The following is a 72,089-nucleotide window of genomic DNA, read 5'->3' on the forward strand; positions in this document are numbered from 1 at the left end:
CGCGATATGCGCATAATTAATGAGCCTTTTATGGTTTATTGAACCGCAAAAGGCGGCAGGAACACGCACTCGCACTCGCACACACGGGAGATGTCATGGCTAGGAAGTCGAAAGTTACCTTAGTTTGATAAGACTTAGCCACCATCAGCGGCTGGTTTCGCTTGGCTAACTTCGAATGCGACTGTGGCACTTGACTGGGTAATTTATGTGGCCGCCTTTATTGTTATTGCATTTGTGGCTTACTGGCTTTCTGGGGCGAACTTTGTGCCGAGTTCTGGATAGTTAGGAACCATCACTCGCCATTAGTCAGGCCCAAGCGACGATAGACAAAGCTCCGCTAATTGCTGTAATGACGCTCCCAGCGAATTCCAGTCGATATCTTATTTTCTCGAGAGCCATTAAAATTAATAATTTGCCACACTCTTATCGGGTGTGTTTTTATCAACAACAACATCATCTGAATTGGGCTTAATGACTGGGTTGGGCGGGGTGGAGAGTTTTGAATTTTAATTTCAAGTGTTGCCAGAAATTAATTTGTGCATGGCAACCTTTAACCCTTGACTGCCGGCATTCGCCAGATAGCAGCGTCGATTGCTGTTGTTGTTGCTCATCATCGTCATTTTATTTCATTTTATTTTTCCATAAATAAACTGCGTTGATTGTCGTCTTGGCTCGGTCTCTTTACTCTTTTCATGTTGCCACCCTTAACCCTTTTTTTAGGGCCAAGAAGGGGGGCTGGCGAAGAGCCCCCTGAGTGCTTTTAAGTTGATGTCGTTGCGTTGATAAAACTGCAGACGCAACTCAAACATGAGCAGGTTTCTGGTTTTGGTTCTGGTTCCTGGTTACCGACTGCTGGCTTTCCAGGATCCCCAGCTTTTCAGGACCCCTCGCTTCGTTCCGCTTCGTATCTTTCAAATTGTTGCCAGTTGCTGGGCGGCTGATTGTTGACTGGGGGCGGTTTTCTGGGTGGTGGACGGGGGCGTGGCATTCACATGTGTGCTTAACAGACCGTTTGCCATTTTTGCATATACGAGTGTATATATGGTTCGTACATCCATCCATACACCACACACAACGCACTGATTATATGGCAGCCACACGGACACACACTTATATAAATTTAATTGACTGTGGACATGTGTGTGTGTTTCTGTGTGTGTGTGTGTGTGTGTGTGGGTTACTCTTTATTTTGTGGGGGTTTCAGGGCTGTGATTCTTGAGGTTTTCAGTGCGGTTAAGTTTAAATACTCGACAGCCATCAACAGGGCATAAAACATTTAACAGAGTGTGTGTGTGAGGGAGTGTGAATGTGGTGGACAATCGACTGCGAAAAATTAATGTTGCCTACCCGCAGGCGCTGGAAAAGGAACTTGAAATAGAATGAGATCAAAAATTGAAAATATAGGAATCATTTTTTACTAAAAATGTCCAAAGAGATGGAATTACAAAACAGTTGAAGGTAATTCTATATTTTATTGTGTTAATATGATAATATATCCTATCCATTCTTATAGATAATCTTTTATAGGTAGTGGCCAAATATTATCTTTGCTTAAGAATGGTGCCTTTTAAGGCTTTCAGTGTACAAATGTTATATTAAGACAAAGTGCACAATAGACTGCAAAAAATACTGATTGCATTCATCCAGACGCCAGCCCAGGAAATTAGCATGTAGACAGTAATTCCTGCAGAAATCTGCAGAATTTATCATAGCCAATTCAATTTACAAATGTAATGGAGCATTAGGCTTTTTCTTAAGCCACATCAAAGCCCCGACCGACCGTTGGATCAGAATTCTTTATCTGAGCCCCAGCCGTCCCAGCTATAACTCTGACTTACGCACGTACGCAGCTCACTCATCTTTACAAGTTTTCTACTATCTTTTTTTTCAGTCCCCTCGTTTTTTCCCATTATTTTTTTTAGCAAACGGAAAGAAATCTTCTCGGGCAACACGTAAAATTAAAACACCAACGCGTCTTTCGTATTTTTCTGTATGAATCCCAACCATCCATCCAACAATTCAGCAGTCAGCATTGTGTATTGCATTTTGCTTATAATCTTCTGCTGCTGCCCATTTTTTTCTTTCTTTTAATTTTTTTGTGGGGGGAACAGACAGCGGTTGAAGACGAGACGAATTGTATTGAGTGGCACTAAATATGTTGAGAAATGAGCGGGGAATAATGCCATGACCATAACTCCCTTTTTCCCCCGCATTTGGAACTCTCGTACCTTCAACGCCAACGTTCCAAAGTCAGAGTTCCTTCTGTGGCAGCACGCACGTTTTTCATTCAAACGTATGACATGGATGGACTCAGTCGCAGTCTCTGGATTTTTTCTGGATTTCTCCGTCTTTCATTTTACGTATCAGCGCTCATCGTTGACAACGCCAGAAAACAGAAAAAGCGGCACCAGCGGCAGAAGCGGCGACGCACGAATGAATGGCCGCAGTGGCGTAGGGGAGGGGGGGGTTCCACTGGCCCAGGAAGGGGGAGGGTAGGGGGTTCAGGCAGCCAGTGGCGGGGGTGGAGCAACTCACTCGCTGTACAGCCGCAAAGCGAACCGTTGATCACGTTTGGCGCAGGCTTCCGGTTAATGCCAGAGACGAGCTAGCCATAGGAGCTGGAGGAGCTACAGGTACACTGGAAAAAACCTTGGACTAAAATAAGAGAATAGTATAAATTATACCCTTAGAAAATTAGATTCAAGTTGCTTTGATCAAGCCCGGAAAATATGTAAAAATTATGTAATCCCATAGATATAAATACTATATTTGGATGTAGTTTATTAATTTGGTTTATTATCTTATGATTAGGAATCTATGATTTTAAAATTTTCAATATATACCCATTGGGTATTACCATACAAAACAAAATCATCTAAACCCTTCCCTCAGTTACAACAATATTAGACTCTTATATGACTCTCAAAAAATGGTCCTAAGACCTTGACTCATTTGAACTTCATATATGTTAGATCATTTTTCTACAAATATTATTATGTATATATAATATTATATTTATTTTTCCGTATACTTATAAAAATGTTATGTGATTTATGAGTGTAGTGGTTAGTAAATTAAACGATATTTAAATATTGATGAAATATATCGCTTTACAAATTATTCTTTAAAAATAAAGAGTTGAAATGTCGAATCTAGCAAGTCCTTGTAATCCTTTCTCACAAAAATTTCCATTACAATATTTGGGATACCATCTTGTCACTGCTAATATAAAAGTAAGGGTTTATTTCTTTCTCTGCACTCATATGTACCCATATAGCTGTTCTGTCTCTGTTACGGAGCGCGGACCTTATCACTATGGTCATACGACGGCGACGCCCGCGCACGTTGATGGATCGCAACGCACGCGCGTCTCTCCTGCTGACGTTATGTGTATTTGTTGCCATTGCCATTGCTGTTGCTGTTGCCACTGCTGCCAAGTGTAAGAAATTAAAAAGTTCCCAACTTGGACTTTGTTTGGCCGGGATGGGATCGTATGGGATGGTGGGACGGGTACCGGGCCAAGTCGGATCGGAGCTACGTGTTTGGCAAGCCGGCGAACGTTGTCACAACGATCCTCAATTTATTTATTGTATTCTTCTACCTATATCTTTGTGTTGCCAGGGGGAAGCGAGCACGCAGGGGGGAAGTCATAAATTATGTAAGTCTTCAATTGCTTAAGACCGTTGAGTTTTCGGTCTTTTATGGGCCTGCAACTGCACGCCTTCCTACCAAAACAGGGTTTCGGTTTCGGTTTTGTCCACCAAACCGCACTTAACTCCACTCTTATCAGGCAGATGCCCACAAACCAAAAAAGAAAATGCAAAAAACAAACCCACAAACTCAAATTCAAACTTTAAGAACCGATAAGACAAGTCAGAAGCCCCCACAAACCAAGAAAAACGAACAGAGTAAACAACATTTAACAACTTAGACAAAAGAAATCAGAGCAAATGCCTGGGCGGCGTGTCAAACAACTTAAAGTCTCATTTATCATGTTGTGCGAAAACTTTAAGGGAAAATTTATGCACAAGTGGGCGGGGGGTAAATAAATAAAAAACACTTTGGTGAAAATAATTTTTGCATAATTTTTCTCGTTTCGGAAAAAGGCAGAGGCAGAGGCAGACATGACCTACAGCAAGTTTTGGCTACCGAAAAAGCCTGAGCTCAACAAGTGGCAGCACCATAAAAATGAAGAGCAGACAACGTTGAGAAATCCATAAGTCAATTTCCAGAAATTATGCAAAATTATTTAAATTGCTGAAGGAGCCGAGAGGCGGCCAAAAAATCAACAGGAGACCGAGAGACTGCTCTCGTTTTTCTACTTTTTTTTTTTTGGCAAGCAAAGCGCATGCAAATGCCAAACGGAAATGGCAAACAAACCATAATGTGACGACAGCGGCGGCAACTTCCGCTCTCGGCCGAAAATGAAGTTCTCTCTCAGACAAAATCGTATGCAAATCAGCTGGCAGGCAAAAGTTCAGCGTACGCTTAACTTTTCACCGGCCACGCCCCCTTTTGGCCAAGACCCGCCGCCGCCCTCGCAAACGCGCATGAGCACCGACATTGTCTGGCTCATTTGCGCCAATTTTTTTACATAAAAATACAATAACAGTAGCGGCGAAAAAAAAGAGTACCCCCCTTTTCTACCCCCATTTGCGCCACCCATCGCCTCGTGCCACATTTACATTTTACATTTCTTTTTTTTTTCTCTGCCGCTGCTGCTGAACTTATTTTCGCATTTTGTTTGTTTGTGCGAGTGTATGTGTGTTGGCTTATTTTTTTTTTCATTTTCACTTTACTTTACATCGATTTTGCATAATTTTTCAAGGTCGTCGTCAGTCGTCGGCGGGTGTTGCATACATTAGCATTTGGCCAACTGGCGACGCTGCAAGGAGCGAGGGAGGGGGGCGGAGAGTTGGCCATTTGTGCAACCAACTCGGGGAGTTTGTCTTTCGCGGAGGCCGGAGCCAAAGTTTCTGCCACAGTTTTGCATAGTTCGTCGGCCCATTAAGCCACATTCGATGTGCCACTATTTCAGCCAGAAATGGCCAGTGACTGGCAGGTTGGATATCAGGGTAGGCGGTTTCAATAATATTTTTGGAGGTCCCAACCACTATATGCTATAAAAATGGATGAATGTAAGTTAAGAAAGATATAAAGTTTTTTTTAAACAAAATATATCTTAGAACTGTTTCTATAAAATATACTTAAATATTATAATAAATTTTTTAAGTCAAGAACAAGTTAAAAATAAATAAAATATTTATGTTTGTAAAATGTATTTTAAATTCATACTAGATTTTTATTGTTAATATTTTGTACAAAAATTAATTAAAGTTACAATATAGCATAATTTATATGTATATTCCTTCTTATATGTTAAGATGGAACTACTTCTGTATTTGAATTACAGTGTAGGTACACAAATAACATTACTTCAACATTTTAATATTATATATATATATATATATTAATCCTGGCTAAAAAAAAGGAAAAAAAACGAATACCTCATATTAGATGATTAAAAATCTAAAAAAAAATATTATTTTGTACGATTGGTTACTTTTAATTTGAATATGGAATATATCTTGGATTAATTTTTTTCAAACTGTTCTGGATTTATTATCTTCTAATTCTAGGCTGAAATATTTTTATAATAATTCGAATTGAAGATTTTTTATCAATTTTATTATCATCACTAAAAGTATTAATACTATGTTAGGGTTATACAAAATTATCAAAAATATCTTTCCCTCACTTTTGTACTCCCACTATGAATATGGAAATTTAAAAATATTTCCTTAAGCTAATGAGTTAAGTGCAAAGGTTTAAAGACTAAGGCGGCATTTAGGCCCAGTGAGATAAGTGGTCTAGTTGAGCCTTGAACCTGCGGTCAGAGCGGCGACACTTGCCCCGACCACCTTGTTCACCTTTTCCAGAATGCACCACCAACTGCACCACCAACTGCACCACTCAGCAGCTGCTCGCCCCTTCAATGCCACTCTGCGATAAGGGAAAGGTGGCCAGAATGGAGGACGGGATGGGGGAAAAGTCGCATACTTTCTCGCTGCCGTTTGCCAGACCATCCAGCGAAGCGTTAATGAATTATAGCCGCGAATGCGAGCCGCTGACTACCATGACATGGCAAAAGGCAAAAGACAATGGTCCACCGAGGACCCGGGCCCGAGGGCTACAGTGAAACACCTTGCCGGAGCGACGGGGTCCTTGTCGATCGTTTCGGCCAGGACAACAACTAATTACCGTGCCTGGAACAATTTTTATGGCATTTATGCGCTCAGTTGAACGCGATCGTTGCTCCTTCGTTTTTCTGTAAGCCTCTTTTTATATATTTTTTTATCGGACTGAGACACAGACACCTTTTGTGCGCTGCACAGGTACACAAATTATTTTGTTACCAAAACGAAGCGAAGTCAAGGTGCGTTGCTTCTGGGCTCTTTCAGCTATCAGTTTCAGTTTCAGTTTCAGTGGCTTCCTTTGGTTTTGGCCTGGAGTTTTCTTTCGACCCTCTTTGCCGCTGATAGGCATCTTTTGGCCAACCCATTGTCTCCGGTTTCTGTTGCCAATTATTAGCACTCGAGGTACGAGAAATCTCGCCAAATTGACTGAGCATTGTCTGCGGCCGTTCAATTAATAACATTTTGTCAAATCAGAGAAATTGCACATAGACCTGTGGTGGGATTGGATTTAGTGCACCGGTTTCGAAGGCACTAATCTGATTTCTTATTTAAATAAAAAAGCCAACCAGTTCGATTCGCTCCAGTTTGTCATTGCCCAAGGACGGCAAATTGGAAACCGAAAAGATATCGCACCGAAATTAGCCAACACGCACTTGGGCGATTTATCAATTTCAGGTCGCATACCGAAATGGTGACATTTAACAAGGTTCTAAACATATTTCGCTTTTGGCCTAATCGCAAGCAGTGGTGGCAGAAAAAAACAAATAAAATAATAAACACCAGCCGCCAGAGTTTAACAACAAGGAGAACCAGAACAACTTCGGCGCGCACCTGGTGATCAAAGTGGTTTTTCAAAATGCAGCCACACAACAAACAACACACACGGCAGCGGTACCAACAAATCATAACAGCACAGAAATCAGAAATTATTGAAAGATATTGGGAATATATATTGGAAATGCACAAGTGTTTAGAATGTCTGGTGGGGATTATAAATGAGCTGGCGACTTTGTAAAGAAATTCTTGAGTCGAATACAATGTTAATTTAGCAATATCATGACAAAATAAATACTTAAAGAAATAAAAGCTGGAAGCTACTATTTTTATGATGAATAATATGTGTAATATTACTCCACTCCTGCCAATCGACTGGAATTCCTAAACATATTATTGATAATTTATTTTTACCACTCAGTGACTAATTTTAGGTCTCCATAAACAGGCTGGAACCACTTTCGTTTGCCACTTGCAAACACGCTGACCAATTTCCAACTATGTTCAGCAGATGGATCTTCCTCGGGGATCCATTTAACATTTTGACAAATCAAACAAAGCCAAGAGCTGTGAAATCTCCAGTGGGGCCTCTCACTCCCAATACCAATCCCCATCCCCATCCCCATCCCAGTACCAATTCCACTCCCTCGCCGTCTTAAAATTCCAATGAAAATCGAAAACGCGTCGAACAGATGGGGGCAATATATCTATGGGTTTTTGGTTACGGGAGACTGGAAATTGTCGTGTTAGACTTTCAGGCATCTCGACGTGCAGCGCCAAAGATTTCATGCTATTTATGAAGAGCAAATAGGAGGCACCGGCCAACATGGACTGGCAGACTGGCAGACCATCAGACCAGCAGTCCAGAGGCCTCCGGCCAGGGCGGGCAAACAGTAATAAAAACATGACGACAACAGCCAACAACCGGCAATCCAGGGAGAGCAGGCCGAAAGCCAAACTCAAACGTGGCCAACAGTACGGCTGCGACGACGTAAAAGGTCAACAATTACTTGGTCCGTCCGTCTTTGGGTTTGACGAATTGTTTGGTCTGTCTAAACTTTGGCTACCAAAGAGTCTAGCCCGGCCAGACTCGAAGATGTTTTGTCCGGGACAGCACAACAGCAGCATCAGGAGTACACTGAAAAAACGTATATTTAAGTTTAAAAATAATACTGCATTATTTCTGAAAATTTTAATACCATTTAGATTGCCTTACCATAATGTTAATAATTTAAGGTCGATTTCTCAATATCATGGTATCATTTATCATTAAGTTTAATTAATGTTTCAGAGAAACTCTGTTTCTCAATACCCTGTTAGGATTTGTTCCACAAAAAACTCTTAACTAGAGGCAATGTTCTAGTTAAAATTTGTCGTTCAGGTTAGACAGACCGGACTTCCAATTTAACCAATTTAACCATTTGCCTTCATGTTAAATTTCTCTGACAAAAACTTAACTAAAGCCTTAACACGACATTGAGAAATCAGACTTTAATCCTCCTTTTAAACATAATTCAATGTAGTAGCAATGTTACTTAAAAGTTTTGGTTTCTAAAAAATAAATAGTAATCAAGTAAAACTCCAAGCTTTAAAGAACTCAAAAGTTTTTCAATTTTTCTTGAAATTGCAAAATCGTATAGCCCGGTATTTCTCCCAGTGTAAAGCCTACCACTTCGATGATGATGACAAACATGGCCCAAACAATTGTCAATGCTCTCGACGAGCGTTTAGAGCAAATTGTGGGCAATGTTGTAAGTTCGACCAGGTCCGAGCTCGAAGAGTTGCAGCAGCCTGGCCGGGCACGCACATGTAAACATCAATAAATCAATTAGGCAAGCATTGGCCAAGTGAATGGATTGGACCTAGAGGAGCCCAACTGGTCAACTGGCCAACTGACAGCTGAGGAATCCAACGCCAACAAAAGTGTGACAATATTTCCATGAAATTGTTCATTAACCGCTTGGCACACATTGCACTTGCCAGGGCCCGAAATTCTGGCCAACTCTTTGACTGCACCACTAATTGTTTGGGCCAATAGCATTATTGGCCAGCGCCATTGGCCAACTGGGGCCGGTGCATTTCTTCGGAAGCTGTTCGGCTCGCATTTGTCCGACAATTCGAGGAAGTCCCCCCCAATCCACTGGACATCGTTCCTGGGTTCCCTTTTGTATCGAAAGGTGTGAAGATTAGTGCGCTCGAAAAAAACCCTCGTTGGCCTGCTAATGGACCTGGCCCACTCGCAAGAAAGGCCGGAGCTTGTGTGCTCAAGAATTCACGGAATTCTCTGGGCAATCGCAGAATGTCATGGAGCTGAGAAAAGCTTCGGCAAAGAAATGCTGCGACATGTGTAGACAAGCTGGCGGGATGTTTTCGGGGCTAACTGGAGGAGTGCTAACAGCTCCTTTCTCCTTTCACTTGTGTCAACTTAAACGATGCTCATTTGGTCGGATATACGTTTTGTTTTTTGCCATAAGAAATGGGCCTCAAGTAAACTAAAAGATTTTTCTGTATTGCTATCCTTTGAGAAATTGAGAAGTAGTGGTATGTTAAAAGGAAAGCATTTTACGAGTATAAAATGAATATATATTTAAGTAAGCTGGAGCTTATATTTTCACGGAAATTAATTATGAAATTGGTAATAGACTCTTATCAAAAACCTATTACCTATTTCCAACAATTAAGAGATAGTAAGCCTTGAACCCAAAACTAGTGAATATTTCTTGAATATTTTCTATAAAAAGGACCTTAAATTCTTTCATATGTTTGAGGTATAACAAAATTGCTTTTATATATTATACAAGTAAGGTTGACATGTCCTGTCCCTTAATCATAGAAAATCCCCCACTTTTCCACCATTATAACACCACAAATCAAAGCTCTCCAATGACAGGAGCAAAAATTATGGCAAAACAAAAGTTCTGACAGGCCGGGCCACCGACACCCAACATTTTCAACCAATCAAGCGGGCCAAAATCAGACAGCAACACCGCCAGCAACAGCAACATCAACAGCGGCAACAGCAACACCAACAGCAACAACATGTGTTGCACATTCAGCGAGTTGTTGGTAATTCCCATATGCCCCGAGCCGGGGCCGCTGACATGTGGTAACGCGGTTTTGGTTTTGCTTTTCGGTCCGCGGTCTTGTAATGCGTATTCAATGTTTCCAGACAGGAAAACAGAAGGACGAACGGACAGGCTGACGGGCCGGAGTCCTCGCTTCTGACCCCCAGACGATGTGGCAGGACACACGCGTTGATGTTGCTGCTGCTGATGTTGCTGCTGCTGCCACTGTCGTTGTAGAATTTTCCGCATTATGCGACGCCGGCCCATGTTGCCTTTGATTGAGTTTTCCTCTGGCAGCTTTTCCACGCCGCGCCGTACTTTTTTGACATTTTCCCCTGTTCGCATACTTTTTTCTCAACTTTGAAGCGTGTTAAAATGTTTGATTTTGTCCGAATGTCATTTACAGCTGTTTCGGTGCTGCTGTTCTGCGGTGGGGAAAGTGAGTTAACCACGCTCTGACACGAGTTTCGCTAGTTGATGGATGCCAGTTGGAATGGGATTTTCTAAACAATCTAAAGAGTAACTGAACTGTGCCAATCTTGCTATTCCATTATTCTAAATGTTTTAGGGTTAAGCATTAAGCATTTGGTTAGGGAACACATTCTTACTTTCATTATAAAAGATTTTATCTACATTCTTCTATGTCATAATAAAAGATAATTATATTATTCTCTTACTACAATGTGATTAGATTATTTAAGATCATATATGACATGTCTAAAAATATGGAATATTTTACAGCAACATAAACAAATTTATTATTATTTAAAAAGCAGATGGAAAATGCCTTTAAATAATGTTTTAGTACGTTATGAACACAACATCATATAAGCAATTTTAAGATATATAACAATCTTATTTTACAGGCTCTTAAGAATATGTACTACTGAACTAGGTAACTTTCCCGAAAAAATATTTTGTAATCGCTTTTGGAAGATTCCTTAGTTCCTTAGAAATTAGATTCCCTCTCTTATGTATAGCCCCGAGTATTACCAATATTCCTTTAATTTCTTTCCGTGTGCTGGCACTTTCATAAAAGAGTTTCCCGCTAGACCATGGCTAATTATGGGGACTTAAACCTCTTCATGCAGCGCTGTAATCTAATCCAGAGCCATAAACTGCAGAACCTTTGTTTTGGTCTGTTTTGCATGTTTGCTTCGAGTGGCACAGGCTGACGCTAATGTTGCAACTTGCAGGCGACAAACCAACAAACGCCGAACCCGAACAGCCCGCCTTTGTTTTTGCTGGTTTGCCGGAGCAGCGTTAATTTACGACAATCCCCTGTCCCACGGATTATGGCCAGGAAAATGCAGCAGCAGTTCCAGTGGCAGTGGAAGTGGAAGTGGAGGTTTCCATGCCGGGGGTTTTTCCCCGCCCGTGTGAAATGAGTGCGCCCGAGTGCCACCTGATGTTCGTGGTCGATAACGATTTATGACACCAACAACGGCAGACAACGCACATCTGACAGACGGCTGCTGTTCTATGTTGACCGTTGTTGTCAGGAGCTCGACATTGCCATTCCATTCGGGATATTTTAGTCTCCCAATACACTTAAAAAAACATATCTATAATATTGGAATTTTGGATAGAAAATATAATTTTTCGGCTATAAAACATATTCCACGAAAAATTTTAAAGAAACAAGTCTTTAATAACAATAATTTCTAAGGAATACTAGAATTTTGGATTCGAAACTCGATATTTGTGACTTAAAAAAAAATTCACGATTACCGTTGAAACCGCTTGTTATAAATTGTATATTTTTTTTATCACTGAATTTTGAAGAAGAATATTAATAAACAAAAAAAGGTTTAAATGGGACTCCCAACTTTAACAAAATCCTTTAAAATTTAGGGGGTTAAACTTAGGTGATCAGAATACCAAAAAATCAGTTTTTAAATATCTGAAGCTAGGAAACCTTTTAGTTATTATGTTATCTTTCTTACTACTACAATTTATTCCCAGTGTAATCCGTATCGAAATCGACACTGTCACAAAACAAAAGACGGCGTGAGGATATACGAATGGGCCACGGCTTAGATGTTTATCACGATTCCCCCGACCGACCGCCAGTCCAAGGGTTATGGTTATGCCAGAACGGAAGTCAGATATCCTTTCGTGGGCCTTTCCTGGGGACAGGTGCCGGTGCCTCTGTCTGTCAGCGTGGCAAGTCGACTTATAAATTAATCTAATTTACACCCGGTACAACTTTTTCCCACTGCCTGGGCATTCCTCAACTAAATCTTGGACCCGCACATGGCAAATGGAAAATTCTGTTTCTGTTTTCGAAACGAGTTTGACCCGTTCCGCCAGCACTCGGCATTCGATACAAATTGTGCGCAAAATACTAAAAACACAGAAACAGAAAAGGGAAAAAAAACCAACCTGAACATGGAAAACTCCGCTTGGGCAATTTCTTAAAAGGAAAAGATCAGTAAGATCCATTTGGAAACTTAATTAAAAGCATAAATTAAGAGACGAACATGTTAAGCTGACATTTTCTGCCATAATATTTGAACATTTTTTCCCAAATTCCTGAATTTCGGTCGACAATTTTCTTTTTTATGTCTCAATTCCCGAACAGCAGGTGCAAAAAATTGTGGCAAAGCTAACCCTTGCTGTGAGGAGACGAAAACCCTTTGAACAATTTGCCCCTTGCCACTTGACCTCACCGCCCCCAACCACTGCCCCACTATAATTAACAGCTGTTGGGCAGGGCAGCCAAAAGGGGCGTGGGCGGGGGCTGCAACAGCGTAAAATTATGCAAATTTCTTTGTTGTTTTCGGCTGCCTTGCGTGTCAATAAACAATTTTTGACCTACATAATTATGCCAAATGCCGTGCTGCGAAGTAAAAAATATATATATATACAAAATACCGGGCGTCGAACAAAAAAATCTCTAAGCAGAAGGGAAGCCGGCAAGTGGCACAATTATTTAAATTATGAAGGTCCTTGTCCCGGCCGAATCGACGACGCGTGTTCCTCGAGTGCCGGCGAAATATGCAAATCGGGTTAGTTCCGGCACAGCTTCTATGCGATCGACGGCTGGATAATCCTGGGCTGCGTTAAACTGAAAAATTTGCATAATTATTGGGCCTCAATTTCTGTGGTCTAAGCCTGTCTGGCACCCAAGGCAAAATATCGGTTCCAAAGTATCGGTGGCGACGGCGGCGTCTAACGATCCGTTTGATCGGCAGTCCTGAACTGGAGATGGGTTTTGGTTTTTGGTTTTTTTTCAGAGACCCCAAGAGATCTTTGGAAATTTATAGTCTGCCCTTTTTCGTTAGTCTTGTTGGCCTAACGAATCTCTGAGTCGCACTTGCTGTCCGACTTTCTTCCACCTTTCTTGGGACCTTTCTCCCCAGCTGGACACTTTTTTGTATCGCTCGGAACCAATATATGTTCTCCAGCCGAATTGTCAATAAATTTTAGTTTCGGTTTTGTATGTATTTTCCTAGCCGTGTTTTTTTATCCTATTCTTTGGGGTCACAGCTTCCCAGCGCGGCTTGTTTTATTGTAATCACCAGATCCCAGATTTGTTGTAATGAGTCGCTGTCGCTGTCGCAGTTAGAGGTTCTCTATCCCATTTGGTTGTCCCTTCGATAAAGTCTTCATTGATTTGTGACCCTTAATAATAGCGTTTAGACCAGCCCCAGATAGCAATGACCTTTTTTCCGATCTCAGCGTGCAACATCTAAGGGATGCTGCCGACTCGGGTTAATTATGTATTTGGTTCATTTGGGAAGTTGGGTTTTCGATTTCGATTAGGATTTCGATTTCCCAAACTCCTCTGTATTTTGGGTCCTTGGGGACAGGTGATGCTGACATTTTGTTGTAACTACGAGTGAGTCGGCGCACTTGCAATTAGTTGACTCACCTGTGAATCATCGCTGGGCCATTCACCACAGTGAGTGCAAAAAATTTAAGCGCTTAGCTTAGGCTATCAATAGACGATTTGATAAATGAGCTTTTGCTGGCGATGCGTTGTCTTAGAAGAAAAAAATAAACAGAGACCAACAACATACTGAAAATTCCCCGAGTGTCGAGTTAAATACGCCGCCAGCTATGGGCCAAGCAAATACAAGATTTAAGCTAAAACAAAAAACTAACTTGGCTAATGCGATGCCGAAATGCTCTTTTCATTTTAGCAAAAACAACGGCCAAGTTTAAAATTTTATTTAATATTTGTAATATGTTTTGATCAATAAATGTAAGCATTTTTAAAATATTTTCTCTACTACTTCGATATATGCAAATTTTGGAAATAAATGTTATATTATATCAAAAACCGGAATATAATAATCACATGAATATATATTTTTTACATATTTTAATTAGAGTAAATGGTGATAAATTACGAGTAATTTTATTCTTCAATCACTGACTGATATATAAAAATCTTTGAAAACAATAATTATTTATTTACATGTTTTAATTGCGGAAAGCAATAAATTAATTAAATTTAAGTAATGCATGCAATATATTTTAGTAAAAGTTAAATGCTTTAAACCCTTTCAACATCTCTGAATTTAATAAGGAAGAAAGTATTAAAATATTTCGTAATGTAAAAAAAAAAAAACAAAAAGAATTTTATATTTAAATAAAAAACAGGAAGAGTTATTCTAACTTTGCGATGTAAGAAAAAATTCATTCACATTTTGTTAAGATATTTTTGATTGTCCTATGAACATTTACCTATTTTGTGTTGTTTAGGTTGATACCCTAACCCTCAACGAAGTGTTTTGTTTAGTTGGCTAGCTCAAAAGCGCGCAGTGTCTGTTTCGGATCTTGTAGTTAATGATAGGGCACACCACCGAAAGATTCTCCCGGCAGCTTGTTTGCTAATCAGAGATCACATAGCTGGGTCCCAAACAGTTAGCAGTTGGGTTCGTTTCGGCGGTCCGAGTACCGTAAAGTATTTGTCCAAGTTTCTCGGCTACAAGACTGGCTTGTTTCTCTCTTGACGTCATCTGCAGCTAAGCTATCTGTGCGAAATCAAATGCCGGACCCGTCGTTGTCAAGCACAAAACTTTCGATCGAATTTTATGTATTTATTTCGAAAAGCCAAAGAAAAAAGGCAAACGACGCAAAATAAAAAGAGAAAAACACAAAAAAACAAAGCGGCCCAGACAGCGGCCAGCGGCAACGCATCAACAACGAGCTGGCTAGCTGGCCGACTGGAAACCTGAAATGCCTCAACACTCGGACCCCCACCGAACATCTCAGGCAATCGAAACGGCCACCGATCCACCTATACACCTAACCGACCAACCACCTATCCACCGATCCACCGATCGCCCCGATCGAAGCGTGCAATCGACTCGCACACAGATACTAAATACAAACGCAGTGCGGGGCGCGTTTCTAGCCGCAGCAAAGTAAAGGTCTACCGGTGGACATAAATTTAGCTGTAATGCGACAGGTGTATTTTTTATCTATGGAGCGGCATAAAACGAGCCAGCGACGATGGCAACTGAAACCACACGGGAAAAATATATTAACTTTTATAAATCCTTATAAGAATTATATTTTACACCTCAAAAATACTTCCATTTTGATAAAGTTTGAATGAAATTAGCAACTATACAATATCCCACAAATACATTTTTAATATATCAATAAATCTTATAAACATTTTTAATTTTTTGTGGTTTTATAAAATTAAATCATTTAAATTTGTAGACTGATTTTTAAAATTTTTCTAGTCTTATTAAAGTGGATTAACATATGTTTTGAAATATATGTACTATATGTGAACTTTTTCCCAACATTGTTTACGTAGTCTTTAAAATTTTTGTTATCGTTTAAGAATTCACAACTTTGTTATATGAATCCAAAATGATTTATAAATTAATAACATTTTTTTCTGTGTACCCAGCGATTGAGATCGACTTTGTTGTTGCTGCTGTGCCCGCTGCGCATGTGCAACGCATTTGAAACTTTTGAAATGAAATAAAAGTTTTTGTTATTTTTTTTCCATTTCGTATTTGTGCTTGCCGTGTTGTCTAAACAATTTCAATGCTATGTCTGAAATAAATTCTTGATAGGAAAAACGGCGAATGACAACTTTTTGACAGGCGCCGCTGCCGGGCCAAGTGGTTGAGTGGTTCAGGTGGCTGCGGCGGTGCCGATTGCTCATCGTCAACAGCTTTTAGCCCGCTCGCCTGCAGTTTTTTCCACATTTACAATAGCCGCTGATTAAAGTCAATTTGAATTGGCTTCCGTGATGGCCCGGCGATTGTGGCCAAGTTACTGGTTTGGCTTAAAGTGATGCGGTCAATCAATGATCAAGGATGAGCGATAAGTGCAGCAGGGAACTTGAGACGTATGATGAATGATTAAAGATATATCGCTTTGGGGCAGGATGAATTATGCGGATTGGTTGTAAATATTAATTTATGACCCATCGTTGACGTTGTTTGTTGGTTTAGGCGGCTTAAAGCTCAAAGTAAACACATAAACATTGCTTTTGTGTAGGAATATTTCAATTTAAAAGTTGTTTGTTTTCATATATTAGTTTACATATCAAAATTGGACACTATTAAAGAAGCATTAAATAAAAAAAATAAATTAAAGTTTATTAGTTTATCTTTTCTTAAAAATTTAACAAAAGCTTAACTATTTTCTTATTTGTATTTCCTAATATAAACGATGGGATAAGTTTGGTAATGGTGGTACCATTTATTTCTGTTTTCATTTTCATTTTTTCATTTAATGGTAAGTTACCAAAACAAGGCATTAACTTTAGAAAGAAAATTTTGACAATATCCCTCACAATATCTAACCCTTCTACCTCCCTTTCCATCTCAGATATACGTATCGTCCGCTCAGCATCCCCAGATATTTCTGAACATATGCGCTGCTCGCGTTGACAATAATTAGTCTTGCCAAAAAGAAGCAAAAAGATTGAAAGAATGGCGAGGAAAATAGGAAAGTAACGCCCTGGCTACTTAGCCCAAATCGTTCTCGCTTACAGTAGCAGTCACGTCAACGACATATGTCCAATCTGGGCATGAAACCACCACCGAACCCACACTCAAATCCAACCACATGGGTCCTATATCCCATACGGGGGAAAAAACCGAAAAGTAAACATACCATCCTCATATGTGAGTGTGAGTGTCTCATATTTGCGATTTTTATTTGCAATCAATCATAAAATAAACTGCCTGTCTGTGTCCTGTATTTTGGGTCTGGACAAAAGGGGCGCGCATGAAAATGAAAATGGAAATGAAAATGAAAATGCGACTAAGGCGTGGAAGTGCGGATTACCGCAGCTCGCAGCATGTGATCGATCGTTGCTAGTTTTTGGGCCAGCAAAACGAGTGGGAAAAGGTGGGGGTAATGGCAGAGCTCTAGACGCCGCCTGCGACACGTATTTTTTTCCTTCGATTTTCTTTTTTTTTTGTGCCTCCGCAGGAAGTGTGGGTTGTCAGGGGATCGCCTATACCATCGTCTCCACCTCCTCCATTGACAATATCATGCAAATGCGGCTTAATTAACTTGTTGCACGTCTCCCCGGCGAGAAGCTGGAACAACGACAACACGCATGCGCACTCAGCTTCCTCCAAAAAAAAAAATAAAAACACAGAAAAAAGGCTAACACGACCGCCAAATCAGCGCCAAATTGAAGCGGGCCTCACAAGGTGCTGGCCAACATCCTCGCCCAGGTCTAATTTCCGAAACTGTTGCCTCATTTACATTTGGCGCCAGAGTCTTTTCTCGAATCGAATTCCCTTTTGGCCCAGGCTCAACTCAGCTCCTTTTTAATTAATTCGATATCACAACAATTTTTTTGTCGGCTACCGGTCTTGATTTTTTTGCGGCATGCCATTTGCATTTGGACAGGGCAGCACAGGGACACGATGGACTCCGGCCAGACATCGATACGAATTTCGGGACATACGAATTTCATTCAGAAATAATTTTTATGTCCAAATGTTGGGAGAGTCGGATGCTGCTGATGCTGATGCCGATGCCGCTGCTGTTTTGGCCTTATCCTTTTGAACTTCATTTGCATAAACGGCATGAAATAAAATCAACAGTTGCAGCAGCAGCCACAGACAGCGTTGGAAATGGACGGGCAGTCGGACAGGTAGCCAAAATAAATAAAATAAAATTTGGTATCGCATGGCGAAAGATAAAACGATTCGAAGGCAAATAACAGGCTCAGATTGCTACTGTTTTCGGGGGTTTTAGAAGATGGTGAGGTATGGGCGGTATTTTTTATAAAGTAACTAAGTTGGAATCAGGAGCAAGTTCATTTAAGGATTACTAATAATTTCTTCATTCAATAAAAAACGTTATCTATAATCAACAATACTAAATAACTTGATGTATTTTGTGAATTTATAGACTGAATAAGTATTACAAAAAAATCTTGAATTTTTCAAATAAATCAATGACTGATGTTTTTTAGAAATAGTCTCCACCACTTCCAGTTAATAAAATTTAAGATCTCCAAACAAAGGTCGACTAATTATATGGCTAAACCAAAAATTTCCCATAAAACCCCGGCCTAACCCTTTCTTAACCAACTCAAGACCCAGATTAGCAATTAACCGATCTTTTTTTGGCCGCAACTCATCTTCCTCTGTCGGCAGCCTCCTTCCCAGCATGAGATTGGCTAATTTTCTGGCTCAACACTTTTGTTGTCGCAAGCCATAATCCCAACAGTTTTGCTACCAAAACACCGGGAATTAACATTAGCACTTGGACACCTCAAAACGACTGCTAGGTAGGACCACTCACAATGATCAATCAGCCGGGACGGGATGGTATGGTATGGTATGGTATGGTAGGGAATGGAATGGGACAGGACAGGACGGAAGGACACAGGACGACGAGGAGTCACCGCAGGAGGGCGTGCAAAAGACAAGATCACGCCTCTTAAACGCATTACCCGGCCGTGAAGAAAATGCCCAAGAAGAGGCTCTGAGTCAGACTCTCGGTGCCAATTAAGCGGGCATGACCGAAGACCGAAGCCACAAACGAGCTAATGTGTCAATTATGCGGTTTACTTGGGCCCGGGTTCACTTTCGCAGTAGCTGAGACATCGGCCGCTCATTCAGCCAATCAGTCAGTCAGTCATTCGGCTGGCGAGTGTGACAAATGGGTTGATAATATGGGAAAAGTTACGGTTACGGATAGAGAATTTTTTAACCTTGAATTAATTTCAGATCACATATCGCAAGCTGTAGGAATTGAAACTAGAAAATCGAGACATAAAAAGAAGATCGATCTTTTATGCTTTTAAAAAAAAATAGGGGTTTTAAGATATTCAGGCGTTACAATTATATATGGATAAAAAACATTGCTATTATTCATATTACTTCATATGTAGTAATAAAAATACTGCAAAATTATATTGCCATGCTAACTAATTATGTATTTTTCAATCTTTCCCCAACTTCTCCAATTTCCCTTTTTTCTGTGTAGCCCATATCAAGCTCTCAAGATCTTTAATTTACCTAACATTTTCATAGCCATCAAGTGGGGGTATTCTAGAAGTGGAACAGGTTTCTTGAACTTCCCAAAATTCATCTATGATTTCCAAGAACCAAATTTTCTCATGATTCACTTTCAGGTCGAGACATCTTCGACGTTTGACCATCTATTTCGGGGCTTTTGTTTTGTTTGCTCCTAATTGAAATTGATTGTCCAGAGTTGAGGGCAGAAAGAGTTGGATCTCAGTGCTTCTGCTCAACGTTTGACCCGTGCCAAGGGGAAGTGCCATTTAATCAGAGGGAAGACAAAAAAAAAAAGAATAGAAAATAGAAAAATGAAAATGAAAGAAAAGCGAATCAGTGCAAGTGTATCCGCAAGATATGTGCATAAAGTATCTAGCAGAAAGGCGGCACGCTAATTTGGCTCGCGTGTTTCCTCAAGTGGCGGTCACTATGCCACTTGGCGAGCGGCAATCGCATAAATCCAAGCCCCCGCCACCCAGGGTTCTCTAAAAGTTTCCCTAGGCTTTTCAGGCAATTTCCCGCTGAGCTTTGTTTGCTCATTGGGCGCATCCGTTGCCGGTTTTGAATCCGAGTCTCATTGTTGTGTCAATTGCGGCCCATGTTGTTGCAGCAGTTGTTGCATCTCCAGCTATTTGTCATTTGGCGTGCAAAGCGCACAAATCTGAGACACACTGCACTTTATCAAGTCGCTGGTCGTAGTCATCGTCATAGTCAGAGATCAAGGGAGCGCTGGAAAAATCGCAAACTGGGTCAGGCTGCACTTAAGCGAGTCGTGCGTCCGCCAGATCTTTTGGCATTGCCAGCCACTTGGTGCTTGTTTAGTCCCCAATCCCAGATCCCACCACCCTTCGATCCCATTCTATGCCAACCCATCCCATACCATCCCATCCGATCTGATCTGATCCGATCCAGGGCTAATAATAATAGAGCCGGTCAAAACCAGCGCACAGTAGCCAACAACAAATCACAAAATCGTTTAACAATCATTTTCATGAGCCTGCTGCAAACAGGGCTCCATCTACATTGCGATCCAGGGCCAAAGGGAAAATTATAGCGCGATCACTTAACTCACGATCGCGATCAGTTGGGGGCATTGAGATTATCCAGCTACTGGCAACGGAAGTTGCCTCGGACCATGGAAACGCACGAAGTCACACAGTGAAAAATATGAAACGGGTTGGAGGACATAGAACCGTGTTTGGTAATAAAAATAGAGCACTTCTAATTCAAATAATAGTTTGTAATTTAGCTTATCACCTTTACATTTTTAGAAATTCCTAACGCAACAAGTAGCCACTTAATTTAAATATCTTGGCCACATAATAAAATTTTGTTATGTAACGTTTAATTACTGGTAGTAAAATCTTATTAACTTAAGTAAGCCAAGCCTAGACAAAGTGGTAATCAATTTTTTAAATGACCAACAATATATTTTCATAGAAACATAATATATGTTTATATTATATAGATGTAGGCAAGATGTACTTCGTAAGATCTCAAGATCTCAACATTGAATATTTAAGTTCCCTTATATCTTAAATATTTTTAGGCTTTTTGCCTCAGTGCACCTGCACTCTTTCTTCCTCGCTGTCCTGTTCTTTCCCTCGAAATAATTTTTATTGAATAATTTTTCATTATTTTTCGTTTGAATTGAGAGGCAGCAGTAGCAGCAGCCGAATCCGCAGACAGAGCCTGGTCCGGAGACCTGGAAGACTGGAGAACGGAGAGCAGAAGCCTGGCCTTCTTCTCCTGGGCCGTCAAAAACAATAAAGTCCAAAACGAGCGAACAATGTAAATGGCAAGTCATGATTTCGCTGTTATGCGCTGTTAAAAGGGGCGCTCGCCGTTCGACACGATCAAGAACAAAAACCAAAAACCCAAAAACAAAAAAGTGTGGGGGCACAGGATGAGGCCGAGGATGGGGTTTTGGGTTTTTGGATTGGTACTGGGGATTGGGATTGGGCCAAGAGACGAGGAGGATGCTACCGTTGCCAACAACGACGCCAACGCCAATGCAAACGATGGCCCGAAGACCAGCGACATGACCCAAAACAATGCACACAGCGCAGCCCAAAGAGATCCCATCCGATCCCATCCCATCCGATCCCATCCCATCCCAGAAGCAAAGTCAGCAGCCTCTGGAGAACCAACAAAATACTTTACTCATACTTTATGCCCAAAATGCTCGAGAGCCCGCGGGTTGACCAGATCAATGCAATTGTTTGCCCCTTTTTAGTCAAGTTGTGCGCACTTCATAAGCAAATACAAATACAACAAATCCAAACAACAACACATCCAAAGAAAAGGGCCAAAAGAGCAAACAATGGAAATAACCAGGCTTTGAGTGCGGTGCTGCGTTTATTTTTTACGTATTTGTAGGATGAGAGAAACGAAAAGGAGTCAAGTCAAGAAGGTAGTTTGGCACTTTGATTGGAACTACCGAAAAATTAAGGAGAGAACCACTTTCTTTGGGGAAATCGAAGAACAAAATACTCTTAAACTTAACAAAAAGGTTAACGTTTTTAACATAAATGTAAAATTATAAGAGAATTTAAATCATTGCATGGGGTTTTAAAGTCCAAAAGTTTATTGTCAACAAGATATTAATACCACCAAAAATGAAATTAATAAGTGCTCAGCAATCCAAATATTTTCTTAAAAGTTTTAAAACCATAAAACTATTTACCTTTTCCTAAAATAATAATATGTGGATTTCAAATAAAGAGCACTCATGGCACACAGCGACCTTTAATATCCCTCTCTCTTTGTCTTAGTGAAACTTTTTAAGCCAGTTAAACGTAACTCAGTCGCAATTTGACATACTGACGTGTTTATAAAGCTGGCCAAATAAAATAAGGCTGAGGGCAAGCCAAACGAAACTAAATCGCAGACAGTAACAAAACTCTTTCTGACCTTGAAGTCGAAGCTTGGATGTGTCTTGAAGCATTTTATCATCATTTCCGACGAAGATTCATTCTTAAACGTGCGCACAGCGACAAGCCACCAGAACCAAACAAAAAAAAAAAAAGAAATACAGAGAGGAAACAAGCCAAAATGCAACAATGAAATGCGGCGACAAAAAGCCAGAAGAGACCTGCCCCCAACTCGCCCGAACCCTGAACATATATCCCTATATCATACCCGCTAGCGGTACCGTTTTGTGCGCATGCGTTGCGAATGGCGGACGCGGCTCAAAGCGAATGCCGCCGAAGAACCTTCCACCGAAGATGGTAAAAAGGGGGCCCAGAAGGGGGTTTTCAGGGGGCTACTAAAATTTACGCGTGTGCTAAACACGAGACTTCCACGAACCCGAAAAAAACAGCCCTTTATGTGGCGTGGCCAAAGGCTAAACTTGTCGTCTGCCTCCTTATTGTTTCTAAAATAAAAAACGAAATTCCTTAAAAAATTAAAAAAAGAAGAAGTTACATTTCATGGCTTGAAGGATTTCTATTGTTCGCTCGTCAAAAAAGTAAGATGAAATTCTTTTCACTCCTCTGAAAGACCGAACTCAATTCGATTTGATGCAGAGAAACAAATTTTGGTACTTAAGAAGGAAAGCCTGATGAAATAATAAAAACTAGTATTCCAATAATTTGTTTCTATATTTTTAAACAGAACTTCAATAAAGAATTTACCACTTTTATTCGTTCTATGAAAAAATAATAGCAAAGTACCTGTTGATAGATCGTAAGACAATCAATAAATGTATATGTAACCCCCCGAGTTGGTTTTCCATCTCATGGCTATCTTATTTAACATAGATCTTCATAATAACTGGCCTAAAATTTCTTTCCGTGCATCTATTTGGAAAAACAAACACAGATTTCAGCTGCAACCGCTCGAAGATCAATTCATGATCATTAAAATCCGGCCAAAGACATTCCACTTCGTGGTGGGTTTATGGCCAGCGATCGATTACAACCCGAAGGTCGCGCCATCGTTCGATCCGTTGCTCATTAGATGCCAAATAAAATGCGGTATAAAAACATCAACAAAATTGACTGCGAGACATTTGCGTGTGAAGCGCACAGAAAACAGTTTTGTACGCCACAAGCTTTTCTCTGCCGAGTGTTAGCACGTTCTATGGCCCATAGCCACTTGACCCAACTGGCGCCACTAACTGAAAACCAAGAGCTTTTACAGCTGAAAAGTGAAGAAAAACCGATGATTCGGAACACTATAAATCATGGGCCAAACCAAAAAAAAAGGGGGAAAAAAACCCCCATCCGAAGACTGCTGAAGCAGAGAAGATTTCATGGAGACAAAGACCGTCAGTCGAAGACGATGGGTTGAATGAGGAAGAAGCTGCAGAAGACGAAGCTCTGATCGCTTTTAACGCCCCGAGCAAAGGGTACTAAAAGCTAACCAAAATGTATACAAAAAGCACAGTAATACATCGATATAAGTGATTATTTTCAATCTGATAATGTAAAATTCTTAAGTTAAATCTTCGTTTTTAGGAAGCTTCTTTGTATAGCTTAGAAAACCATTTTTGAAATCTCTTAATGTTTAATAAAAACTTTAAAAACGTTTAAAAAAATATATATATATTTTAAAAAATGGATTGTCAAAAAAAGAAGAATTTATTGAAGCCATTATAATTTTCACACTTACCAATTACTTCAAAGTATAATTATCTCTTGGAATAATTCTCTAAGTTTTTTCTATGGTCAGTTTTGTTTCAAATTTCCACCTTAGCTGGTGACCACTGTCCCCTGTAGCAGTATCGCCTAATGTCCACTGCCTGTGTGTGTTTATAAATCTTCTTTTAATTTGTGACAAGATCAACAAGTTCAAAGTTGTTTCAATCAATTGACCTCGCGGCTCCCAGGGGCTACAAATATTGTAACAGATCAGCCAAGAAACGAAAACAAAGCTGGGGCAAAAAAAAAAGATGTAGAGGATGGAGCGAACTGAGTCGAATGTAGTAGTATCAAATTCCAGCGAAATTTACGCAACAATCAGCGAATTGTGCACGTGCAGCAGTCGGTCATTTAATTCACTCACATGCCGCAGATCGTTGCAGGTTGACCTGCATTTTCTGGCTGAGATTTGCAGCGGGCTTATTATTCAATTAAACGGAGGCAGCGACACAGAATGTGTGCGTTCGAGTGCCGATTGCAGTGAAAGGCCGTTGCGTATACGCGGCGTGTGTCGGCCACCAGTGCGTCATGTCATGTAACCTGTCCTCAGCCAAAACAGACCCATTAACCCAGTTACCCAGCCCCCGTTTCTCTGCCAATGATACTATACTACTGTATCTGCTAGCTACTCTTGCCTTTGTTTGCCTCAATTTAAAGTTCAATTTCATTGGCCCTGGTCGCGGCTTTCAATTCGATGTGACAACTTTGAAGACGAAACGTGTGGGTCAATGAGCTCAATGCTCTGGCTCAATTCTCACTGCGTTGAGATGACGCCTGAGTAATCTGGGAATTGATAGAAAATGAGCCGAAATTTGCATGATCATAGGCTTTTCTAAGGTCACAGAGAGAAAAATACCAGCTAAACTAGATTATGTATCTGCAATTACTAAAGAAAGATATTTTGTGGAATTAATTTTTAATAATATTTTTTATAGATACCTAGTACCCAACAAAAAATATTTTTTAACTAGTTAAACATTCAAAATTTGCTTAATTTTCTTTCCTAAGGCCACCTAAAGAAAAATTAAAATCAAACCAGTTTCAACATTTTTAATTATTAGAAAGAAACTTCTAGTAACACGTTTTATAAATATATCTACCTATATGAATATGAAGTAACTTAAAACTACATCTTTTAAAGATCCTTAAACACTAACATTTTGTTTGTACTAATTTAAAAGGGATGTAGATTCTTAGATAGCCCATGTAAATTAAACTATTCAGTTGACCCTGAAAAACTCTTTTTTATAAGAATTACTGCAATTGGTGTACATGATTTATGGACCCCCTGGGCAGCCTTGGCTTGGCCTCATTAATCAGCCAACTTCACCGAAAGTGCATCACGCAATGGCCAACTCGCCATGCTATGCACCACCCACCCATTTTCCGCCCAACCTCATTTTCCCGCCAGCTTCAAAATGGCGCCCAAAAGCACACAACAAGAAATATTTTATGCATTCAGGCAGCCTCCCAACCCCAAATAAAATAAAAAAGTCAGAGAGAGTGAGCGGCGACCATAAAGTTTAATGCATAAAATATTGAATTTTTGCAGACGGATTAACCTTGACTTTCACTTTCGCCGGAGAAAAGAAGAAAAACTGCTGTAGCTGTGGCTGTGGCTGGTGCACTGCGTCCTGTCAAAGGATATAACTTTGAGTGGCGCGACAGCTCGCAATACAAATGTAACCGCAAATGTAACCAGACCAGAACCAGACCCAGACTCAGACTGAAACTCAGACTCAGGACATTTGTATGCGACACATTCAGAGGGGGGGTGGTGTTGGGGGTTGGGGTTGCAACAGGGGCGTAGAAGGGGGTGCCATACACTTACAACCACATGTGGCTTTGGCTCTCGCTCTAACTGGCTAAATCGGAAAGCTCCGCTGGCCTCTTTTGTATGCCGCGCAGCGTTTCAAAATATTCGTCCTTGGCGGCAACGAAAAATTGTTTACCCCCCTTACCCCTTTGGCCAACCCCTTTGTCACGAAATGCCACCCCTTGCCACATTTTTTGTTGCTGCTTTTTTGAATAATTCATATCGCCACTCGCTGGCAGGACATTCAAAACGCGATGCGATGCAATCTGAATGCCAAACAAGCCAAGGCGAAGGTGTGTGTTTGTGTGTGTGGGTTTTTGGCATGGAAAATCCCAGATTTTGTATCCTGGGGATGTCCTTCCACATGTTGCTCAGTTGTCAAATTGAGACGCATTTGTGGGCAATTAAAACAAACAAAAAAAAGTGCACTGCATTTTGTCTCGACTTTGAAATAGTTGCGCAACTCTATTGATAAAAATAGAGAGAAAGGATATGGCAGTGTGATATCGAGTTGGTTAAAACAGGGGGTGGGGGGAGTTTCCCCGGCAGGAATTTCCGGTAGCTATTTGGTATGCAGGATGCGTTTCCCACACACAGACACACGGAGACAGAGCAGCCAACGACCTCGTTACAAAACTGGAGCGAGCAAGGCAGAAAAAAAAGGATAAAAGAGAGCGAAATTCAGGACGAAAGAGAGGTTTTTATGGGGTAAAAGAGAGAGCGAGTCCTGTTCTATTTGTCCCCCCTTTCCTTTTTTTTTGCTTGCTGCTGCACTGTCTCGTCCTTGTTTGTTATCCTGTGTAGGTGTTGCGTGTTTGTGCATTTGAGCATATGATTAAACTACATTTCAGTCGGGCTTCCCCTTCTCCCTGTAGCCAAAAAGACAACATCTGAAAAAAGGGGTTAACGACACTTGCCACAGATCCTAATGGTGCAGGCCGTGAGAGAGACACCTGCATCGTGTTGCACCCATAAAGATACGAATCTCGAGGGTTTCGAACGACAGGTCAAAGGGCACAACAGGCAACAAAGAGTTGAAGAGGCTGAAGTGTCGTCTCGACTTGAAATTGAAATTCTCACGCAGTCAAGTGGGAATGTTTTGCAATACCGTTGCATAATTGTAAGAAAAGTAGGTAACAATAACCCGAATCCTTTACCGTTAACGGATTGTATGGGCGATAAGTGGGAATACAGTTAGATGTGTCATTTAATGTTTGCAAAACCTGTGAGTGATACCCATGTGAAGCTGAAAAATCACCATTTCCCTATAACTGTTACTGATTAAGCAGGAAAGAGTTGAGGGATCTGTGGGAAATTATTAGATCTCTAAGAAAAAAAAATATACCTATTATCAGGTTTAATGTTCGCAGGCTACTTGTTTCGTATCCGTTCCCTACAATTATATTTTTTAAGATAATTCGAAGTAGAATTTCTATTCTCTTCGGTTCACGTATGAGTTAAAATTCCTAACTAATAAAAATATTTTAAATATGCCGATCAAAGGACCGGATTTTGGTTGAAATCTGGCTGAGTTCCAGGGCAATACTGGATTACCTCATTCCATAAATGGCTTTGCTTTTTGCCCAAACTTGTGACGCACATTCCACTAATCAAAGCTCTATTCCCCCACCCCGAACCGCGGACTTGTATCAAATGTTACCCGGTTAAATATATACGCTTAAATCGAACCATAGAGAGCTCTTTTTTTTGACCGCCCTGCCCATCCCTGATATCATGGTCGCTTTGTAATTTATGACATTTTTGTGCGTCTTTTGTGTCGCGCTTGTATTAAGTTTACAGCAACAACGGCAAAGAAAAAACCCCGGACAAGTCCAAACTCAAAGTCGAATTCGAAGAGTCTGAGCCACTTTTGCCTGATTTTCACTGCAGAGGGCGAGACGAAATCGAAGACGAACCAAAATTTAAAACGCACGCACAAAAGTCTAAGACCCAGTTGAAAAATTTTGGTAAGAGAAGGGGGTAGCGAAGATCATTTTCGATTTTTTTTTTTGTATTTTTGGCTCGGGTATCGATTTGGGTTTGGGGCCCTTTGCGAGTGGAAATAATAATAATAATAATAAAAATAATGATAAGGTTGACCTGTTGTTAAAAGGCATTGAATGCCCTTTGGGTAATAATTTATTTGTGGGACACCATCGTGCTTAGATTCGTTTTTAGTTTTCGGGTCTTTTCTTTGCCTTCAAAATCCAAATCAGAAAAAAACAAGAGAGAAAAACTTGTTTTAAGTTATTGGATTGGGACTAGCTTACTGATATCGCAGAGTGTTTGTGCTTGGGTTACCTTCTTAAGGCTGGAGTGAAAGCTGGGACATCTTAAGACGATATCTGGCTGATATATAGCCTGCTTACAGGTTGCCCAATCAGCTGTGGAAAAAGTGGGGGAGACACGAATGTGGATCGTGTGACAAAGTCGCTGAATCGATTACCCCATCGATCGGGGCATCGTTTAATTGACTGTGGGCCAGCCAGAGCTGGTTGTACAATGTCTCAATGATTAGATGCAATTAGACAAAAGCGTTTAAATCGCAATCAGTTGTGCCACCAGCCAAACAAAACACACACACACGACTGAAATATAAAAATAAAACATCAACAATACCAAGCTCATAAAAAATGAGTTGTTATGAGGCTGGACTGGCTAATTGCAGGTGCAAAACACCGGCAGGTAAAAAGCAACAACGGCAGCGGCGAAACGTCAAGCGTTTGGACACCGTCTAAGTGGAATTAAGTACGTGACATAAACTGTAATTGGATCTATTAGAGAGACTGTTTACTGGGCTTTCAGTACATGGAATTTTAAGTGTTTAGAGTCGCCAAGGGGTTGGCCAGCTATCTTCTAAATTGCGCCCAAAGATAGTGAGGCTTGTATAAAACATTTTCTTACCTAAGTTTTCAATAGCCACTAATATCTTCTCGTTTGTTTTGCGTTCCTGAACCTTTCAATTACCCCAAAGGCATTTGGTACAAGTCAAAAACCCAAACACCCATTAATCCTTTAATCACTTACAAAAGCTAAACAAATTGCTACTTTATCCGTACACTAAGTCAATCATTAATTAACCACCAAACAAGAGAATAACAATTAAACATTAAATACAATAAGTGACTACAAAAAAAATGTATAAAATACAAATGCAAATATTGAAAAAAAAACATCGCAAAATCGTGACAGTTAATTTGTCAATCAAAAAGTGAGATAAAACAGTAAAACAACACCCCAAAAATCCATGATAATTATTCACTTGCTCTCGCAGCTCTTGAACCGAGAAATCATTCATTAAACAACACAAAATACAATTTTTAAAACAAACAAACAAGCAGCAAACATGTGTAGACGCCGCATGGAACGGAACTCGAAAAAAAATAACAAATAAAAAATAAAATATACAAGAGTCGCGCGCCAAAAATGCTGCGTGTATCGCTTAAATAATTAATATTTTAACACTTGGCAAAAATTTTAATTTTTCACAAAATGCCGAAAAACAAAAAAGTAAACACGGGCAAACAAACGACTGCATTGTATTTTACATTTATTATAATAAATTAACGCGAATAAGGCATAATTGCTTTGAATTGGATTAGGCAGGGAGATGTTGTCGCGCTTGTCGATGGAACGCGGTCTCAAATTGATTGAAATGCTAAACTGTCGGACGAGTTGTTGTCGGAATGGAAATTAGCGGCCAGAAAGATAATCCACACAACAAAATATTTTAGAAGAGACGTTCTTCAAACGAGTATTTGGTCATACTGGTAAGAAAGTTTAATAACTTGGATTGGAGGTCTATCCATAATTTGAAATCTCTCACCGTCTACTAACTATATTTTCAACTATCCAAGGCATATATGCATATTTTCGTATGCCCAACGGAAATGAGCTTCATTACCAAAACAAACAGAGAGCCCCGAGAAGCTGCCGTCTGTCCAAGACCCCAAGAGATGACGGACTTTGACTGACTGACTAATGTGTGTAGAATGGGCTGGTTGAAATGGAAATTGAATACCTGTTTGCCGTTTAATTATTTCGTTTGCGTATTTTTTCCCCACTTTTTTTGACTGATTGTCATTAATTAATTTTCTGTATAAGCCGCTGCCATCCGAGTGAGTGAGTGAGCGTTTGTGTGAGTGCGTGTTTTGGCCAAGCCTAAACTGATTTGCGGTTCATTCATAAATCGCCCGGCCCCCGACCCGGCAATGGCAAATTGAATTGTTTTTTAAGTGCAATTGGGGGAAGCATTCCTCCATTAAGCCGAGCACGCGCCGAGCCCAAAGCGAGGATCGCAGACATCCGATGATTGCGCAAATTGCACCTACACAAGCGGCAAAAAGTGCGTGGTACTTGCCAACATTCATCACAGATCAGCGAGGCAAGAAGTGCACTCGGAGAAAATGTAAGTCATTTTTAAAACAAAAGAAAATGTATCAAATTTTTAAAATGAATTTTATTACAATGCCTATAACATGAACTAACAAAATAAAATGAATCCGTGGTAACATGAATTTTAAGTATGAAAATTTAAGTAAAACAAAAATAATTTTGATATCTAGGAAATGAAATTGATACCTTAAATATTTAGGTGTCTAGAATTAGGCAATTAAATATTAATGATGCCTAATTAAACCACAAAATCTTATTCGTACATTTTTTGTTCCTTTAATATTTGAAGCAATTCTATTAAAGCTTTGTTTTAAGATGTTTCATTTTAAGATGTTGTTCTCCAGTAGAATCTAGTAAAACTAATAAAAAAGTATTTAAATTATTTCTGGGGCACAAATAATAATTGCGTTCACTTTAACGAAGGATATAAAACATTTATTTTTTTAATATTGTTGTACTACTGTTTCTTAAATCATATTAAAATATCAAATAGATTAAGTAAGTAAGACTACGATCTTAAATGACTTTCAGTGTACAAAAGAGACAAGACCAAGACGAATGCGAAAAAGAATCCGGCACAGACAAAAGACAGTCAATTTTTCTGCACCAAACACACACAGGAAAATTAGTTGCTAGGTCCGCTGAGTATGAGTCTGAGTCTGAGCCTGAATCAGAGTCCCAGAGTCTCAGTCTGGAGCCCTGTTTCGGGTTGGATCTCAGTTGGGTTTTGAGTTTGAGCCTTGCCTTGCCTGTGGCATAAATCACTTGACAGGAAGCGTTGCAAGCCTTGTTGCGCCCACAACAACAGCAACCACAAGCCACTTCTCTATGTGGCCATTAAAAGACATTTGTTTGTTTGTTCCTCAGCCAGCCAGTCAGTCGTTGGGTCTGTCTGTCTGTCTGCCCGTCGGTCGGTCGGTTGGTTTTGGCTTTTTGCATTCCGTGAACGATGAAGCGCAGCCATTGCAAATTGAAATCGAAATCAGTTGCCAAAGGAGCCGGGACAGCTCGTCATCGTCATCGAGGCTGGAGGAGCAGCTCCATCATCCGCAACAGCATCCGCATCATGGCTCTGGGGCATGGTTAAAGCCGGCACTGCGTAAGTGCCCTGGTTGACCACGGGACCACAGCGCAAATATGTTGTGCCGCGGTCTACACTGGAAAAAAATACCATACCAAGACTTAGATTTATTCCATCAATCCGGAAAACTGAGTTCCCAAAGCTCTCTTGAGAAGGATAAATAAATAAAGCTATAATTTAAAACAACAAATTTATTTTAAAAAATTCTTATTTAGAATTCCAATTAATATTTAATATTATGATTTATATCTATTACATTTTTAATTTTCATTTAGTTTTTTCCATCCGGTAGGATCAAGGGGAAAACTTTTAAATTGGTAAAATGGTGATGATGATAAAACGAAACAAAATAAAATAGCATGGTAAAAATCACATTTTGCCATTGATTTCATACTGTACTTTTCTCCCAGTGTACCCATATTTTTTTGGTGTTGTATCCCTTCCCTTTCCCTGTTCGTTCGCTATCTGTCTGCACTTTGACTCGGGTCCTGAAGGGTAAAGACTGGACGAAAGGACCTCGGCAGGGAGGTCGCGGGCGCCCCAAGAGACTGGGCACAGAAATGCCGCAGAAATAATTATTTCTGTTTCCATATCTCGGTCTCCTGTCTTGGGTTTGGCATTCGCTGGGATCGGAGTGTAGGAGACCGTCATGTGTGGGTAGATATAGTAAGTGAATCCGAGATTACAAAGTGAAAATCACAGTGATAAATGACTGAAACAACTTTAAATTATGTAGGAAAATCAAGGTCAATGAAATGACTTTAGCCCTCTTAATGAGGCCAATTAATATGATATAATATAATTGTGAAGGAAGATTAGCTAACAATGAGTGTGAATCGAAGAAAAAATGGTCCAGCTTTTAGAAAGGTCGGCCACAATTAATTAAATAATTTAATTGAAACAATTCTATTTTTAAATGGGAACTACAAAAACCACACAATAAATTGCAGTACATCAGGCGCTCCTCAAAAGTATATAGATATCGCAAGCCAAGGTAATTCCCATTTATGATCAGATAACTCTAGATGAGGGGCTTTTGTAGATCATTGTGTGCGATACACCCTGATCTGGGGAAAATGGATGCTAAGCCCGATATATCGTCGGGTTTTTCCAGTCAATTAGTTGTTTGATTAATTAGCACAACATTTAGCACTTATTGCAGCCCTATAACAAGTTAGTACCTATATCTATAGAAAAAAAGTTGTGTATAATACCTGGTGAACCGCAGAATATTACCGCGTGCAAAATGTTAAGTATACGACATGTTTGAACTGCGGTTCAGCAGCATCGAAAATCGGGCGAGAAGATAATTTCAAGCATTTTATACACTTTTTATGTGACAGCTACAAGATTCGATATCATTAAACTGTTTCGAATCGATTATGAATATTGGATAAACGGGTGCGCTGCGCACGCGCCTTCGATTACGGGGCAATTCATTTTTTTCTCCTTTAAATTGAATATACCCACGCTCCCTCTTTTGACTCACGAGGGGGTGTCGCGGCATCATTAAGCCAGGCAAATCAAAGTTGGCCATAATCAATCAAAGCCAAACAACGACTTTGCCGTTGTTGTGACTGGGCTGAAACAAATATGCCACTAATTACAGTCCCAGTCAGCGATTGCGGTTAAGAATGCCAAGACATTGTGTGCATTATGTGCATTATGCAACCCAACCTATGTGCAATATTTTCGTGGCTGCTAGCCACCATTGTTTGCCGTGACTCGCCGCAGCGTCTCTGTGAATCGCCTTTTTATACACAATTACATTATTTATCGTTTAATTAACTCAACCCGCAATTATTTCAATTAAAAATGCTGCTCAGCCGCCCGGCCGCTGAGTAATGCACACTGTTTTTAACTCACAGTTGCATTTGCCGCCAAATGGCAACCTGTAGGGTCTCTGATTGTGAGATCTATAGCCATATCGCTGGCTGAAAATGGGCGTGGGCCCGCCTCTGAGTCAGCCTCGTCGTCTGGCTGGCCAGCTCGTCAGCCTCGATGCCTCGGCTCTATCTGCTTAAGTTTTTCCCACAACAAATTTGATCAGCAATAAAAAATGAGGCGAGCAATAATCAAAATGGAAAAGTTTCTTGTTAAGTGTTTGGCAGAAGTGAGAATACTCTATCAAGAAATATATGATATGATACATAATATGATACAAAACATAATCTCAGTTTACCCTTAATGAGCATGGTATATTTATAATTTGAAAAACCTGGAAGGTACTAACACTTATGGGCTTATATCGAATTAAATAATTTTTTTAGATGTAAAGTTTAGTCAACAGTTATTGTATTTGTACATCCGTAATCAATTATTCTTGGGAAAATATTCCCATTAAATTTTTCAGTTATCGAAAATATCGGATATCGTTTAAAATTCGATATTTTCGATAACTGAAATATCTTTTCCCAAATCCCTTGATTGGCCATACTAACCCTCCCATCCGTGTGATCGATAATAAAAACTAAAACAAGCGCCAAATTAAAACCTACAAATGCATAGAGGAAGAAGAGGCCGATCAATCCCACCGATAAGCGATCGTGGCTAATCAAAGAGCCGCCAAGACACTTGTTACCGGGGGAGAGCGATATTTGTTCCGAGCCATCGACGCCTTATCGAGACTTCGTAATTAAGGCGAAGCTCCAAAGCGGGTTCAAAACATTTTCAGATCGAACTCTCTAGCAGCATAGATTTTTTTACATGTGGGCTAAGACGGAAATTTATGGCAGATAGCTACCCCGAAGTTTCAGAGTCGGTTGGTCATGGCGTTGATTAGCCCAAAAATGAAAATGAATAAAAAAAAATGCTGAGGAAAAAATACAAATAAATAAAACGGAGAGGAAAAAGCAAGTTAGTCGGGGGGCACAAGTGACACAGCATGGCGCAGTCGCAATCGCTGGGAGTTGGAGATGGAGATGGAACCCGGAATGGTTGGGGGCCGGTGGGGCCTTTGTGTCCAAAAACCATTTGCCGCCATTTGGCTGAGACTGAGCTCAGTTTCAGCTTTTCGTTTTGGCCTTTCTGTAAATTTATGTCTCATCGAGTTGACAACCTAAAGAATGGGCTACCTACAACAACGTTGGCACCAACAACAGACCCAGAAATCTATGCGTTGTTGGATTTCAATAAAAAGGCGTACCGCTAAATTCGAAAGTTACATTTTTGGAAATTGGAAGACCTGCCATCAGGTTTCTTTCTCATTAAACTATTGTGGTCTTCACGCTGGCTCATTTTTTAATTTGATACATTTTTGGTTTTACGACTTTGGTCAAATGAAACATATATGTATAAAAATATCTGTTTAAATGAACTAGAAGTCAAGTTCTTTTTTGGCGCTCCTCGAAATTTTGCATAAATTTGCAATTCATTAAAACTAAAATTTTGCCTAATTTTTTCCAGCGATTTTGGTTGGTTGTGTAGTTTTTGTTGTTTTATTCTGTTGGCAATCACATAATTTATGCGACAAGTTCTACATTTTATTTACGTGATTGTGATTAAACTTTAATGGGTTCATTGATTGGCTTGATTCGAAATGCTTTACACGTGGCAAAAGCCAAGGCAAGTCGATTTGAGAGATTCATCAATGGTGAAGCTCTTGGTATGTTCTTTTTTGGATAGAAGGGTTCATAAACCAAATGCCCAGGCAGAGTGCTTAATAAATTTGCTTAGCTAATTTTGTTAAATGCAATAAATTTCAATGAAAACGTACTAAAAACAAATCAATGTAAGGAGGGAGAAAAATAGATTGCTCGTTTGATACCCTGTGAAGAGAAGGTGAAGGATGGTTCTTAGATTTCAATTAATCTGATTTTAATAAAAGTTCCAAGTGACAGGAATGATTATTAATTTATAATATATTTAGAAAGTTAAGTGAGACAGACATACCTATTTTATTATTTTCCCGCAACTTCCTGTAGGGCAGCACATCCGTCGAGTTGTGTTCTTTAAGCCCACTCCTCACTTGTTTTATATTTTGTTGTTCCCGAGCAACATGTGTAGCAATAAAAGCATTGACCAAGCCAAAAAATTCTACAAAACCGAAACCGAAATATACAGCCAGGCCAATAAAAAGCAACACTGTGAGAGGGAAAAACAACACAAGACAACACAACACAGGTCGACACAACAAGAGCAAACAGCAAACATCAAACACGATTTGTTCAAATGTACGCAATTATTTATCGGACCCGGACCCGTAACAAACTATCGAGACTGGGCACTTGAGATGAGTTCAGTTCAGTTCAGTTTAGTTGAGTTGAGTTGAGCCGGGCCAAAAAGTCGGAGGAGCAGTGCGAGATTTATGCACTTGGCCAGGACCCTTTTGTCCGGTCGGGGAAACTCCAGCGACTCAAGGCGCTGCTGCTGCTGTTGCAATTGAGTAGTAAAAAATAATTTCGCTTTATATGAGATTTATGTGGCTTGTTTGCACATTTGATGTAGCCAACACAACACCAACACCTCGAAAAAATCAAGGGGGATTCACGGCAGAAGATCGACTCTCCGTGGCATATAAATTGCAATCAAATATAGAGTCGTTAGTGTTGGGCAAGGGATATCGGTGGGTGCTCAGTGCCACGCCCTACTTTCTATCTTTTAAACGGTTTTTTTTATTCCGAACGAAACGGAAACTTTCACCCAAAATTGTCATCGATTTTAATTTTAGTGCCCCCAGCTGAGCTCATTTACTTATCAGTTGGAGGAGTGGGGCGAGATCTACTTAGAGCGTGTGCCGCTCCGAAATTAGTATCGACTAATGGATCCATAAAAACCACAAGAAACAATTCCGTGCAATTGCACAAATAGCAGTTATAAAACCTAAATCGAGTCGAAACAATGGTAAAATAGAAACTAATAAAAACCGCTTTAAGTAGCTATAAAAAGCAGAGCACTGAAAAGAGTAAATGCAAATTGTGACTAGCTATTCAAATTTTCTTTTATTTCTGAGAAAATATATCTCAAAAGTGTGATGATGAAAAAAAAAAAATAGTTAAACCATAGATTAAAATGGAGGTTTTTCATCATTAAACAAATGAGTTACAAAACTATTAAACCAGTTAATAAGGTAAACCGTTTCCTTTATAAATGTTGATCTATTTTGCTATTTCTATCTCAAGATGGATTATTATTCTAACATATTTCTCTTATGGACTGGGTGGTCTACTATTAAAACTCCTGATAACCGAACTAAAATTGTCTTACTCAATCTCTGACGTATATTGCCCAAAATATTAGTCTTAAAATTGTTTGCTTGCATATAAAATACCCACTTAGTCTTACTCAATTTATCCCAGTTTCAACCTTTGGTTAAAGACAACCTTAAATCAAAACAAACTGAGCATTAGCCCCCATAAGATGGCAATCATATATTTTAATCGATTTTAAAATGTCCGTAAAATAAAACTCGGCACTCACACATGGGGCCAATATTGTCTTGCTGTTCGGATTGTTGGCAACTGAAATAAAATTTGACTTTTTATGTCGTCGTTGACCTTCGTCTAATAAGAGGAACAGCAACAACAAAAGCCGGAGCAAAACAAGAAAACTTTAACTTTAACTAATGAAAGAAAACAAATTTATAGGCATCATAATTATGCGAAATTTCAACGGACCAAAACGTTATCGAAACCCAAAAAAAAAAAAACAAACAGATAAAAGTTGAGTTTATTTTTTCTTTGGCTAATAGTAAGTTATGAAGTCGCTGAGGCAAAAAAGAGACAAAAAATTCGTCCATAGATGATTGCCGTTTGGCCAATCAATTTCTGGTTAATAAATTTGGCGCAAAATTGTCAACGGCCAGAAGACAAGGTATTTATGACGATGTGGCTGCTGTTGTTGTAGTGAAATTATTGTTGTCTTGGCCAAGTTGTTTTTGGCCCCAGCCGTTTAGCCTGTTGTTTGTGTAGTGAGGCGTTTCAGATTTTTGTGGTTTTTTTTTCAGCGTTTTTTCGGAGTACGGGTATTTCGAAAACGGCACGTGCGCCTGTGTCAGGTTTTTTACGAGCGGCTAATTTTGTGGCCCGGTCGGTTTTGGTCTTTAACTCTTGGCCAAAGAGACACTCCGCTGATCTGGGACTTAGTTTCCTTTGTAGAAATTAAGTGACTACGACTATTGGGATATAAGCATATGGCGGAATCGATAAGGTTATTCAAAGCCAAATCCATAAAAAACACAACAGCCACTCTATAAAGTTTTTTGTGGAGTCTAGTTTGTATTGTTTATGCTAAAATATCTGATGGATTGATTTGTCGAAGCTATGATTAAGTCGTTTGGTTATTGACAAGAAGGGAAATTAGGAGGCTAGGCGAAAACGAAGATTGGATTCTCTGGAAGCTTCGGTTTTAATATTAAAATATTCTGGAATGGAATTATAGTATTTTTTGTATACCGAAACATCTTTAATATAATCTGTTTTAAGCCATTGTAAGTAGTGAAATTTAACATTTATTATCCAAGCATATAATTCTGGAAACAATTTTTATTCAATTACCTACATTTTCTGATAAATTATATTGTAATCCCAGCCTTTTCTTATAGCGAAAATACCCCAACTCCCTCTAAAAACAAAGACAAACCCGACACTCCCTCTCGTATTTCAGTCAAATTGCTAATGCCAAATAATCTGATGGATTGATTTGTCTTCACTACGAATTAACTCGTTTCGTGGTCAGAGAGCTGATGATGATGTGACTTCCTATTGATTTACAAGCTGACAGAACCCAGACATAAGGCAACAAACACACTAGCACCCGAAGACAGTCACTTAGCAAATCCTTTTTTATCTTTATGGCTCCGAGTCGTCCGAATGAGTCGTCTGCAGCCAGAGATTCAGCCTCAACTTCAGTTTCCCACTGAGCTCCCATTCATTCATTCATGCAAACTGGTAGCGGTAGCCAATTGCCTGCTGCCGAAGACCCATAAAATTGGCCAGCGATCGCTCCATTAGGCCAGAATGAAATGCCCCTCCTCTTAACCCCCTCTTCACCATTTATTCGTTGTGTAATTGTCAACTGGCACGATCAGCAGCATCAACAGCTCATCAGGCTGCTCCTCCGGCTCGAGCTTCAGTTTCTCGGACAACTCAATAAACGAGGCTTGGGACTTACACCTGACCACAAAAAGTAAAAAAAAAACCCATTGCCAGGGTCACTTCCCTCCGCCGGTGCCCCCAATCCGCCCAAGCCTGTTTGATTTCATTTCATTTCGTTTGCTGCGGCTGTTTTGCATGCTTATTGCCAGTTTTGATTGCAGGCGCTACACAGCCACATCCACAACCACATCCACATCGCAGATTCCCAATGCCCAGTGCCCAGTTCCCAACTCAGTTCCCAACTCGACTCCCAACTCCACTGCACTGCCTGCTGGCCTGTTAAGAAGGCGTTAAATGCATGATTTGTGGCCACAGTTGGTTAATGGTAATGAAGCTGATGGTCAGTAAGCCAAACAGGCGACGACCGGCCTACCAAGCGGCCAGCGCTCGGACTTCGTCTTTTTTCCCCTTGATTTTTTTACTTTTTGATTTCAATTAAGCAGCTTTGTGTGAATTGCTGAAATGTTTATAGCCTTGGTTAGGGCATGAGTGGCCCGAATCGATATCAGTTTGGTTTCCCATGAATTCCCATCGAGTTACTTTTGACTCCTGATTATTTTATAGTTGGGCTATCCTCAATTACTTTTAATAATTTCAGCTGCTTTTGAAAGAGCTTTTTCTTAAATTATATGAATAGCTTAGCTTCAACTATTGAGAAGCGCAGAGAGAGGCCCTAAATGTAAAATACCAATTTAATGAGGAAAACATACGTTTTTAGTGGAAATCAGGTGTATGTCCTTTTATTTAGGAAATTATGCTACCGCACTTTTTTAAACTACCAAATTGGCTTTGTTTTTTTGGTAAAGCCGAGTAATCCGTCTAGATCCGGGCTATGACGCCACGGCCAATTGCCTGCAAATTGTCACAATAATCAGGACGGCCAGTAAAGCGGCCAGAACCGGCGGGGCAAAGAGCCCAAGAACCCAAGTCATCGGTACGCCCAGGGCGCCATAATCACAGACGACGCGGCGTTTTGTAGGTCAAGTCTGGCCGGGCTTATGGCTTATGGCTTACTGCCGCTCTCGCCTGACTTTGGAGTCGGGCTCGACGAGTGTGGGTGTAGGTGTCAGTGGCGCTGCATAAAACTTTTCGCAGCCGTCAACGGCGGCGGTGGCCAACCTTGTGCAACTTTTCAGACAGCAAAAGAAACTACAAGCTCGACGACTGCAAACTGCAGAATTGAAAACCGAATACTGCAAAAATTTAACTGCAGTCGACGACGGCGGCGGCGGCGGCGGTGGCGCGACAACTACAACAATTGCATTGGCCTGCGTTTGGGGTCTGGGTCTGGCCAAATGGCCAAATGGCCAACTTAGCTGCCAATGCGACTCGGCATCATAAAATTTAATTTCCTGCGCTTTAAGTTGGCCCAAATATGCTGCCCGCCCTCCCCTTGAATGCCCCACAAAACTGTGGAAGCCCGTTTTAATTGCGCTTTCATTAACGCGACTTTGATTTATGGCTACCGCGTTGCCAAAGGTTGTTTTTGTTTTACTTTTATATACCTATATTTTTCACTCTTTTTTTCCAGTTCCAGCGATTTCTTTTGCAAATATTTAAGCATTTATTTTTTCCAATCTTTTTCTGGCCTCCGTTTGCCGGGCTGTTTGTATTGATTTTCAGCCACGCTGAGAGGGCTTTTTGTTTAATACTTTTCGGTAGTCAAATTGCCCCCGACACTAACAACATTCGGCCAACAACAATAAGGGCAACACCAACAAAAATCCAATGCGTTTACGAAACTTAACTTCTGCTTTTTATCTGTTTGCCGTTGTTGTTGCTGCTGATGCGGATTTTTGGGTTACAGCTGATTCAACGCATATTTTTGGATTTTCGGATGATGATCTGTCATATTTTGAAAGTCTAGACAACCCGACGACAATACTCATAGCTGGGAGGTCTATTCGGTCTCTACAGTTTTATATTCGTTACCAAAGATTTGCATCTGATTTAAGTATATCGATGACTTAGGTGCGGCTTTTGAGAAGCGCAGAGAGAGGTCGCAAAACTGAAAGAGAAATAGAAGATACGAAGTATTAAAATTTTCCACTATTACCAATCCGGGAGTTTGGCAAGATGTTGGAATAAATACTGATTAACTTCAAAGGACAACATTTTTATTAATTCTTTACATCTTTTGAAAAACAATTTTTGTAAGTAAATTGGGAACTTTCTGGTTTAATATATACTGGTAAAGAGTAAAAAGAAAAACTTCTGAAAATATGATACTGAAATACATTAATTATCTGTACCTTACTGTAAATAAATAAATTTACCATTTGTTTTCTAAAATTCTTTTCAAAGAACATTGAAAATCTCTTTGATAATGTATCTCTTTGATAATGTAACCTTCTTATATTATCGAAATTCATTGGATTCGATTATGTGCACTATGTTTGGAGGTACAAATCTGACCACAAATGTTTTATTTATTATTTTTTCATACAATAACTTCTAAATGCATATTATACAGTACCGTAATGGCTTTTCTTTAGAGGTTAGAACCAGTGCCTTTCGGGCTGGCAATGTGAGCAGGAGGAAACGCTGAAGCGGCGCCTCGACATTTTCCACCTCTGCCATTTCCACGCCGCCCCGAGCAGCCACAGCGGCGTCATTCGCGATGCATTGCAAATGCAAAAAATGCTGGAAAAATTAGAAATGCAAATGCAGTCGATGCTGGCGCTTTGATGAGTCGGTCGTCGTTCGTCGGCCGCCGTCGCTGCTGTTTGTCTTTTGATGATGCGCATGCGCAGCGTTGGCCGAGTGCAAAAACGTGCGGCCACGGAAAACGTCGACGACTGCGTGGCATCGACATCTCCTGCTGAAAAGCATTAAGAAGGCAGCCAGCACGTGCGCGCATGCGCAGCAAATAACTCGCCCATCTTCCACTTTTATTCCTCCTCAAACTGAAAACTGAAACTCCTACTGCAACGTGGTTCTCGCAAGTTGCAACTTGGATTGTTCATCCCCCATTGAGTTGGGGGGGCATGCCAACATGCCCGGCTACTTTGTTTATTAATTCTTTTGCGCATTTTTTCGCGCTTGACTCCAGGATGCTGTTTGGTTCGCTTCAGTTTGGCTCAGTACGGTTCAGTTCGGTTTGGCCGACGGCAAAAAGATTATTGCCGGTTTTCATTAAGAGATTTATGGCAGCCAGCGAGCAGACTGCATCGCATCGCTTTTTGCGGCATCGGCGTCGAAATCAGCTGCTCCCCATGCACTTGACCGCCGCTGGATGCCGATGGCATTCGTTCACGGCCTTTTGCCGGTTTGAAATTTAAATTTTCAAATTCTATGCTGCACCTGAAATGCACTGGAAAAATATTATTCAGATGTCAGCTATTATTTAAGAATTAAAAACACATTCTTTGGGAATTTAAAGAAATTTAAATTCATTTGAAAGCATTTCAGTTATGTATTGGTGGCTAAAAAAATCATCAAAAAGACTTTACTTTGTTGTTAAAATTTGTTTAAAAATGGCTGAGTAACCCATAGTAACTTTAATCTCTTGACTCTACCATAATTTCTCCCAGTGCACCTACCGCCTATTTGCGTTGAGATAGCTATCTTGAACGCTGGGCGACCTTGTTGCCGGTTTTGGCCGACAGACGTTTGGCCAAATGTCAAGCAACGTCTGCGACTGTCTGCAAATTGTGTGTGAGAACATAGTTTTTTTCCCATATCACTTTTTGTAGTTCGAAGTGGATTCGAGACCCGGGCCAGGGTGGCCCACAGTTTGACTTTATCTGCGCGCCACCCCACCCATTTGCCTTTTTATTTATACGTTAAAAATGTGTGCAAACAGCAGCAAAAAGAGCAGCAGCACATTGCCAATAAAAGCGGCAAAAAAAACACATCGCAAAGTGGTTGGCTTTGACACTGCGCCGCTCGATCGCGGCGGTCTTGGTATCGCGGACTCGGACTCCGGATTGGACTTCTCTCTTAGCCAACAAGTGAACCACCGGCCACTGCTGCCAATTTGCTTGCCAAAGCCTCCCCGGAGGTGCGGATCGAGGTGTAGCAACGGCAGCAGCTTATAAAGCCATTAATAACCCGCGCATTTTCAACAGTTTCGGTTTTGGCCGGGACTGCACACGAGACGTAAATGGCGACTCGCGGCGACCGGAGACCGGCGACAATGTCATGGTTCAGCCATCAATTGCGTTTGCTTATTAGAGAGATGTTTGTTTCGAAGTCGATTGCAGTGGTAGATGGCTGCGAGAGTGGCTTTAAAAGTTATAACCATTAATGAGTACAGAAAACATGTATTAAAAACTCAGACATATATTTTAAATTTTCAAAAAATAACAGAAGGCTGGGTAACCATTCCAAAAATGAAGTAATTTTACAAAGTCACTAAAAACATTGAGAAATATTAATCAAGAACTCTTATTGTTTTAAATTTTTTAGGTCAATCTGTTGATTTCAAAATATAATTGACATAAATAAAACCCTCCGTATAAATACTCAATTAAATTAATAAGTAATTATATTAATTCATGTTTTTTAATAATCCAGCAAAATCACAAATATACCTTAAACACATATAGGTACACTTGATTTTAGATACATTAATTTTCCACTTAGCACTGTAAGCGCTAACTAACGAGGAAAATAATTCCTTTTATTTGCGGTTTTCATATTTTGAATTGTAGATTCAAGCCTGCTTTGTAAATGGATAAAGGAGTCATTCCTTTAGAGGTACGTACTTTGCAAAGATACCATTGTTTATAGAATCCCTAAAGCAGTTGCCCCTTCATTACTTAAGAAAATGTACTAATAGATTGCCTAATAAATTTCCCCAGACTTTTTCGAAACATTTCAAACTTCCCCTTGGTGTTCCCTAAAGCTCTTATACATATATCACAATGATCTTCCGTATATAGCATGCCCGCATTATTTGTCTAGGTGTCTGCTGATCTGTAAGTGCCTCCACTGTCAAAGGTGTCGGATGGCAGCCCCCGCACCACCGAACCACCTTCAGCACCACCAGCACCACCAGCACCACCACCTCCACCTGCCCCATCTCAATTTGTGACTTGTTTCGCTTGCACTTTACACACAGCTTAATTCGCTGGTGGGAGTATCTCTCTTTCTAAATATATATCTTTTTTTGTGGGTAGTTAAAAAGAATTTCCAACGCTTTTGACTGCATTCGACTTACGTATTCGAGGGTTCTGTTAAGAGGCAATAAATTTTGTAATTAGCGCCACGATGTACAATAGCAAACTCACTGATTTACCTACCTATATATAGCTTTATATACGTACTTCCCATCTGGAAAGTGTTGTTCATCTGTCTTTTCTTTTGTTTTCTTTGCAGAACTGTCGCACACGAACGCACACCGGCCAGAATTGAAAAAAATAAAGAGGAGCGCGGAAAAAGAAAATGAAAATTCCCAAAGGAAGCATAGATAATGAGCACAGAGTCCCCGACACTCCGAATGGCAGTGAAAAAGTCGCCCAGCCGAAGCCAAAAGCCAAGTCACACAGGCGAAATGTGCGGCCCAATCACAGGTCCGGATTATGGGAGTTTTCCAGGGCTAAGAGAAAATCTTTTAAAATTATTTAAATGTAAAATCTTTTAAAACAAAATTATATAGATTATTCTAAAGTGTGGAAAGATCTTATATTCTCAAAGGAATATAGGAAATACAATTCAAATGTTCGTAGGTTTGGGCCTAAGATATAACATTCTGAAAATAATCCTTTTATGGTTTGTAAAATGGTATTAATACGATTATTATATACATTTTTAGTTACTCATAAATTATTATGATATTATTGCAATCAATTTATCTAAGAATCAATAAATCAACGGACAACGGAATACCCATATAATATATGTAATCTTATCCCGTAATCTCATTATTAACCCTGTTTTGAAAGAGGTATAGAATCTTTTTGAAATGAGAATGGAAAATTGAAGGATAGAAGCTTTAAAAAATAAAGGTGTTATATAAACATTGTCTCAAATGGTTTTGATGAAATATTTTTCTTAAAAATGTATTTTACAAAGTAGGTTTATCAACATTTTTTAACTATTTAAATTCATACTCAAGCCTTGTATAGTCCGCTCCTGGCAGATGGTCAGTCGGCCAGTTCGTCAGCCCTCTTTCGGTGACGTTGACTAGTGTCAGCCATTTTGCCGGGGCTATAGCTGGAGTGCCAGTACTGCCACAATGGCAATATGCCCGGCCATTGTGGCCCGACGCTCCGTTACCAACTTCTGCTGCCGACTTGCCAGCCTCTGAGTCTCTCAGCTGCCGCCGTAGCTTTTGTTTTAGCCATTGTTAGTGGATCGCTGGTGCTGGTGGCTCTGCTTCTGCTTCTGCCACTGCTGCCTTTGCAACATTTGAATGATTCTCGTTGGTCGTGTCAGTCCCACGGGTAATTATTGACACGGTTGTATGCACGCAGCCCAAAAAGCACACACAGTGAAATGTACAAAAGCAGGCGGCGTGTTGCTTTGCCACGCGAAATAATAAAAAACCAACTCCACTCGAAATAATAATGAAAATGTCGGTGTTTGCCTCGAGGAGGGGTTTCTGTTTCTGTTTCACTATATAGATATATGGGTATAGTCGGGGATATATAATATGTGTTTGGGGGAGGGTGTGCTGGCTTGTAGGGGGTGTTGCCGCTGTCGCACTTGGCACGCACGGTAACATTAAAACCAATGAAAACTACAATTTGCCCTCGTATATTAGTGGTTTCTATTATCATCAAATAATGTGGAATGTGTTTTAACTGTAGAGTGACTCTATAAAAAGGTAGTATAACTATAACAAATAAAGATATGGAACTATAACAAACGTATTAAAATAAACCATTAGAGTTCATTAATAAGTTGTTCCTATCATCAAAAACCCTAGAAAGTCTTCTTACTATAAAAAAGGTTATAATATAGAAAGAATAAAAATCATAGAAAATATGATAACTATCCCTTTAATTAAATATTTTTGACATTGAATAACGTATAACATTCAAATCTAGTTCTTTGACATAAAATAGCCTTATAAACCTTTCATCTTAGTATTATAATACACTTCATATTAAAATCTAGCAAATCCATTAACTGTGAGTAATCAGTCAGGAATTTCCCCCAATTTCTTTCGGACAATCCTCCGAAAATCCCATAAATTCTTAAAGCGTATTTCAACTAGCACATGACCATTAAAAAAACCTTTCCTTTCCGTTTTCCATATAAAAGTTTATATAGCCCGAGGGGCAGGTTTCGTCTACCCGAGTGGGTGTGCGTTTTTGTGTGTGTGCTTCAACTACCCCAAAAATGGCAGGTGGCAATAGATAAACGTATAAATAGGCTTGTGGGCAGCCATGTTGTTTCCCCATTAAATTTCATTTCATTTCGCCGTCAACTTATTTTTTTTTCGTTGTTAGAAAATAATTAAGAGAGCATAGAGAATAATTATATGGGTGGATATATAATACTGTCTATATATTGTTCAAGTGCATGGAGCGCATCGCGTGGGTGGATTTTGTGTTTGGTGTGGAAAATATAATTTTCATTTTTATTTTCCATTTTCTGTACGCTTTATTGAAACATTATAAACCACGCGCCAAAAGTTCAATTCCAGCGAAAATAACAACAGACATTTTTGTTTTGTTTAAGCATTAATGCCGTCGCATAAATAAAAATCATTGCACTTGCGCTTCTGTATTATATGTGTATATTATTGTTATTATTTGTTGTTTGTTATTGTTTTCGCGGCTGTTGTTTATATATTTAAGCCTAAAACTGGCTTTCAATTATGCCAATTTATTTCGCACACAAAAGCGGGTGAGGGCTCGGGATATATTTACAGGCTGATGCAATTTTTATGCAGAATTACTAACCAATATCATTTCGGTACGAAATTGTTAATCAACATCCAATGAAATATGCATTTAAATTATGAATTAAATGTTAAAAGCGTGCGGTACATTAGATGGCAATGAGGTGGCAGGGGGCAATGTGCAGAATGGAATGAGGCGAATTTAATGATGTTTTATGAATTTGTTTTAGATTTTCGGGGAATAAGTTGAGGGGGTAAATTTAAAGCTATCGCAGGATGCAGTACACTAAAAATGATGGGAAAATTAGAAGATAGAAAATGAATTAGTACAAGAACTTCAATTTAAAAAATCCAATCTTAAACTGAGTTGCAGAAAATTAAGAGTCGAATTCATGAAAAGCTTTCCTCGTTTTCTCGAATTAAATAAATCGCTGCTGACCGCGTAAATCTGGTAAATTGTCACTTTAATCGCCCGCCGATTGACGTCCGGTTTATATTTTTTTGACGGTTGTGCATTGACCAGGGACAAACAGAGATCCATCAAGTGCTTCCAGCAGCACTTAAGGCCTTATAAAAGGGTAATTTCACGAAATGCCACGGTCTTTAATGGCAACTTTCATTAACGAGCCCAATAACTCGATCTCCGAGGGGTGTTGTTAGTTAATTGCCAATTGCTCGCTCTCTGACGTAGCCAATCGCATTATAATATGCCCACTTAATTGTTTAATGGCTTTCCGAACACTTTAAGCAAACAAACGAAATTAATAATACGCGCAATTATCACGACTCCATCGATATTAACGCCCTATCGTAACCAGCATCTGCAAAAGGTGGCCGTAAAATTCCTGTAAAACTGTCAAAACCAACGACTCATAAACTGCCGAACCAAAAACAGACGAAAAATAAACGCAAACAAATTGAGCCGCTAATTAAATAATAATAAAAGGACGGTTTTTTTCGAATAATATTCTTTTTTATTTGTTTTTTAAGAGTTTTTTTTTGCTTTTTAATTTTTTCTTCTTGGTTTTCCTCTGTGTGGATGTGTGTGGTGTGGGTGGAAATGCACCGCTTTGTTGACTTTGCTGTTGCATATATATGTACGGCTATATAATTTATTATACAGTTGAGGGCATGGCTTAATCTTAAATATTCGGCTTCACTTCTCTCGCTCTTATAGCATAGTTTTCAACATACCAAAACAAAGTACACTAAACAAAAATTTCGTTTAATTCTATATTATAAAGATACACCCAAAAGATAAAGTTTGATTTACTTTTTGTTTTTCGTTTGTCGTAAATAAGAAAATAGAAAAGTAGGTACACTAAAATGTAAACGTATATCAAAAAACACAAAGAGGAATTTTTTACACAATTTTCGTTTATTCTTGTTGTTGAAATAATTTCAAGTTTGTTGTTTAGCATTTAGTCTGCCTTTTGTTTTTAATGTACATCAATTAATATATTACAATTTAGCATTTGTTGTATTTGATTATTATTGGTTTGTTTAAATTTTAAGATTTAGCTATATTCTTGTTTGTTTTCCATTCGATTTCCTTGCTTATATAGAAAGTACAGTACTAAGTAACTAAACTTCACGTGCCTATTCGTTAAAAATTACCGCCTAGAAATTACAATTTATATTTTGTAAATGTTGTTTATGTTTTTTTTCGGTTGTGGTTGTATTTTTCTGATTTTTTCTTAAAGGGTTTATTAAAAAATCTACAATTGCATTTAAAGCTAAAAAATATGACTTAACTGTAAGTTTTTATTTACAGATGTTTTGGAGTGTCTTTCATATTTTACTTAATCCTCTTGTCATCTCGTATTCTTGTTTACTTCGCCGCGCGTTAAATTCTACGTTTTTCGATTTTCGTTTTACCATCTTGTTTTACGTTTTGTTTGTTTATAAATTTTTTAGAGTACAATCTACTGGCTATATATATATAATATATATAAACACGGCTTGCTTAAGAACCTAAACCCTAGCTAGAACCGACCGAGTTGTCTTACTGCTGCCATTTCTCATTGAGCCTTTTTTTTAACTTGATCTAGACGGCGACAAAGTGTTGAACGAAAAAATATTTTGTGGACTTTTGGGCATGGAAACATTTACCTTGCTTATGGAGAGCAGCTGAGGAATCTGTTTTCTTTGCTTGTCTTTTTTGGTTTCTTTAACACTCGGGTCGCACTTTTAACTAGTTTTCTTCTCATTCATTTAGTTTAATTTTTAGCATTTAGTTTTTTAGGTTAAAACAACATCACTTGGTTTCACGTTTGATTTGAATTGCGTGTTTCTTTCGCTTTATACAAAGGAAATTTTTCGTTTACATTTAATTTAGTTAATTTGATTTAATTATTAAGCAAGTTTTTCAAACTTTAAAAACAAACTAAACTGGTGGATGGCAGCCTCCCCATCTCCATCTTCATCTACTCCACTCCCTGCTCCTATTTTAAGCTGAAGTTTAACACAGATTAATGCACTGGTAAAAAAGATCGATCTCTCAACCTCATCAACGGACCTCATCTTAACTCTATTTCTATAGATCTGCATACAGTCGAACTTGTCTAACGGAAACTGGGAGATGGTTCGTAATATTACATTTGGAAAAGATGATATAACATATTTAAGAACTTGAGAATACTTTTTGATATTTAAAAAGTCTTACTACAGAAAATTTTGAAATTGAGGTTTTCGAAAAATTCCAAAAATGATCTTTAGACTTTCGAACCATGGAAAATTTCTCTGAGTTAGCTAAACTTTAGGTAGCTATCTCGGGGGGCGTATATCTCGAACCTACTGAGTTCGCGTTAGAGAAGTTCGACTGTACGATTCTAGGGCTGCTCCCGCTTGAACTGCGGCCACCCGCTCGACGCCGAGTCCTAGGAGGACTCATAGCCGAACCAGGCGGCCGACGAATGCTATTCCCCGCCCGCTCCGCCCGCCCCACCAAAGCTGTTGAAGTGCCGTACCGCTCCCGGTGCCGCCGCAGCGCCAAACTGCAGACTCAGCTCAAAGAGGCGGCGGGCGTGCAGCTGCTGCTGCTGCTGCTGGTGGTGATGGTGCTGCTGGTGATGGTGGTGCTGGTAGTGGTGGTGCTGGTGCAGCGGATTCAGATTCAAATGACCGCCGAGCACCGAGGAGGCCGAACCCGCCGGCGAGGCGGAACTGGGCGGCTGGAGCGGCAGACCACTGTTGCTACCGGCGCCCGGTGACAATTGCGAGTTGCTGCTGGCACCGCCGACGGGTTGCTGCTGCGAGTGCTGCGACAATTGATCGCTTGTGTGGAACAGGTGCGGATGGTGGGCGGGATTCAGGTGCGGATGCTGGTGCGGATGCGGATGCGGGTGGTGCGGATGCTGGTAGCGCATGGGATCCATGTACATGGCGGCTGCTGCAGCGGCTGCAATGCTGGATGCCTGCTGTTGTTGCTGTTGTTGTTGCTGGTGGTGTTTAACTTGCTCCTCGTTGTTATTGTTGTTGTTATTATTGTTATTATTGTTGGTGCTACTATTGTTGTTGTTGTTGTTGTTAGCCTGATTGCCAGCGGAGGAGCTGCCCAGCGGACTTTGCGGCGACATCACCTGGCTGGTCATCGTTGCCGATGAGCCCGCACTGGAGGATGGTGTATTCGGTGTGTGTTGCTGCTGCTGCTGATGTTGCTGCTGCTGTTGCTGCTGGTGTTGCTGCTGTTGCTGCTGCTGCTGCTGTTGTTGCTGCTGCTGCTGCTGCTGTTGCTGCTGGCTTAGACTATTGAGGGATGCAGGAGTGGACGCAGCTGCAGCTGAGTTCGACTCCTGGATTTCTGATTGCTAGTGGGCCGCCAACTGATGTGCCGCCACCGCCGAGGATTGCATATTCTGTGGACTCAGCATGGGCGGACTGTGGGAATGGGAGTGGGTGCCCATGGGACTGCCGTGCATGTCGTGGTGCGGATGATAGCCACCGTGATGCATATGACCCGGCGGCATGCCGTCCATCATATCACCGCCGAGCGTATTCGGCGGCGTCATGCGCTTCTCCTTCTGCCGCCGATTGCAGAACCACACGCGCACCACCTCCTTCTCCAGCTGCAAGGAGTCGGCCAGTGAGGTGATCTCCTGCGCGGAGGGCTTCGGCTGCTTGTGGAAGTGCTGCTCCAGGGCGCCCTTCACGCTCACCTCGATGCTGGTGCGTTTCTTGCGCTTCCGCCCCTGGGCGGCGATCTTGTCAATGGACGTGGGTGAGCCCGTCGTCGAGTCCGCCTCCTCCAGCCATTTCTGCAACAGTGGCTTCAGTTTGCACATATTCTTGAAGCTCAGCTGTAGGGCCTCAAAGCGGCAGATGGTCGTCTGCGAGAAGACATTCCCGTAGAGGGTGCCCAGGGCCAGACCCACATCGGCCTGGGTGAAGCCCAGCTTGATGCGGCGCTGCTTAAACTGCTTGGCAAAGGCCTCCAAATCATCCGACGTGGGGGTGTCCTCCTCGCCGCCGCTTATGGCATCCCTATCGCCGCCGCCCATGTGATGGTGTATGTGCAACTGTGGGGATTCCCCGCGCAACGCATGATGCAGTGGCGCCACACTCTGATGATGGGCCGCAGCGGCCGCATGTGCCGGATGATGGAGCATCCCGTTCATGGCATGATGGTACTGCAACGGCGAGCCGCCCGTGGGCGCATAGTGGCCCGCATGGGGGGCGTGCCAGGCGGCATGGGGCGAGGCCATGCCCTGCTGGATGCGCGTCTGCTGCGAGAGATGCGACATCTCCTGCTTGACGGTATCCGCCGCCGAGGCAACGGCAGCGGCGGCGGGATGATGGTGCGTATGATGGGTGGGCAGGGACCATGGATCCGGATGGAGGGCACTCCACGAACCCAGTCCCGAGCCGGGACCCAGTCCCAATCCTGTGCCATTGCCCTGACCATTCGGCGAGGGCGACGAGGGCAACTGATGATGGGCGGCTGCCGCGGCGGCGGCATGGTGATGATGATGGTGCTGCATGTACTTCATCTCACCGGCATCGGCCGCCGATCGCGGCGACGAGGTGTGATAGCCACCGCCTCCGAGGGCCATGTCCAGGTCACCGCTCGGCGGGGTCATGTACGAGGTCGCGGCCATCCCCACCGCTCTGGGGCTGTTCAGGCCCTCCACGCTGGCGGGGTAGGGCTCCAAGTTGGGGCTCAGTTTAACGACTTTGTACACCGATCGATCGAAAGGAAGACCAGGGTCCCTATGCTCATTCCACTCGAACCGTGAGGCAACCGTCTTGACGTCTTTTACGGGCAACGTGGCAGGCGCAAAAATATTCTATCTATATCTTTCGATTTTTTGGCGGGGGGCGTGGCCCTCGAGCGCGCTCAACAAGTTTTTTTTTGGTCAGCTCGATCCGAAAATCCGACGGCAATTTGCTTGGTATTTCACGGTTTACTTATTAGCTTGACTAGCGTTTGGCTAATTTTGTTTCATTTGGTTATTTGATTTTTCTTTAGAATTTCTTGTTTAGCACTCTTGAACACTTGGCACTTTTTATTTTTTTTGTTGTATGAGGGAAATTTCACCATTCGAGGGAAATTTCGGTTTAGATCATGAATATTACTCAGTGGTCAAAACGCGAAACAGATTGTGATTTCGATTTCGAATGTGTGTTTTACTGGGTAGATGGGTTGACCGGATACGATACGATGTCGATTGAGATTGAGATACAGATTGAGCTTCAGGCTTGAGCTTGAGATTGTGTGTTTTGAGATTTGAGAAGTCAAGACAGCCGAGAGCCCAGGGAAAATTCACGTGCAGACTCGTAGAGCTATCGAAGTGAACTAACGTCATGTCTCGCACGGCAGCTCTACGTTGAGCGCTCTCGACGCTCGGCGGTACGTCACACAGATACGAATACGCACACACACGCCCCGTGTGGCGCACACACACCCCGGCGAGCGGAACCAGTTTGGCCGCCTGGCCTTCCAGCGCTCAATGGGTGCGAAGAGCACCGCCAGCGATGCGCCGAGCGAGATGGCCTCTATCCCACCGAACAACTGGAAGGGAGACTTGCGCTCTATTGGGTTCGGTTTATTCCAGCGTTACGCCCCCAAAAAAGAAAAAAGAGTCGAAAAAAGAGACACACGTAGAGCCGGCTCTACGGAGTTTCTTCAGTCCAATGCATTCCCATGCAGAGTGACATTTTTAATTGCCCCCAGTGCGAGCGAGAGAGGGCGAGAGATGAGCGGCGGCGACGGCGCATCTCCCGATTTCCGTGGACTCCAACTATCGGGAATAATACCTAGTGGTACCAGAACCCAGTACGGTCTCCCGGTTGGAGCTTTTCCCTCCAGGACTTCTCTCTCCTTTGGGGAGCTTTGTTTCAGTTCCTTGCAGCTCCTTGGCCAGACAACTTTTCCTTTCGTTTTTGTGAGTGTGTGTGAGTGTTTTCCGTGCGGGGGAGGGGGGAAGGAGAGGTTGCCATTGCGATTTTCAGAACGTATTAGTAACATATCGTTTTCGAGGAGTTAACCAAATAAATTGTACAAATATTTGACTTTTTATCACTGTGCTTTCAAGCTGACCAATTGGGCACCAGCTTTTTAAACAAGACCCCCTAAAATGTGTACATAAGCGTACAGACACACATATAAGTTAACAATTTTCAAAATAACAATAAATTTATCTGCGCTGTAATCAAAATAAATATACCACAAGATACTTAAGGATAAAATTCAACTTCATTTAATAAACTGATAAACATATTGCAAAGTGTAAAAAATTAAAAGTATCACACATTTTAGCTGTCTCATTTTGATATATTATAAAAAAATTTTAAATAATAATGTTACTTTTTCAAATTGTGTAACTTGCAAAAAAATGTGCATCGCCTATTCAAAATTTAAGGAATACTTAATTTAAAATTTAAACAAATTTATTTTTCAACTTTTATTTCTGAGATAATGCCGTACAACACTTGTCGTTTTATTTTTTGTTATGCATATCAGCTTCATTTGTTTTAGTATCAAAAACATACCTTTCTTTTGCAGTCTGGCATCTTTCTTTTTCCCTTTGTGAGAGTGACTGTGTTTTGACTAGTTTACAGTTAGATTATATTTCTCTGACAATAGGTTTTGATTTACTTTATCTGTCAGTTTCATTGATTCTATGGGTAGTTTGCGAAATTGCCGCAAAACTTGCGAAAAATTTGCATAGCTAAAGGAATTGCCATCTTTATGGTTGTCGGTGTGCAGTTTTTAAGTTTTTTTTTATTTAGAGGAGCATTGGGGGACAATGGGAAGAATCGAACGGAAAACACCTCAAAAAGTTTATATTCTCTGAAACAATAAATGAATGGAACCGGAGGCAATCAATGGATATTAAGTATAATGTATATTGTAAGGGAAATTCCCGAACAATTCTATACAGATTCTATATTGATACTTTTAAAATTGTTAAAAAAACGCTTTCTAAATGTCTATGTATTAATTATACTTTAACATATTACATGGTTAAAATTAATTATATTTAATTAATTTAATTATTTCAAATATGCCATTACTTGTTTCATTATTCCCTGTCCTAAATAAATTCCCTGCTAAGCCTTTTTCCCACATAAAACCCACACCCCCGCCAACCATAAAATTCATAACATAGTTCTAGACCACTTTTGAGGCAGGTCAGGAGCTCAATCAAAAAAATATGCAAACTAAGGTCATCCAACCGAGCAGACGCAAGCCAGACAAGTTCAACCGTATTTGCATGAATTTGTTTACGTTTTTTTCCATGACCATATCCTTTGGCCACGCACTTGGGCATAATTAATAAGCCAACCGTTTCCATCCCAAAAAAAACCCAGTGACAAAATAAAGTCACAGTCACTCTCGTCCATTCATTGTTCATCCTTAGACAAAAATTTACATGATAATTAGGTGGCGGCGCTAAATAACAACATTGAGTGAGTGAGTAAAAAAAATTCCGTATTTAAATTTCAAATGTCGAAGGAAAAAATCCTGTTTCTGCCGGCCATCCTCCCTCGGTTATTCTGTCTTTTTTTCCGTTTTCCATATGCTAAATGCGCACGCGCCGCGTTTTTGGTTTTTGTGGCCAGGAAAGGACTTGTTGCATAATTATGCGCCGCATGCGAGTAAATAAAAAAATAAAAGATGGTAAAAAATGAAAAGGAAAAAATCACTAAGCGCTGCGTTTATGAATGGAAGATCTCTCGTGGTGGCCGCGACCACGGAGCCGTTGATTTGGATGATAATGAGCTCGATTAGCATTTTGGCTGCATTTTTATATGGCCATCTACCCGCCTCGACTCCGATTCGTCTCTATCTCACACCTCGTTTCGAGAGCCCGGTTTTTGGGCGCACTTGTTTATAATTATTAGCATAATTTTTCCTCCTTATTTTGCATTAATTTGCCGTCTGGCTAGCGAGACTGAGCCAGCGAGAGACCCCGAAAACCTCAATGTCTGCTTTGGTAATTAAATTGCCATAATTTCCGAATCAAGACATATAAACTGGTCTGCTTTTGATCGCTTTGTTTATCGCGCAATACAATTAATGCACACACACTCACTAAATATGCGAATATCTCTATATTTGTGGGGGGAATACAAGGCGGCGACTAATTTGTGGCAAATGCAAAGCAATTTTATTTGTTTAAGCTGTGTTTAATGCATTTAAACAGGATTTTAAGCACGAAAAGCACTATTTTATTGGGCTGACCAAAAGCGGAATTAAGTCAGGCAGTGGGAGTAGTTTTATTTAAGTGTCAACCCATCGTAACTCATAATTAGCTTAAGCGATTTTAGTTATTTTCGCGGCAATAAATAATCTTTAAAAGGAACACGTATTTTATACAAGTTTTACGAACGTTTACCTTTACACTTCAATGATATTAAAGAAGCTAAGAATCTTTTTTTAAAAATTTATTTCATTTATGCTTAGTATGAACAGATATCGTGATCTCTTTAATAATAATGCCTTATAGAACCCTAGGTGATTTTAAAGGTAACCCCAGGAGAATCGATTAAAAATATCGCATACAATTAATCCTTACTGTCGGTCCTACCTACATCATCTTCAAAGTAAATTTCATGCAAATAATCCTTGCATCATCTTCCTCCCAAACCCTTTTCACCCCACCCTTCACCCGCAAACCCCTTTTCCCTATCTATATATTTGCTCATTTGCAAACAAACGTTTCATTAGAGAGACACATCATCATCATCCTCAGCTGCAATCCATTTGCGTAAAAAAGAAGCCTCGGACAACTCGTTACCATATGCCCAACTCTAGATTATTTTTTGCGCGCCAAAAAAAAAGACAGACACTTAAGAAAACAACAGGATGGGAGGAAGTCCTGAAGACGAGACCGCCGAAGAAGACAACCCTTGAGCAACCCTTTATTACGCTTTTTTCGGCAAGGTCAACTATCCGTGTAGGCAAATTGCATATAGGCAAATGCGAATCTTCCCCATGGATGCAACCCAGCCATTTATCATTTTTTTCTTGCTGTTGTAGACCTCCTGCAATTTCAATTTTTGCGATTTTGCATGCAGCGGCCGTTAAAAGTCTCTGGTATGCAATCAGGGCGCTTATCCTTTGGGTCCTCCGACCCGAATCCTTTCACTTTCGCTACCTACGAGCCGAGACAAGCTGGCAGGGCAACCCAGAAGTGAGTTTGCCAAAATTCCAGCACACACACAACGCACTGAAAACATCCTTGCTGTCATATGCAAATTAGCCCAGCCAAAAATAGAAAATTTCTGCTTCCCGCCAAAAAATACACACATCGGAAAAAAAAAAGAAAATAAAAATGCGAGCAGAGCACAAAATGGCAATTGTAGTCCAAAAGGGTAGAGTACGGACGACCCATCGCCCCGTTTTCGGTTTAAATGCATTTTTGGTGCGCCTCATTGGCTTTTGGCATTGAAGCCCGACGCCCAACTGTCAATGAGACCGCGCAAAGGGCAAATATGCAAATTAGTTAGCATTTTTCCCTTTTATTTATTAACTAATTTATCTCTGCGGCGCTGTGACACGTCCCATAGGCAGAGCGAACCCGTCAGGGTCGTGAATTATTGGCGAACGCCATAGAGGAGGTTCGAAAAAAGCGTTGCAACACCTGGACACAAATTTTTTTTCTCACTTTTTTTGAGGGGTAAGCGATGCTTTCAACGCTCGTTAAGTAGTTAAGTAGGTTATGGTAAAGCGGATTATTAGAGGGGAAAAACAACCAAAATATATTTTTATCTAGTCAAGGCATTACAAGTTATATTGCCAAAACAGTTGTAAATATATTGGTTTTATATACAATTTTAATTGTCTAAGATCGTTCGACGGCGGGAAATTTTAAATATCATAAAATTCGTGTTAAATTTGTTTCAGCAATAAACTAAATTAGACCTGGAATTCACATTATGTATCATAAAAGTTACATACATGTTACAGTCTTACATTTCCTTAAATTTTCCACTTCATTTTACTATAATATTTTTTTTTACTATCCCACTACCTTAAAAGTATTACTTTCATAATCCCAAACCTATTGTTTTAAGACCCAAAACTTGTTCACTAATAAAACAGCAGTTATAAACCATATTACCCATCATAAATATATTATAAAATTCAACTTCAGCTTCATTAAAAGTTACAAAACTTGCATGTGCTTAACTCACTTTCATGATCTGAGTTTAATGTCTTCGGTTTTGATTTCAATTTCGGGAAAAATCCCACAAAGGGGGAAACTAGAAAAATAAATAATTCATTAAGGCGTAAAATCTCCATAAACTTCACTTTTGTGTGCTGTCCTCTCACTTTCAATCGGTTCCAAATGTAATCCAAAGCACTCTGTCACTGGAAAACCCAACCCAAGAAGTTCGAATGGAAAATGTATGAAAATTAAAACTCTGTTCACACCCACCGAAGTGGCGACAGGAAACCAAACGAAATACATACAGGCCAGGCAAAGGGAAAAACATATGTCAATAAAAATCTCTTTTCATGGGACATTTGCATAATGCAGTCAAAAGGGCAACGCGTTCTACGGCTCTTCCTCTTCCTGTGCCCAGGTGACTGGGACTTCAAACAGAACCCAAACTTGCAAACTATGGCACAACTACGGCACGCATGTTGGTTTCCTTCGAAAAACAGAAAAACAGAAAAAAATACGACGATTGCGTCAAACGATATCCATCGCATTTCAGGGGTCGTGGCCTTTTGGGCCCAGGGGTGCATATCATTAGCGACAAAAACAGTGGCACACATTTTCCGACTGACACTTTTTTCCTGGCTCACCAAATGCCTCCTGGCACATCAAAGGCCAATCAACTCTTTCAATTGTTTTTATGCCCAGAGTTCTTAGTGTTTTCGAGTCTTATAGGAAGCGGAAGTGAACCCTTCTGAAACCCCTGACTTAGCCTTTCCACGAACCATCTGCCCAAGGGGTGGGTTTCCGGGCAGAGCGTGGTGAGTTTCCTTTGACCTTGCCATAAAAATTGCAAATTGGAAACAAATTCGGGAAAAATTAAAAAAAAAAATTTAACTTTTCTTAAATAAAAATTACTTTTGTGAAGTATTTATTTGAAATCAAAAGCTACCAAAAATAAACTAACATTTTAAGCGCTATCTGAAATTGTTTTAAGTAATAACATAATATTTTAAAGAACTTATTTTTATTTTTTAACATTAGTCTGATAATATCTTCAGTTAAAAAATAAAATGTATAAAATAAATGTATTTACAAATAATAAAATCCATTGGAATTCCATAAGAAAATCTATAATTCCTTGATTTTTTCCTGGTAAGTATTTTAATTACACAATACCCCAAAAACCAGCCTCCCTCTTTACATAATTTCTGTATTTACTTGTAAGTTCGGTTAAATGAATTTTAATTGAAGCATAAACGCCATTTTTATTGCGTAAATCGCACGCGCCAAACGATCAGGGCACTTACTTACCGAGAGCAAAAAATTGACTGCGTAAATTGCGCAGAAATTGCAAATCGCCCATAAGGCATAAATGAAATTTTTATAATCGAAACGATTGCCGAAAAACGCCCGAAAGTTGCGCATGCGCCGAATACTGGGTTTTTGCTGCTGCCGCCGAAATTGCTTATACTGTTACTGTTATTGTTATTAACTTGTGCTGACAGTGACAGGAGCGAATAAGAAAAAATATAAAACTTTGTGCCGACAAAGACTTGACGCCCTGACGTGACATGGTCAACTTTTGTTTATTTTTTATCTTATTTTTTTTGGTGAGGAGAGCTGGTCAGAGGATCTTTGATCTGCGGGCGGCTGACGGGGGTGGATATAGCACGTGCAGAAAATCTCGGCCGGCGATGCTATCTACAGACCCACTATCCTCCAGAGATGTGGCAAAAATCAAAAGACTTCGGACACAAACGCGTTTTCATTGAAACCGCTTTGAGCGCGATGCTTTACACCTGATAACCGGCCAAAAAAAATGAGAAGAAGAAAAAAAGCCTCCATTGAGGCCGCCACAGGACTGTGATGTAATCAGACTCTGAATCCCCCCTTTGCCCCTGCGATTTGCCGTACGTGATATTGTTAAAAGCTTTTAATTGAAGTCATCTTCTTGCTCAAAACAGGTAGCTGCCCCCAAAGAGTTGTCTTCCTCGCTGCCTTCGATGTCGAGCATTTTTATGATTAAACTAATTTTTCTTTCCCCATAGCAGGTGATGGTTCCCCGAGCTCTCCCAACATCCCGCCATTCCTTCGCGTCCCTCTAGCCAAGTTATTTTAATAAACTGCGCTACGTGCCGGGCATTCTGAAATGCGATCAGTTTCAATTTTATTATTGCCGCTGCTCTGCGGTTGCTTCTGCTTTGTCTGCTTTTAGATTATGTAGTTCCAGCACTTGTAAGTGTTGTTAGAAGCCAGCCCCGAAGAGGAGTGCCCCGGACACGGCTGACCAGGCCCAACGTGCTCATTTAACAGTAGCCAGCAAACGTCCATATTTCCCTGTTGTTTGTACCTCTTTGTATAATAATTTAAAGCGGCGTAAAAATATTTTAATGATAAGATATAATAGCCGTTCAGCTGGCGGAGGCGCTTCGCTTTAGCCCAAGTCAAATAAAGCGTTTGCAAGGGCTTTTAAAGTTGAAGACTGGCGCGAGCTAGGAATTTTAACTCCGGCTTTGGGTAATAACATAATAAAGGGAATATTACCCTTTGAAACTCTGCGATATCATTTGATATGATATGACATTTATAGGCATTATTCAAATTGCTAGCATACTTCAAGGTGCAAGAAAGTTACAAAAATAAAATGTTATTGTATTCGAGTAGGAAATGTTTAACACCTCAACATAATAAAATATAAACCCTTTAAAAAAAATATTTGCTATTATTTAAGGACTGTTAAACCCATTTAATCATATGGGAAGCATATTTTTAATAGATCTAATAAGGTGGTTTCTACATTAGGACCAAAAATGATAGAAATTAATATTTTATTACATTATCAAGTTAATAAATATTTTGAATAATTCTTTTACAATGGTTTTTGTCTACAGAAAACAGCTAAAGATTTATTTAAGCCATTCTCTACATCCCCCTTGAAAAACCCATCTATTATCCCCTCTTTTCAAATTTCTGCATTGGTTGTGGGCAACCTGTAAAACGTTTATTTATTTCTCAGTCCTTACCCCCTGAAATAATTTATGCGCTGCAATGACACTTGCTCATGACCTTATCGACGTCGTCATCGTCATTGCAGTTGGGCCCGGACTTTGGCAACAACTTTGGCCGGCGGCACATATATTTTTTTGTTTTGGCCAGACCTAAACGAAAAACCAATAACAACAATTAAGCACATATACACGACCATGCACAACAACAAAGAGCGCAGAGTTGCCATGAATTGTATTGTTGCCATTTTTCTTTATGGTTTTATGCGTTTTGGCATAGAGTTCGAGCCGGAGTCGAAGGAGAGTTCGATATTGAGCAAATAAATCAATTTATTTCAATTATAATTATAGGCTCGAGTGCAGGCCGAGGCAGAAAGTCCGCTTCTCGCTGCATCCTTCTGCCAATTTTTTGCCTGCAGGTAATGTTTTTTCCCCCCGTTTTTTTTCTGGGAGCGCGCGTGGCCAACTGCTCATTACTTTTGTGGCAGCACACGCCCCGTTTTGGTTATTGAGGCGTAGTTTTGGCCAATTGTTGAAAAATGAAATGGTCTGGCACATAGTTATGCCCCGATATCGGTTGGGCATCTCCCTCGCTTCTGGCTAGCATTCATATGTTACATGGAGATGTATAAATTTCAGTTTTGATTTTAATCCATAGAATCGCCTGTTATTTATATGCCAGCGCTACTTCACAACTTTATTTGAATGCCCCAAGGTTTGCTCTTTGAGCCCTCGGTTGGTTGGGTTTATCTTTTTTTTTTACCTCGGTAAGGTTGCAAATTATATGCATTACGCATACGCAGCAGGGAAGTCCTCCTGCTCCCAACTGCAGTGGCTTACGTTTTGCAAATTAACTTATAAGTGGAGCCCAGAAAAACAGGCTGCAGCGATGAGTGCGATAAGTAAGCGGAATTACCGAAGGTTTTAATACAATTTTTATAGGTCTTATGGCACTTTAATATGTATTACTGCAGAAGTATGAACGAATGGGTTATATAAAAATAGAAAAATGTTAAATCGAATGATGGCATTTAACAATTGTATCTATATTTATTAAAGAATTTTCAAAAATGTTATGTTTAATGATATTTAAAATAAAATATTTTGTAAAATGTAGTAGTATAGTATCTTCAAAATCCAGTCTACATAAACTTTCTAAATAAAACACATCAGTTAAATCAGCAATGTATGTCGCCCTTTACCATCTGACATTCTCTAACCTTTTAGAAAACAGTCACAGCCAATCTGTATCTTTATCTCGAAACTGTACTGCACCTGCTATCCCCCAGTTGTCAACGCCAGTAGCTCGGGACCCAGTCTTCAGAAATAGTTGTGGCCGTTCCATACCTAAATATACATACGTTCGGATACCGGCCACGATGCCTTGCCAACCTGTCTCACATTTCAAAATACATAATTAAGTATGCACAGCGAGTTTGTTAGATAAAAATCTTAAAAACCCTTAAAAAGCTTTAAGCGCCTAAGACACACACACTGGAAATTGTTCACCTGTGTGATGGGGGTAAAAGAGACAAACAGTGGAGGCAATACTTGATGGATAACTTGATGGGTATCAGAAGAGTTTTTCTCTTTCTGTTGGGGACTTTTTGTTGATTTTTTTTCGTTTTGTATCAGAGCACAAAAAAGAGCTAGAAATACAACAACTATCACGTATTCGATGTATGATACGAAAACACTTTGGCGACAATCATGGGAACGATTTTTTGGATTTGTGTGCGTCGCTGGATGGGACCATCAAAATGACCAAACCCAAAGAAGAGGTCAGGCCGATAACGAGCGAAAGCTAAAAAGGCAGTTAAGACGGTCTGGCACCTGATGGTCGTTTTAGCCGATTTGTAACAGAAAGCTTTCACATGTGTCTCCAAAAAACTAGAAAAAAACTTGAAAAAACTAAGAAACCGAAAACGAAAAACGAAAAACCTAACCAAAGCGAACCAAACCCCGGTGACCAATCAGCGACAGAAATCGATAAAGTTTCCCAATGCCAGGGAGACACAGAAGAAGAAACTTAATTAAAAGGTCTCTGTTAATGCTGTTAATTTGAAAATATTGTCGAAGGAAACGACCTGACATACCAGCACACTCGCACAAAACGAGGCTCTCGAAATCAGACAAAAGAGGCTGCGTTATAAAATCGTAGAAGAGATGCCATAAAAAACGGCAGCCAACAGCATCAACTAATTTTATGGCCCCCGCATTTTGCGTCTGCGTTGACAGACATCTCGGCGGGATCGGATCCCCTCCGGTTTACCACCTGGCTAATCAGGCCCCAAACGCAGTTGATCAACAATTTCAGCCTGATGACAAACAAGTTCGTTGCCCAACGCATTTGCTCTAAATATTCGCCTTGGTGGGGCACCACAAACATCGAAAACCTTTATTCAATAACAAGTTCGTTGCCTAAGTCTTTTGTTTTAATTTAAATTGATTACAGAAAATGTGGCAGAATAATTTAGAATATATAAATTATTTTGATAGGATTTTTATTAGTAGTAGCAGATAAATATTTTATCTATCAAAATATTTTAGTTAAGTTATATAGAACATTATAAAAGAATTTCACTTCCTTGGCTGTTAAGGCTTTTAAGATCTTGTAGTTCTTGGTTCCATTTATTTCCAGTAAATGCTACCTGTCAAAAGGTTGTACATCATGTCTTTAACTTTTCCCACTTCAATTAAAGCCTAAATATATGAGAGCGACCACCGCTCAGAAAATGCACTCATCGCATACAAATGACGCCCATTTGGCCTTAACCAAAACGAAAATTTCCCTGAATTTTCAATGCGACAACCGATTTCCTCAATCAAAACGAAGGCATTGAAAATTAAGTCCCCCGCCCACCGCCGCCCCTTAATAATGTTTATAATCAGGCATATATAGACGAAGTTATAGAGTTGCACCAGCGGCAGAAAGCAACAAAAAAGAGCCATCGCGATGCAGGTGGTTTTGGGGTGGGTGAACGGATGGGTGGATGGGGCCAATTGCGATTGCTGCGTGGCCTCCGTTTCATTTTTATACATATATATAATCGTAGGTATATAATTTTTGTTGGTACGCCCGAATGGCGTTGCACGCACACAGGGATAGATGGATACACACGCACTGGCAATGTAACTTCAACCTTCAATTGTTGTTGGCGGTTGTCACGAAACGTTATTCGTGCGGCGGCCATGCGAGTTCACTGCCTCCCCGCGCTGCTCGTGTGTGAGTAGCTTTTGGTGCTTTTCACATACAGTAGGCCCTCGAAAAGGTGACCAAACAAAAGAAGTTTTGGAGTGATAACTTAAGTAACACAGAAAATAATTTTTAAAAAATGTACAAACATTGCTGTTGTTAATGGAAGTTTATTTTGATGTTACCGAGTCACAACTAGTACAGCTTCTAGTATTGGAAACATTAATCTCATAGTAAGAAGTAAAGTACCTAAATATATATATGCAAAAATATGGAGTACCTTAATATATTTTTAATTTTTGGCATGAAGTATAAAATGTCTAAAAATCTATCCTTATTATGCATGGATATGTTTTGCTATATTTATTCATAACATTAAATTTTTTATTATATATGATATTAGTTTTTTCTGGCTTACTTTCTTTAAGACCTGTACAAAGATTATTTTAAATTTCTGTAAAATTATAATTTACAGAAGTTGTTTGGCTTTATGGCAAATATACCTTTTTACATTTTCTAATATAATAATTTGTTAGTTCGTTTGGAGGAATATTAAAGTATACCCATTTTGTATTTATTTATCTTAAATAAAATATAAAAAAATTCCTTCTCGTCCGCCCTGACTGTACCAAAACACATTGTATAATGTTGTTGGCCATTTGCCGTTCGCTTTGTTTTTATTGCTCTTCGCCGCATTCGTGGCTATAACAAATAACAACAGCCGCAATCACAGTGGGCTCCTCACCATGGCGGCCATATTAACATGGCTTAGAGTACAGTTTGCACCTGCAGCTAAGGAGGGACGGACAGAGAGACAAAATATGGTTAACTGCTCACAAGTTTAACGACAGAGAATCTATTGTCGAGTACTGCACGTGATTGAAGCGAATCGAAGGAGGAAAACCACTCACGAAAAAAACACAGAAAAATTGCGTTTGGATTTTTCGGGGGCAAATTAGAAAACCCGCTCACGATCAAAACAACAAGCTAAAAATCACAGCTGGGCGAACCAGAGAATTATAGTAAAAATTTCCAGGCTTTGGGCCTGCTAATTGGTCAAGTCAATAATAACAATATGTATTTTTTTCTTCATTTTTTTTCGGCAATTTGTCGGCTGTCAACACTCAATCATATCAGCAAATATTTATGGTCGGCTCTTTTCATTTCGAGTTTTATGAACAATAAATATTTTGCATTCCTTTTAATTTGTTCAGCTTCTTGTAATGCGCGCTACCTTTAAATATAGTAATCAACTAGAGGAAAAACTAAAGCTAAAAAAGAGAGAAGCTTCCATTGCTGTTTAATTGCCAAAGCACATGCAAGTGTAGGAGGAGGGGGAGGAAACCCATTGTGGTGAGAAAACCCATCAACTTGGCTAGCTGACATGCAATTATAATCTATATATATATATATACATACGTTTGTGTGTGGATTAGGCCAAAACAATGCGGTGCTCACACAATAAATTCATTAGTTATTGTCTAATTGGCGCATATAACGAAGGCAATTTCGAATGCTCAATGGGCATGGGGGAATTACTTTTGGGCAGACATATAAAGAAACTATATATAGAGCAGGTTGAAGGAACTTTCGATCAAAGATTAAGACATTTTCGAGTCTTCTTCCTTTACTTTAATATCTTTTCCTTGATTTCGTGAATGTGTTACCCACTTAATTGATTCATTACTTCCTTTGGTAAGCCCTTTTTTCCCTTGATCCCATGACAATAACCCACACACGGCAATTAATTTGAACAGAGCTTGTTGCCATTTTACGATCGCCATTAAAATGAAGTAGGCTTACTCTACAAGGTGCTGTATTCCCGCTCTATTCCAGCAACAACAAATTTTAACGACCGCCATCAAGCTCACAACATTTGACGCTGATTTGCTGATTAGGCCCAGATCAAGAAATTAAACAGGCTGATTAAGAAGTAAGTAAGTAAGTTGGCAGTCGAAGTCTTATCCCAGAAGATTGCAAATAGATAAGATTTTACTGCCAGCCCCATTTTCCACTCATTTCGAGTGTTAATCTCCTGTCTAATGTGCGAAAAGTGTGCAAACATTGTAGCTTGAAATTATCTCAGTTTTATTTTCAATTTTTCTGCAACTATAGCTTAATTTTTAATGATTGCCCTCCCACCGATTAATATTCATGAACTCAAGTGTGGCTCTCAGGGAAGAGGGTCTTGAGCGAAATTCGTGATTGGGGGAAAAAACATTTTTTTACCTTCTGTGGCGTTGGTATGGGGCATCACTCGCTTAGAAGTCAATTAAAAAGCGGAAGTTTTTCGCGTCTCACTCGAGATAGCGAATGTCCACGCCCTTGACAGACATTCCAGCTGCATAAATCAGAGCTCCGCGATCCGAGCTGCCTAATAACAGCAATTGTTGTCAATTTGCCACAAAAGCAGGCGCGAAAAATGCAGACATAATTCTGTTGTTGCTGTCGTTGAGCTGCGAACACACCCTGACAATTGGCTGAATTTAAATTGCTTATAAAAATAGAATATGTCCCAAAACACGCGTCACACACTCGAAAAATGCAGCTCACCCTGGCTGGCTGGTTGGCAAGTTCGTGCCTTAAGTCTTTCGTTTTGGCCACGGCGACAATGAAAGCCTAGGATAGCCGCCTGCATTTTCGGTTCCGTCGCTGTCTCGCCACGAGCATGCAAAATGCCATTAACAATTTGCGCACATAATGCCAAGGCAGCCACACACAACAATAAAAAAAATCTGTTCCACGCACAACCCAAAAGACCAAAATAAAAAAAAATCGCATAAAAACTGTCTACAAGAGTTTTGAATTTATTTATGTCAGCAATTATTTTATTTATATTGTCACTGCACACAAGCACACACTGTCTCTTTGCATTGTCCGCCTCGCCATTCTGATTTCGTAGTCAAAATATGTTTGCAGCTTATGATTTGCTACCCGTTTTCAGCGTTTCGGCCGCTTCTGCTGCGGTTGCCTTTGGGGCTACTGGTTTTGTGGTGACAACCACGGACGGAAAGCCGTTGAACAGATGCAGAAAAACGCGATTAAGGCACGTAGATCACACGGAAAAAGCGAGGGAGTTTTGCCCGATAGAATGATTGCATTTGGTGGAACTATGTAGACGCTATACATTTTAAAATAAAACTTATTACTAACACCCATAAAAAAATAAATATTTTTTTATTCAATTAAAATCTCTTCCCACCAAAAACTTGCATAAAAATCAATTACTTAAAAATGTTGCTAATTTATACATTGTATTTGTACGAATTAAATATTATTTCAGTCCTTAGTGTATACTTAAAAGTTGTTAAATAAACTCATTTTAACTTTTCTCATCTCACCATTTTGTTCTAATATTGAGAACATTCATACCAAAATGTACTTACACGGGTTTTAAGAACGAATGTTCTCAATTCAAGAACAATGTTCTTGGATATAAGTAAATTGCAATTAGAAAATTAGAAAATGTATCGTTTTTAGCAATTAACAGGCCTCTAAATTGTATAAAAAATATGTTTTAAATATACTTTATTTAAATAAAAAAATTAAAATTAAGTTAAATAAGTTCCTTAAGCTACACCCTTTCACTGCCACCTCAACAGAACTTAGCCAGAAGAAACCCAGAGACGTCAGCAAAGTTAAGGCGACACCAAATAATGTCATCCCTCCACCGCCTCCTCTTTCAGCAGCCTCGATTCCCGGGACCAGGCCACAACAGTAGCCCCCAGCACACGGCAGTCCGTCAATTGTCAGCAACAAATAAATTTTTGAAGCGAAACACCAAAAATAAATACAAAAAAGAAACAAAATACAAAACCAAACTAAAACGCAACCACAAAAATCGCATTTCAAATTCAAAACGCGATTTTTGCCGAGGTTAAACTATTTTATCATTGTCACAAACGGAATTTTTCACCAGCGATCGGATCGTTTCGAACGCCTGTTCCTCGCCCTTGCTGCCACGCCCACCGACCCTCTTTCACCGCAGCCCCCATTTTGGCCAGTGCGTGCGAAAACGCAGCAAAAATAAAAAAAAAATATATTAAAAAATAAAGAGAAAAAAGACCACTGATTGTACGTTTTAGGGCGTTTTCTGGCCACGGTTTTCATTCTTTTCTTGGCCTTCTTTTATTTTCCTTTTGGCCTTTTTGTAAGTTTTGCGTATGCAGTAGGGCGGCCGCGGGGGGCTGGACTTGGTTTATATCTCTTCATTTGAGCGGACCGGCCAGTTATTTATTGTATTTTATGTGCTTGCTGTTGTTGCTGTTTAATTGAAGGCCAAGAGCTGCCGCATTGCTGCATGCATGGCAAACATGTCCTGGTTGCTGTTGTTGCTGCTGCTGCTGCTGCTGCTGTTGCTGTTGCTGTTGCTGCTGCAGTTGCTGCTGCGATTGCCGTTGTCGCCGCCTTGCAGCTGATGGCCACTGGCCAGACATGCCCTTATTTGCGCTGCCGGCCAAAACGTCCAGTGCATAAATTATATATGCCAACAGCACAAATTTTTCGCTAAATACCCTTGATATTTGGTTACGGCCACATTTTGTGGGCCTTCAAGAGAAATAATCAGTTTTCAAGATCGATCTCAAGCGTTTAAGTAAATATTGCCCATTTAAGACTATTAAACATTTAAGCCAAATTAAGTATTTTATATATTTTTGTATTATACTTTGGTTTTAATGCTGTATTTGTTAAAGCCCAATTTTCCAAAAGTGTAATTTATAAATAATTAAATAAATATATTAAATAATCTATTGATTTCCAAGAGTTCAAATAACAATAATATATTTAATATTTAAAACCTTTACCCAAAGAAAATATCGATTTTTAAGCATTAACATTTTTAAGCATAACCCATTTTTCTTATTCCAACCCAATAATTGAAATCACTTCTGTATTTTAAAACATTTTGTAATTGATAGCAGTTTTTAGAATTTCAATTAAATTCTCACTGTGCTTTATAAAGTCAAATGCTATTTTTTCCAAAGCCTAACCTTCCAGAACTTTGTAAGAAAATATATTTTTGCGGAAGCAGTTGAATCAAATTCTCTAATTTGCCCTCCAAAACTGAAACGAATTCCCAGACTACCTGCAGAGGGTTTCATGTTTATTAAATGGGAACTTTATTCAGCGAATCTGTTTCAGTGGATGCAAAATCAAAATCGACGACAAGGGCATTCCTGCTTCGATACCTTGATGAAAGCCTTCTCCCACCGACGAAGCGACTTGATTTTCATTTTGGCATTGGCTGTTTTTTGATTTGGGCCTGACTGACTGACAGTTTTTTTCTGTTTTCTTTTGCATGTAAGCGCGATACAACAACAATTTTGTTTCTACATATTTTATATATACCAGTACCCCCGAACAAGGGGGAAAAAAAGTGGAAGGACTTGCGCAACTTGGGGCGAACCACTTAGAATATTGTAGCAATTGTATTTGACATCCATAAAACATGCGATCGATTGGCCTCTTTAGGCGGGTAGCTCGCAGATCATGCAAATCGCTTGGGTCGAGATCAATTATAAATGCAACAGCCGCCGTTGATAAACATAACTCGGACCCGGCGGTGCCAAATACAGTGGAGATCCCCAAAGACAGACTATGGGGCATAGCCGCAGCCGGTCGATAAGAATCTTGGGTCTGGCCCCGCCAGTTTATATAAGCAGCCAGCATCCGTAGAACGCGATCGAAGTGACAGACATCGATCAACGAGGCGACCAGCGACATTAACGCTGCATAAATTGTCATAAATTACATCAAACCGACTGCGAGTTGAGATAGAAACCGAAACCGAAACCCAGGCTCAATCCCAATCCCAATCCCAATCTCAGACCCAATCCCCATCCCAATCCCAAATCCACGCATTGTGTGGGTATGATCGTAACAGAGATATGCGCTCTGCTGTTTTGTAATGCGATAAAACCCGAAAAAGTCAGCATTTAAACCAAAAAGAGTTTGTTTTCGCCACTCCGGCTGATGGAACACCCCAAAGACAGATCCAACACATCGGGCACATCCCAGAGCGCTAACCAGATACGCATCATCGTTTGGCTAAATGCTTACCCAGTTTGGCCTTATCCTTACCCCCTCGATATGCCCCCCTCGAAACGTAGATCGATATGTTAAAAATCGCGATTAAATGCGTCGAGCCAAGACATTGTGACAAAAACTTTGATTGACACGGCCTTTGTGTAGAAATTGGATTGTGGGGGAAACACAGAGAGTGATAAAAGTACTGGTGGGAGTTCTATTGTAAGGGAAACGATCCTTAAGGATGATGGAATGACACGACTGAGGAAATTCTAGGGTTAACGAACTTATGTCCTAGATCGAGAGATTGATATCAGTCCGGGGTTCTAAAAATATACCAACATTTAAAATTGATTTACAAAAATAATGTGCTGTACAGATATCTACTTTGAAATAAAATGCATTTAAATGCAAAAATATCATGTATCTATTTCCAAATATTAACCAAATACTATCCTTTTTTGGAAATTATATATTTGTAATACCAAAAAAATCGAATAAAACCTACGTTTGCCTTGACCATTGCAACCGTTTTTATAACCAAATCTAAGCAAAGCCTAAAATGGAATAATCGCATCATAAACGCTTCATAAACATGTGCAGATATTTGAATTGTAATGCAAATGACGCAAAACCGAAAATCAAGTTGAGAAACAAAAGCGGACTTGGCAGGCAACAGGCATAAAAAGTCGTGATACTAACAAATTTCATTAATGTACAACAGCGGCAACAAGTTGCAGGCAGGCAAAGTCGCTCGATGATCCGATCCTCATCCGAATTCGAGTCCCAATCCCCAGCCCCATCCTCATCCGCATCCTCGACTGAAATCTGCAGGCGATTCCATTCATAAAACGAAGCGCACTCAGGTCCGCAGACAGACAACAAACACTAAGCGCATTGCATGATTTTGCATAATTTTATGCAAATTTACGCTGCGAGACGATCGGCGGTGCGCAGGCGCAGATGCGAGGCACTTTTTTGAGCGGGCGTTGGGGCGTGGCAATCGCCTTGTCTACGACGACATGATATATGCCACATGATGTGGCCCACGATGCGGCGAACAGTAGCAATTGCTTTTGTTGTACAAGGACACGATTATGGGCCGTCCCAGGATACGAATTCGGTGGGGCTTTTGGTTCGGTTTTTGGTCTCTCAAAAGCTACGACTTCACACAATTTATGCAAAGTGCAAAACGTGGCAGCCACAAGTAGATTTCTGCATTTTTCTTTTGTCTTTCGCGTTTCGTTTTCTTTTCTTTATAAATAAGTTTTTTGGCTAAAATGTGCGGAAAAAATCACTGACCGTTTCAAGGCAACAGCAAAACATAGAGATGACAATGAAATTCAATTTATGGCTCAAAGAAATATTGTTTAAAGCATAACCAGCGAAGGAAGTGTACTTTCGCAGGGCGACGGAAGATTTTAAGTTCTCGGTAAAAGAAGCCAACAACCCCCACACAAAAATTTGAGCAATAAGCACAGTGGAGTCAAAGACAAATTATTAAATAATGTCAAATAAATTTTTTATGACGAAAAACCATTTTTTATTAATGAACATCTCTATAAAAATATTTAAAAAATCAAAAATATAAAAAGAATAACTAAAATTTTAATGAATAATCCATATTATTAAATGCTTAAGTGCATTAAAAAAATCGAAAAGTTTAGTAATTTTTTCTGATATGATTTATTTTTAGATTATTAAAGATCATCCTAATACCAAAAAAAGCTTTTATAAATAATCATACATTTTTTCTATCAAACATTAAAACAGTTTAGATGATTTAGGATACCAAACCCCACTGTTCGTAATGGAGGATCCCCGGTTGTCTGTTCCTGCGAATTGTGTTTGCAGCGGTGCCTCCGGTGGCTCAGTGGCTCACTGGCTGCAGTGGTGGTGCCTTGGTGGTGCAGCGGTTGTGTGGAGGCCGCCCGTCAGCCGACGTCAAGTTGAAGCGATGGACGGACGAGGATGAGGACGAGGACGAGCTGCCTTCTGGCTCTAATCAGATTCAGATGTCGTCGAAAAATGCGCGACGCGCTGGCCATTTTAGCCAGCATCGCGTAACACGGTAGTTGGGCCAACTTAGGGCTTCTCGGCTGCCCCCTGTTTCTGTTTCAGTTTTAGCCTCTGATTCTGTTTCTGATTCCGATTCCAGTGGCATGCAGCTGAAGCTGAGGCTGTGGCTGAATCTGAGGAAGAATGACGAAGTCATAGCCGAGATGCGTCAATTTTAGATTCAACAAAAATGATTGCAATGCATGTTGGGTCCGGATTCCGTCCTGGATGGATTGCGGGATTGCGGAGACGACGAGTCAAGACGAGACGAGATGTGTAGGGCAACCAGTTTGGTGGCACAGACCGACCGTCTGTCTGTCAGGGGCAACTTGTGAAATGCCAATTTATTCGTTAGCAAATATTGCATCTGATAGAACGGACCCCGAAGGCTGGGTCTTAGTGGGTCTTACTGGGCCTGAACCCGAACCCGAACCCGTGGACCCTGATTTCGATTTCGAGTGGCAGTGCAACATATGCAGACATGACTGCCAGGATCTCGGGACTCACGGGTCTTCTCGGCTACTGAATCATGTGTAAAAATCTTAAGTGCAAACAATTGTACGCGTTTATCGTGTCTCTGGGGCGACGACCACCATTGAAGCTTCATCGGAGGAGCCTCGGAAGACACAGAGTGGTACAGAAAGGGCAGTGGAGAGTCTTCGGGCAGACAGCCTCGAAGATCGGAAGAGCCGGGGCCCAGGAAGAGATTCCGTTTAATTAAGCTCGCTGATTCTTTTTGTTATTTTTCCCTTTGTTTTTTTTTTTAGTAAAAATTGGTTTAAGCATTTTTTGGAAAGCCCTTAAGGTGGTACATCGATCCGATCGATCGGCAGACTTTTGCCAAAAATATCCATCAAATT

The 72,089-nt window shown here is 40.2% G+C and overlaps 1 protein-coding gene and 1 long non-coding RNA gene across 2 annotated transcripts; one reads left to right on the forward strand and one right to left on the reverse strand.

Annotated features, from left to right (window-relative positions):
• Positions 1-47,281: 47,281 nt before the first annotated feature.
• On the reverse strand, positions 47,282-52,135 carry vvl (ventral veins lacking). The gene is given in 1 exon segment (XM_017079329.4): positions 47,282-52,135. A coding segment is annotated over 1 exon segment (2,265 nt). The 5' UTR covers positions 51,427-52,135; the 3' UTR covers positions 47,282-49,161.
• Positions 52,136-52,463: 328 nt separating this feature from the next.
• LOC118877428 (uncharacterized) lies at positions 52,464-59,543 on the forward strand. Its single transcript, XR_005014297.3, has 3 exons — positions 52,464-52,713; positions 58,559-58,907; positions 58,992-59,543. It is a non-coding gene; the product is annotated as an uncharacterized lncRNA (long non-coding RNA).
• The last annotated feature ends 12,546 nt before the right edge of the window (positions 59,544-72,089 follow it).

This window comes from Drosophila suzukii, chromosome 3 (genome assembly GCF_043229965.1).
Source record: "Drosophila suzukii chromosome 3, CBGP_Dsuzu_IsoJpt1.0, whole genome shotgun sequence".
NCBI lineage: Eukaryota > Metazoa > Arthropoda > Insecta > Diptera > Drosophilidae > Drosophila > Drosophila suzukii.